Source organism: Polyodon spathula, chromosome 9 (assembly GCF_017654505.1).
Source record: "Polyodon spathula isolate WHYD16114869_AA chromosome 9, ASM1765450v1, whole genome shotgun sequence".
Classification (NCBI taxonomy): domain Eukaryota; kingdom Metazoa; phylum Chordata; class Actinopteri; order Acipenseriformes; family Polyodontidae; genus Polyodon; species Polyodon spathula.
Genome location: NC_054542.1, coordinates 22,956,183 through 23,015,552, shown reverse-complemented (window position 1 = coordinate 23,015,552; position 59,370 = coordinate 22,956,183). Strand labels below are relative to the sequence as shown.

At 39.2% G+C, this 59,370-nt stretch overlaps 4 protein-coding genes across 8 annotated transcripts; 2 read left to right on the top strand and 2 right to left on the bottom strand.

Moving 5' to 3' along the window:
• Positions 1-542: 542 nt before the first annotated feature.
• Positions 543-21,043, bottom strand: LOC121320518 (GA-binding protein alpha chain-like). Of its 2 annotated transcripts, none has more exons than XM_041258911.1 (10): positions 20,920-21,043; positions 15,224-15,345; positions 14,802-14,946; positions 6,318-6,402; positions 5,459-5,713; positions 4,870-5,064; positions 3,872-3,928; positions 2,410-2,553; positions 1,909-2,101; positions 543-1,005 (listed from the first exon to the last, which is right to left on the bottom strand). In XM_041258911.1, the coding sequence occupies exons 2-10, from the start codon at positions 15,298-15,300 to the stop codon at positions 780-782; spliced, it is 1,377 nt and encodes a 458-aa protein (XP_041114845.1). In that variant the 5' UTR covers positions 15,301-15,345; positions 20,920-21,043; the 3' UTR covers positions 543-779. The 2 variants fall into 2 exon arrangements, with proteins under 2 accessions (XP_041114845.1, XP_041114844.1); XM_041258910.1 differs by having other exon boundaries at positions 15,224-15,327; positions 20,920-21,042.
• Positions 20,196-25,935, top strand: atp5pf (ATP synthase peripheral stalk subunit F6). The gene is made up of 4 exons (XM_041258917.1): positions 20,196-20,305; positions 22,930-23,111; positions 23,472-23,596; positions 23,813-25,935. The coding sequence occupies exons 2-4, from the start codon at positions 22,942-22,944 to the stop codon at positions 23,842-23,844; spliced, it is 327 nt and encodes a 108-aa protein (XP_041114851.1). The 5' UTR covers positions 20,196-20,305; positions 22,930-22,941; the 3' UTR covers positions 23,845-25,935.
• On the bottom strand, positions 23,812-38,136 carry jam2a (junctional adhesion molecule 2a). 4 transcript variants are annotated; one of them, XM_041258912.1, is made up of 12 exons: positions 37,879-38,136; positions 34,009-34,074; positions 33,665-33,778; positions 32,927-33,076; positions 32,641-32,843; positions 31,145-31,201; positions 30,583-30,685; positions 30,369-30,476; positions 29,847-29,859; positions 29,334-29,402; positions 28,445-28,481; positions 23,812-27,658 (listed from the first exon to the last, which is right to left on the bottom strand). In XM_041258912.1, the coding sequence occupies exons 1-12, from the start codon at positions 37,928-37,930 to the stop codon at positions 27,617-27,619; spliced, it is 1,014 nt and encodes a 337-aa protein (XP_041114846.1). In that variant the 5' UTR covers positions 37,931-38,136; the 3' UTR covers positions 23,812-27,616. The 4 variants fall into 4 exon arrangements, with proteins under 4 accessions (XP_041114846.1, XP_041114850.1, XP_041114847.1 ...); XM_041258916.1 differs by lacking the exon at positions 29,334-29,402; XM_041258913.1 differs by lacking the exon at positions 31,145-31,201.
• Positions 38,137-47,457: 9,321 nt separating this feature from the next.
• Positions 47,458-58,993, top strand: mrpl39 (mitochondrial ribosomal protein L39). The gene is made up of 10 exons (XM_041258909.1): positions 47,458-47,664; positions 48,832-49,038; positions 49,717-49,856; positions 50,212-50,311; positions 50,610-50,677; positions 51,228-51,340; positions 51,604-51,669; positions 56,550-56,703; positions 58,429-58,476; positions 58,598-58,993. The coding sequence occupies exons 1-10, from the start codon at positions 47,628-47,630 to the stop codon at positions 58,676-58,678; spliced, it is 1,014 nt and encodes a 337-aa protein (XP_041114843.1). The 5' UTR covers positions 47,458-47,627; the 3' UTR covers positions 58,679-58,993.
• The last annotated feature ends 377 nt before the right edge of the window (positions 58,994-59,370 follow it).

The following is a 59,370-nucleotide window of genomic DNA, read 5'->3' as shown; positions in this document are numbered from 1 at the left end:
AACAACTCCACTTTTGTATGAAGGTCAGGTCTCCCTGCAACAATTATTTTTGGTTGCTGACATTTTTAAAAGTAATAGGAATGAGTTGAATCAATGATTTTTATTCCAAAAATGTACATAATACTGTTAAGTTAATCTAATTAAACAGCAGCAGATTTAATAACTGATCCTTTTAAAATATTAAAACAACCTTGGCACTGTGATTGATTGTTTGGAGACTAAAATATACTTGCTTTTGTGCATGAGGACAAATTTTCTTTGTACCCGTGATGTCTCAGTACAGTGTAGTAAGTCAGCTGCATACGCCAAGTCTCTGTCTCCAGAGTGCAGTCACATTGTTAGTACAGAAGCTTCACAAAAAGACTTACTAGACCCAGAGACTGGATCAGCTGGCTCACAGTATTACTCATTGCGCCATGTGGCCCCTTACAAAATAGTGTGTCTAAAACAAACTGTAGATTCCTTTGTAAAATATAACCAAATTGTTTTAAGGGTCAAAACAGGTCTTCATTTAAAAATACAATACGTTTTCAAATGTTTGGTTTATCAGAAGGAAAACAGTGTGCCTAGGTGGCATTCTTTGTATGCCTTAAATATTTCCTATTTGGTTACTGAGGTTGTTTAAGAGCCAAAACAGCTTCAATATTTATTATTATTATTAGAAAGATGTCCAGCAGTCCAGGAATAATGCTTTTCATTTGTTTTCCTGTGCCACTCAATGCTCCCCATCCCCTTTCTTTTTCCTTTTCCCTTTCCCCCAGACTGTCCTCTCAACCCCTTCAGCTGCTGTCCTTGTCCCCCTGCATGGTGGCGAGGGTGACGGTGGTGACAGGCTGGCTCAGGCCGTGAAGCTGCATGCGCGCCAGCTTCTTTTGCTCGCATTCCGTCACCAGGTGGTTGAGCTCCCCAGCACTGTAGCCGATCAGCGTCTTTAGGTCACACACAAACTTGTAAACGAAGCGCTTTCCTTGAACCTTGCAGATCATATCCCCATCGTAGTAATACCTGAGAGAAAGAGAGGGGCAGTGAGACCAAGACCCCCAGCAACAATTCCCAAATCAACCAGAATTGAACTTAAATGTCTGGATTTGTTTGGTACCGAAGAGAACACTGGTGTCCCAATACCTCATATTTGGTGTGCCGCATTTTGAGTTTTTATCTTAAACAAAAATTCTGGAGTTTTTTTTTTACATATTAAAATATCCACTAAACATCCACTAAAAATATTATATTTTCGTGCAAGTATTTCAATTTAGTTTCTGTTCAAGCTAGAAGTTACTACGCCCAGCAATTGCCACAATAAATCAGACTTTGAATGGCCAACATAATCAGGTGATAATGTGTGTTTGTGACGTGACAGAGAACCACAGCTGAACGTTATTTGATCCTCTGACATCTAAACATCTGCTGTATCCTAGGATACAGTGTAGGACTGCTTATTACAATGTCAGAGTCAAAATAAAACAGACAAAAATTGGGTATTAAATCAGTAAAAACCATGTTCAATTAAAAAAAAAAAAAAATCCTGTTTTACGGTAAAATTTGTAATAAACCGGAAATATGGAACACTACTCATACTACAGTAGAACCTCACAGTTATGAACACCAAGCTTACGAACTGACCAGTCTACCGAATGCCCAACTTTCAGCCGCAAGTATGCAAATCACTCAACTATGTGTGCAATGCAACCAGATAGGCACTCCTATGTGGCGTGCTGGTCATGGGGAGGGCAAAATTACTGAAAATTTGCATCATTATATACAACATGATAAATACAATCATACTTGATTAAGCATTTTTTAAATTGACTGTTTCTACATGTTCTGAATTTTGAACTGGCGTTCCTATTCTCAGTCATATGAAAGCCTAGTTGCAGACTAGCCAGTGTGAATATCATAGGTCCTCACCTGAGGGCGCGGCTGAGCTTCTCGTAGTTCATGGTGGGCTTGTTCTTGCGCTGGCCCCACTTGTGTGCCACCAGCTCAGGCTGGTTCAGTTTGAACTCTCCGTCGTCGCCCACCCAGGAGATGCAGTCTCGAGAGTCCTTGTCAGTCAGGAGCTCCAGCAGAAACTGCCACAACTGAATCTGACCATTATTACCTGGGAGACCACAGAGAAGAGTGAGGAATCTGTCACTCACATAGTGTAGATTTCCTATTCTAAACTCCAATGGGGTTTATTTTTAATGTTGCAATACATGTTTAAACTTCTCATAAGGTAGGCTGTCAGGTTTTCCTACCTTGTGAGGACTTTATGGACTACCCTAAAAATACACACAGACTTCTGCCTATCCTCTCAGTTTGCTATGAACAGCATCCTCCCATATTACACACACAAAATCCATAAACTCTGATTCCTATGAGAAAACATACACTTGTAGATAACACCTCTGCTTCTTGCTTTCTTACCTGTCCTGTTCCCCGGAGAGCTGCGGTCCTCTCCCCCAGATATCCTGGGGGCTCGCTGCACCTTGCTCTGCTTGCCGGTGTTATTCAGCACTTTGATGGCAGTGGGGGTGGTTTGCTGGACTGAGGCTGGGATGATCTGAACAGCTGTGTGGTGTGGAAAGACATGGAAATCTGGATCATAATCAGAAAATACAACGGCCTTACTTTGCAAATATAGTGTGAAAGGTATGCTATGATTTCCATTTCATGAGAGTAGGTGTTAAAACTTCATGACGACACTGGACTCAGCTCTCGCCAAGATACGCACCAACTAAGACATAGCTTTTACTGTAAACTAATGTGATCCATCTACGTTTCCTTCCATCTGAAGATGCAGATATCCTTCTGCCTGGTGTTTATGGCTGAAGTGTAATATTGGCTCCAGGGATCAACCACAGTGCGGCCTCCCTAGCGCATCAGCATGACAACCTTCTGGACTGAGCTGAGTAGGGTACTTCTCTGGGGTCTTCAAGTGGGCACCTTCTATCCTTGGTGTTTCGTCAACTAGCCCACAACACCTTAAGAGGGCTGGACAGTGATTCTGTTGCCCCAGCATCACCCTCCCCCCCCCGTCCCCCGTCCCCCACTCAGCTAAGCCCAGGTTACTTACCTTCCTTTACAAAAACTTTTTTTTTTTTTTTTTTTAAACTGTGCTTGAGATCCCCAACCAGAATCTTTTCGTATCAACCAGAGCCAGTTGCTGCTCCTCTCTGCTGCTTTAGATAAGTTCTTCACTATGCGTCGCAACTCTTGACCACTGAATCCAATGTCTCTGAGAAACTGGGTTGTAGAGTATGCCACAAATCCTCACAACCCACCTCCACTGGGTAAACCTGGACTCTACATCCTCGCTGCTCCGCTTGTTGATCCAGACCACAAGACAGTATCAGGTTGTTAGTGGTGGCAATCTCAAGTGGGAAAATAAGCCTGGCAGCATTTTCCAGTCTCTTGCAGCTTCCAGTTGTCCTAGACAAGTTTTGGTTTTAATACCTTTTCTTGGAGGTTGCTCCCCTGGATGGAGGAATGTTGTTCTTCGTGTGTCATGTATTGCTGGCAATGGTGGTAACCTGTTGGTCATGCTGCGCTTATCTTCCAATGCTAAGGCCAAACATCGCAGCACTTGGTCATGACGCCAAGTAAACCGTCCTTGGCTAAGGCATCACCTTACATCCTGTCAAAATGTCTCTTAATGTAGCTGGCTATGTAGTAGAGCTTCTTCCATGTAGATTTTTTCACATCTTTAGTGTAGATATATATATATATATATATATATATATATATATATATATATATATATACACACACACACACACACACACACACACACACACCAGTCAAAAGTTTGAGTACACCTGCTTGAAACCAGGTTTTTCACGATTGTGTTTTATGTGTATAGAAAATCAGCTGTAAATAAAATACTCACGCTGATCAATGGTGACAGTGGCTATCTGTCCACTTTGATCCTGGCTGGCCAGCACGTCTGTAGAAGAAAATCACAAATCGCTAACACATCTGTACACTGAAGGATTTCTATAGATCTAACAGACATCGATGACAATTAAAAATGTTTTAAAAAAGAGGGCCCTAATCTCCATTCTGGAAAAGACTATTGTCCAATCTAAATGTAAAGACGGGGGGTGCTAATGCCAAGCACTGTAAAGCCATACAGCTAAAGCATGTTTCTGTTACAATGTGGAGAGGAACGTTCTAACAGTATTGCTATGATATACAAGACGCCATCATTTGAAGCTGAACAAACACCCTCATTAGCCAGGTTGAGCGAGACCCAAATCTCACAACAGTTAGGTGTAAAGGTGTAAGACCATTTAGGTTGCCAAAGATTATGGTTTTAAAAGTGACAAAGTGAAAAAATCTTAAGACGTGATAAGTTGATCTTTGCTGATTAGAATGAGCAGAGAGAATACACCACCTCACCACTGAAAAACAAAAAGCGTTTAAAATCCTGATAAAATATCTGCACCTGTGGTGCCCTTGGTTGTGTCTGGCAATGCAGTCACAAGGGCATCACAGCATGGGGTGGAGCTGCACTTACTGTGAACAGACTGTGGATCTATCTCTTACACTTGGCTATTAACAAATTGATAGAAGGGGCAGACCAATGCCACTATGGTGTTCTACTTCAGGCGGTTCATTCATGAGTAAGGGACCAGCACACAGGACAGATTATTGTCAAGCCTACTCTATTTATGCAAATATCACATCTAGGTTCCCCAGCCATTTATTAATAAAATTAAATGTCAGGATTAAAAGCTTATCGTTACTGAAGACAAAAAATATTCTTGTAATGAAAGTCAATTCAGAGCCCAAATGTTTCTCACATTGGTAACTCAAAACACAGACTCTCTTCTGCAATTTACTCAGTGTTTTGGTAAATCAAAGACTCTCCTGCAGTGTACTCACACTTGCGCAGCAGCTCCAGGTGGCTCCAGAGGATCTCTCCGTGAGGCACACGCTGCAAGAAGTCCTCTTGGGTGAATCCGCAGAGCTCTCTACCGGGGATGTGGATACTGGCTACGTCCACGTCCACCATGCTGAACTCCTTCATCACCCACACCGCCCAGTGGATCACCTGGTCTGCTGTCCACTGCACTGGGTCTGGCGAGCACACAGCCAGCCAGCCGTCAAACAAAAGTCACAATAAAATACATACTACAGGGTTTTCCATAATGATATTGCCTATGATACCCATTTATGGGACACCCTGTACAGTACGACAGGACTACGACAGTATAACTATTTTGTAAAAAGGCAAAACTTTTGTGAGACAGAGGGAGCATGTACTCATACCAACTGAAGAACCAACCAAGTATCACAATTCATGTGACATTGAAACACAATGACTTGGTTCCCTGTAAGCAACATTCTCCGACATACAACACAGTGAAGTGGCAATAGCATGTTTAAAACCTGAATGTATGACTGTGTGCTCTAACACAACACAGATGGGTGTAAAATGAAGGACACCACTAGTGTTCGAGGGGTTTCTCACCATATGGGATACCCAGCCGGACCTGTTCTTTGCGGTAACCCTCAAGGGCAGCGGCCCAGCGTGTGACCTGCTCAGAGGTCTCATCGGCGATGATGCCCCCCACTATGTGTTTGTTGCCGTCCAGGGTGATGACCTGACCCTCCTCTACCAGCTGATCCTCCTCCACCACCCCAGAGTGTGCGTCGGGGTCAATCACAACCTCCACTGTCTCCACCGGCTTCACAATCTCCAAGATATTCAGCTTGGGCTCCACGCCTACCAGGGGAGACAAGCACAGACATAGACAGAGAGGGTTAAAGGACAGCACACAGGACCTGGCTCACTGGCACACTAGATACAGGCTTATTCGTAAACTTTAGTCTTATAATATCTGAATAGTATAATCAACTAAGCAGAAACTGTATTTTCCGATGGGACTGTCCAGAGTAAACGAACGAAGGACATTTGTGATCTGAACTTGAACATGCAGGTTCACATCCCATTTCCCCTTTCAAGATCACTGCAGAAGTAGTAAAGATAGGAAAATCGGATGACTGCCAGTCACTGCTTGATAAATAAAGTCATCCACCTCCCACTATAATTCTCTACTCCTGTTAAATGTATTTGTGTACCTCTACATTAGTAATAGATTTTAGCCTAGCGTATAGCACCACCTGGTAGTCCTCTGTTGTAACTGTTGTTCACTTTCTAAGAATCTGAAAGTGGAAAAGTAAACTATGTTATGCATAACTCTACTGCTCAGCATGTTATAATCAACCAAAGCACAATGAAAAAAGAATTAAATAAGAATGAGGTTTGCAACTGTTGAGATTCTTTGCAAATCCCCAGTGCTCCAGTGGGCCGAGTGAGAAACAATTACCTTGTCTGGAGATGACCTGCACACTGAGCTGGACAGTCCCATCAGTCTTCACTCCTTGGTCAAATAGGCTGTGGTCAGGGTCCAGCTGGAGGAGATGGACAAGCAGAGAGGTGGTTAGAAAGGTAAACTCCCGAAACTGGGTCTGGCACACGGACTACAAAACTTGCTGTGGGGTAACAAGAAAGGAACAGATCAGAAATCTTAAGCGGTTGTCAACGGAGATCTTTCACACACAGACAAGAGTACAAAATAGGGGGTGAAAATATTAACCAAAATGCCAGTGAATCAGGGTACTTTGTCATCTGAGATAGATGTGTAGTGCATCATGTAACGAACCAAATTTTGACCCGCATATTATGACTTGGGGGGGGGGGGGGGGGGGGGGACCTGTATGTGTATGTTTGTACACAGTATATCCCTTGTCAAATACTATGGCATTGGTCCAGATTTTCTTCAAGGCCATTTACATGAAAATTGAATGAATGCCTGTTATACTGACAAGTCACTGACATCAGAATATTACTTTTGTGGCACTGGGTCTATCCTAGCAGTGATATCGGTGACTTACCCAATGCAAAAATAATAAACATTAAGCAAGAGGAGTTGTGTGATGCAGGTGAGAAGACAGCTGTCTAACTCTGAAGCTCCGTGCCCCTGCATTGAAAATCCTAAACTATCCTAATTAATACAGCTCTAGCACGACTAAACAGAATGCCAAAAGAGGAATTAACCTCTTGAGATACAATGGCTGACCGACAGAACACAGTCAGACTGCCCCTGCCCCCACCAAAGAAAAAAAAAAAAAAAAAAGCAATGAAAGCAAAAAATCCCCCTTAACCAACAGATCCAGAAACATAACAAGATGACAATTTAGCAGATGTACAGCCTGACCCAAACAATATTGCTAAGGACATTGCAAATATCTATGCAGTACTGAAAACTCTCAGATGATCTATGAAGCCTAAAAGACTTTAAAGCCTCTATGGCAGCAATAGAGGGAAAACTTTCTGATATAATGACACGAGTGCCGAGTGCAGAGGGTTGAAAACAGGATTGAGGTCCAGGAGGAGGCTCTGGAAGAAGTGAAGGTTGATCCTCCTATCTCCCAGTCTCAATTGGAGACACTTCGCAGCAAGCCGGACGACATAGAAAACAGAAATCGCCACAATAACGTCCTCTTTGTTGGATTTCCTGAGGGATCTTAAGAAAAACTCTTCCTAACATTCTGGGTTTGGAGGAGGATTATGGGAAACTAAAAATGTACAGAGCTGATTGGTCCCTGGAACTGCACCATGACCCTGACCAACGTCTAAGACCCACCATTGCAAGATTTCTGCGATTTCAAGATCGTAATTGATCCTCCTTTCTGCCAGAAAGAAAGAGATTTGCTGGGAAGGATACAGAATGTCTTTCCTGGCCTATCAAGAGCCATACAAGAGAAACTGCAGAAATTTATTTCAACCAAGAAATTACTACATGAGCATAACATAAAATTCACTCTATTCCGGCTACACTGAGGATTGACACAGAAGTGGGCACCTGACATTTTGAAGACCCAGTGAAAGCTATGCAGTATGTGTGCTCCTTAGCTTGGAGCTTGGATACAAACACTTTAAACTCTTTCAAATGTCCACAACCTTTGCTACCCCTATCAACTTCATCTGTGCAGCAAGACGGACCGAGTAAGCACCCTAAATTTATACAGAAACAAATTTATGTTTTGTTTTGCTCTAATGTTTTTTTTTTCGTCATACTATAATGGGGTTAAGGAAAAAAAAAAAAAAGAACATAGGGCCTACATGTTTTCTAAGTGTACAGTAATGAATAGTAATGAATGATGTTACTTTATTATTTACTTTATGGATTTATTTTTTATCAGCCCTCAAAATACAAAAACCAGTGATACAAAAATATAATTTCAATTTCAGCACCTAGTGCATATGGCAATACAGCAAACCACCACTGTTCCCTTCAGTTCACTAAGTGGCAGCCAGAGTAATTAATTTAACCACTATGCATGCATATGGGCATATGGGTATGTGTGTATATGTTTATGTATATAGGCGTGTATGCCTGTGTGTGGGTATGCATGCATGTATATATGCACACATACATATATACACACACACAGTTGTAGTCAAAAGTTTACATACCCCAATAAATGTATCATTTCTAGAAATTTCTCGAAAATAATTTTAGGCAAAATCTTTTGTAGCAAAAGTTTTGCTTTTGTGGATGAGGACAAAATATATATTTATATATCAAAACTCAAAAAATACTAAATTCAAAAGTATTTATACCATTTGATGCTATGACAGTATTGGTCTACAGGGTGCCAGAAATTTCAATATGATCAGGATGTGAAGTTAAGGCCATGAAGAGAAGGCAATGCTGCCTCCATTACGCATGAAAATACAGGGGCACCAAGGCAGTTCTAGGGGGCAAAAAGGCAAAATATAAATCCAATCCAATCCAAACCAATGCAATTTTATACTCATTCATAAAACAGAAAAATAAATACAGAGCCTATTATGTTGATGAAATGTTAATTCAAACAAACAAAAAGCAATGTTTTCTGGGTGATTCAGACACTAATGTTACAAAAATAAAATATAGGTCACCTTTCCATTGTAAAAAATAAAATGGTATAAAAGTATTCAATTTAAAACCAAACTTTCATAATGAAAAATTACAAAAGGTAATTTGGCAAAAAAAAAAAAAAATATTTAGGGTATTTTTTTTTTTTACTAAAAGTCTATCACCCTGTTAAGTAGAGTTAAATACAATGCTTGTCTGTGTCCTTTAATTAAAGCTTTAAAAAAAAAAAACTTGAAACAAAAAGTTTGTCAGGCAATGGAGAGTGCTCTGCATCACAGCTGGATCTACATAATATTAGAGGTTTACATTTGAGAGATTTTATATAGTTTCACAGTTCTTGAAACTTCAGTGCAAAGGATTTACAGTTTTGTTATGGTGCATTGCGGGATAACAAGGTATGCCGTTTTAAAGCACACACATTCTAACTCCTTTTGTGAAAGCACATGTTTTATAGTTAAAAAGCAAAACTACGTAAGGTAGTGAGAAGGTATTACACAAAAATAAAACAGAAATCAATCCACTTCTCTATATTGTGTTTAGTTCACTATTATGTCCTCGCTCTTACTCATAACGCAAGGCCCTGCTACTTGAACCATGTTATACATTGCTACTTGCTCGTTTTGGGTTTTTTTTTTTTTGTTTGGATTTGAGCAAAGGAGACAGTTTCATTAAAAATGCTGTTCTATAATCAGTTGATGTTTGAGGAAATATGGGGGGGGGGGGTACTAGCAATGTTCATAAAATAGAGAGGAAGAAGAAAAAAGGGAAAAAGAAAAACATAGTGGAATAGATTCACAAATAAGTGCCGATAGAATAGCATTGTTTAAGGATCGGTGTTCAGTTCGATCTAACATCAAAATATATATTAAGAAAGGTTCCAGGAGACGATTTACAGTGTTTAACAGGAGATGTTTTTACACCGATACGCATTATGTGATATTCTAACTAAAGAGTTTTAAACATAAGCATATTGAAATCAATTATAGAAGTGATAGCAGAGATTAATATTGGATCTTTTTAAAGAGAAAAAAAAGGGAATTGATATATATGTTGTGAGCATCGATAACTGAATTGGGCATGTGGTGGATCCCACTAGGAGAATCAGACCTTAAAGTTGCACTAATGATTTTGTTCCTTTTATTTTTAATCCAGTTGGATGTGCAGTTACTGTTTTTTTTTATTTATTTTCTTTCTTTTTTGTGCCAGTTGTTGTTAGTATATTGCATATGGACAGTTTCCAGATGTCTGTTTACCTTTTCTCTCTGATAAAATATGCAAGCCTCCAACTAAAAATAACAGCTTAGGTATTGCCTCATGGAATGTTAAGGACTTAAATTACCCTATTAAAACAAAGAAGGTGTTATCCAGTCTTGTCATCGAACTGTGATCTTGCATTTTTACAGGAGACACATCTCTTGGAAGGGAACGCAAAGAAATTATGCAGAGACTGGGTCGGACATGTATCTTTTAGTGTGGGTACCAGCAAAAGCGGGGGAGGGGAATTGCCATTTACTCCACAAAAAAAAAAAAACTACAATTTATGCTTGTTAAAGAAATGAGGGCTCAAATGGGTAGATTCGTAATATTGGCTGAGATACAGGGCCAGGGGTATCCTACCTAATGTCTATGCTCCAAATGGTGACCCTGAATTTTGTGGCAATCTGGAAAATAAACTAAATTAAATGGGTCAATGTCCATTATTAGCAGGTGGAGACTTTAAAAATCAGATAATGGATCCAATTTTGGACCGCAGTTCTCCTTTCACAGGCCATGTACTTAAGTCAGTGAGAGTGTTGAACGACAGGTGTGACGGATTGTGCTTAGTAGACATTTGGCACCTGCAAAATCCCAAGGATAGAGACTACACATTCTTATCTTCTCACAATTTCTTATCAAAACCTCTTATTAATTCAACTATATCCTGTGCAACTGTCAATACTGCTGTGTCAGGGCACACCTGTATATCCCTCCCAACTGCCTGCATTTACAAAAATGAACAAATCTCCAAGATCGAGGTTTAACTCTAATCATTTACAAGGTGAAGAATTCAGAGATTGCCTTAGAGCCCAAATTGCTCTCTATAGAGAGGCTAATATGCCTTTTTCCCCTTCTTTGTAGGTAACCTGGGAAGATATGAAGGCTTTTCTGAGGGGCTTTATTATTTAATACTCTTCACGAAAGAAAAAAAGCTGTTGCAGCTAAACTGACAGTCGAAAAGGAACTTCAAACAGCAGAAAATATCTTCAAGCAGAACAGGTCTGCAACCAATTTAAGAGTATTGGTAATGATAAAATATGAACATAACCGTCTCCTGATTTAAAAAAAAAAAGAAAAGCAGATTTTGCCTTACTTATGGTTAAACAAAAGTATTTTGAGGAAGGAGATAAGGTAGGGTGATTATTAGCTCGCTATATAAACAACGAGAGGAAGCACCTATCGTATCAGTGGTGAGGACTCAAGGGGGAAATCTTGTGACCGAGTCATGCAAAATAAACCAAAATGTTATCATACATTGTATTCTTCTGAGGCATCAACACAGAAATGTGAGTTGCAATCTTTCTTTGACAAATTGGGCTTCCAAGGACTAGATGACCAAGACAGAGACTCCCTGGATGCCCCAATAACATTGGAGGAGGTAATGGAGGCAATAAAGAGCTTACCCTCGAACAAGACCCCAGGTCTGGACGGTTTCACAGGGGAATTCTACAAAAGTAACGTCACTGAATTGGCTGCGTTCCTATTAAACATGTTCACAGAATCATTTACAAACAACTCCTTACCAACCACCCCAAGCGGCCGATGCTCATCTGACAATATTAGGCGTCCGATTGATATTATGTAGCTGCACAAAAAGCTGACTCTCCAATGGCTACTACCTCATTAGATGCAGAGAAGGCCATGGACAGGGTGGAGTGGGAGTATTTATTCTTTACATTGCAATCATTTGGTATTGGTCCTAACTTCACTCGTTGGGTGCAATTGATATATCAACACCCAACAGCAGCAGGTTTAACAGACGGCTTAATGTACAAGTAGATAACCTGGGATTGGCACCAGACAGTGATACCCTCTCATCCATACTATTTGTTCTAGCACTGGAACCACTTGCTGCTGCTGTTCGCATAAACCCATCTTTCCCAGGTGTTTAGTTCAACACATAAGCTCCTGCTCTATGCCACTGACATCCTGTTCGTGTCCGACCCAGAGAACTGTATTCCAGCCCTACGTAAAGCAGTGAACTCATTCTCCAAATTCTTAGGATACAAAATGAACAGGGCGAAGTCAGAGACACTCCCCCTAATAGCCTTCTGTCACAAATCTCTATTCCGGGTAGGCTCATTTCAATGGCCAAGGAGAGGTATAAAATACTGGGGCCTTACAGTTTCATGCAATATTGAACCCTTGTTAGATAAAATTACAGCTGATTTTACTAGATAGTCATCTTTGTTTTTGTCTCCATGGGGAAAAGCAAATATTATTAAAATGAACAGCGAACTCAAATTAAAATATTTACTGCACACTTCCTAGTAAGATCTCAAACAAATACTTTTTTCAATTTGGCAGACATTGTAACCAGTTTCCACGGAATGGGAAATGCCCTAGACTTCATTTGAGAAAATTATAAAGGCCTGTGGATGGAGGAAGGTTGGGTATAGATTTTACTGGACCCCCTCCAGACTACATAGATTAGGCCTACCGGATTCTCCAAATTGTTGGAAGTGCCAAGCAGAGGAGAGGACACTGGTTCATATTATGTGGGCTTGTCCCTGAATTAAAATATTCTGGTTGGAGGTTCACAATGTCTTGCAGTATGTTGTTAGGATAGACATTCCTTACTGCCCCACACTTTACACTCTGGATGACCCCTCCAGATTAGCACACCTTCCTGCCTATAAAGCACTGGATCTAGACTGCGCTATTTATTGGTAGAAAACTTTTGGTATGAGGGTGGAAATCCATGGAAGCCCCCTCTCTACATGAATGGCAGTTACATCTGGGTAGTATTACATTATTATAGGCTAATTAACAAAATGGGAAGATCCAAGCAAAGATGGTACAGATAGGTGGGCCTTCTTGAGCACCCTAAGTCGAGTAAAACATTCCTTCTCTGAGGGCATTTCGTTTCCGGGCTTGTGTTTCCATGGACACCGTGAATGGACCAATCAGTTTTGAGCTTACATTGAAAGTCTTAGAGTGTGTACAATCTGCATTAATAAACCATTTGTACATGTAATTTGTACACCAAAGTGATTTTCTGTTTCAACATTACTCTTTTCCACTTCATATACCTATAACTTGATATTTATGTACTGGACTTTTACTTTCAAGCTAAGTTGTTCAAGTAAATGCCAACACATTATTTATGGTTATTTGTATTTATTTTAATCAAGTAACAGTTTATAGAATTGTTTTTTAAATTATTAAACAAAAGAAAAAATATAACCTTCCGTAGAAATCAATTTAATGTTTGCAGAAAATGCAACAGAAATGAACTTCTGAAAACTGTAAAAAAAAAAAAAAATGGCAGTTCTCATAAGCACATTTAAAAAAATGTATTATTTATTTATTTATGCACTTGCGCATTCTCGGACTTGGTAGTCCATGAGAAACCACAACATGGGAAAGTATATATACTCATATCTTGGAACACTAAAAACAAATGTAAGGACTGGTTGGTTCCATGAATATTTTTAGAAACTTAAAATGTGTCTTGTTTTTTTGTATAAAATGCAAAAGAAAAAATGGAACACGTCAAAAAATAGAAAACAAAATACATTTGATGGCTTACCTTTTCTGTATACCAATTAATACTGCTGCTTATCTTTTCATTTAGAAATTGCTTCTCATTTTTCTCTTCTGTCTCACTTAGCACTATGGTATATATATATATAATGTGACATTGTTTGTTTTTGTGCCGGAAATATAATTTCTCTGTTTCATTGGTGTCTGGTTCTGTCTTTCTTTCACCCTCCTGCACCCTCACTGGGGGAGGACCCCCATACCCCCCTTGCATGAGCACTGGGGGAGGACCCCCATACCCACCCTGCCTTCTACTTGGGATTTCTAGCTTCCTACTTTAAATGAAAATGAAAAGAATGATTAGTAATTGAATCCCGGCACAACGGTAAATATAAAGGCACGAAGCACTCACTAGGGGTTAGTGTGTTTGTGAGTGTAGAACAGGTGTGGAGATAGAGGAGAAACAAAAACAAAAAGTAATTATAAACAATTGCTATACGTGCTGGCTATCAACCAGCACGATACTTCTTTGTCTGTTGTCTGTTGTCTGTTGTCTGTTAGTCCACTGTTTGTTTGTCTGTCTATTCATTTGGCCATTTTGCCCTTTATTTTGAGTGTTTTGTTTTGTTTAAATCTTTGTTTGTTTATTAAAACACTGAGCGCTGTTGCGTCTCAGTTTCGCCCGCAGTTGCTGTGAGTTGTGGATTAATTTCCTGGCCTGACGTCACCCCTACAGCCAGCTTGTCCACACCCACACAGAGTGGCAACCCAATCCACTTAAAAAACACTTGTGTACTTTAGTGAATGACTTGCCTCACAGAGATACGAGACACCTGGAACCGCAAGGAGACAGGGTTACACTGGAACTTCTTTTATTTATTCATTTAATTTTATTAATATAAGAATGGTATTTATTTCCTTACTTAATACATTTAGTTTATGTGTATTTGTTTTGTTTAATCATCATTATGTTTATCTTTTCAACTGGTTGTGTATACAGATAATTCATTATATTACAATGTGCTTTGTTCATAACCGGTAGTTATTTTGTTGTAAAAACAAGGAAAATCTGAAAAAAAAAAAAAAAAAACATCAAGTAAACCAAATAATTAGGAATAGAGTTGTGAAGTTTGTTTTTTTATTTACCTGAATATCTTGCAGACAAATCTCATGGCCTTCCAGTGAGCACTGGAGACGGGGCTCCAGCAGCTTTTTGAGGTTCCCGATTGGCTCATTAATGTCGATGGCCTGGGTGACAAATTCAGCTGTTGTGATTGTCTGCTCCACAATCCTGCAACAGAGACTCTCCCTTTAACACTTGTAATAAAAAGAAAAATACATAAAAAACCCTAATTATATGAGGTCTTATACGTGGGTAAGAAATGTGTGCAAATATGTCAAGCACAACTGAACTCCAAGCTGTCAGTTTGCATGTCAAGATGTATTGGGACAGAATGTGTCTGTTCGTTTGAGTATGTTTGTCAGTATGCCTGCTTGCAGTTATCTGTCATGGTGTATGACAAGTTGAGCAAGTGTGTGTGGGTGTTATGGTGCGGCTGAGTGCTCACCCTTCTTCCATACACTCCTGCTTCTCCTGTCCATCTATCTCAATCTCGATCAGCTCCTCCGTCTCTCCCTTCGACATGGTTGTGCAACTCTCCCCAACTCCTGCCTGACAAAACACACAGAACTACTATCATTACACTGTATCCGAAGTCTTCAAATAGAAACATCTTCATACCCCCCCCTTCAATGTTTCCTTCGACTATGTAATGAAAAGCTCTTTAGAGGAGTCAACAATTTTGTTTCAAGGTGGTCTTCGTACTTTCAAATTATGAATTAATTGTTCAATTTTGACAAATATTGGGTGACTTTCACGTGAATTGTCATGTGTAATTGAATTGTAAAATGTATTGGTTTGTAATACTTTACCCAACCACCAAATATTCTGCCAGCAACCACCTTGTAGCAAACCTGAACCATAACTGCACAACCCAGTAACAACACGCTTCCACGTAAAGGTCATCCAATATCTTTTTCATTGCAAAACATATGAGAATCAGGAAACACAGCTCTGGTGCACTGCTGCAGTGGCTGTTCAAACCTCACCAGAGTGTATGACATCACAAAAACATCAAATTTAAAGAGAAATAAATGTGTGGTTACCGTGGCATCAAAAGTCTATACCTCCAATGTTTGTTTTCAAACACACTTTCCCTTGACAAAGGTATGTTAAACATACCGAAGCATTGGAAAGTTGGCTCTTTGATTTGGCTTTCCATAGACAGACTATGGGTGCGTTAAGTAAGTGAGCAGCTCAGTAAAAGAATCAACTTAACGACTTGCTCAGTTCTGCTCCTGCTGAGCTGCTCAGAGCGCTCCGGCGCATTTCTCATCAGTGACCAGAGGGAGCGAACGCAATGGCCACCTGCAGAAAACAAGTGGAGATGACAGGCAGGATTGACAAATACGTTTGTCAAGAAAGATGAACTGGTTTCGACTTATGAAGTTATGTATTTATTAATTGGCTAAATAAGATGGTAAAATTGTTGTTTTCGAATTTGTATCATTTAATTTCATTTAAAAAAAATGCAGAGCTGTTTTACAGTTATTAATGTATTATTATGCTTGTAGTATTAATATTATTCAGAATTTTCATTATTAATGTAGGTATTGTGGGTATTAAACACAGCCAGATATTAGGTTCAGTCCAGAGCGCTGAACTCAGTGAGGTCCAGCAGGGGACACCTTTGGGGCAACGCCCGCCATCTGGCGGTGGGGTGGCATACAAACCCGTGGCCGATGATCTGGTTTAGTTGAGAGTCATGTGCACATGAAGAGAGTGCTCCCTAGTTCCCTGCCCCAGGGGTCGTGGAGATATAAGGTACAATGAGACCACCCCCTCCCTATGGCAAATCCCATTATAAAAAAACCATTGGGGTAAGGCTTGGCAAAATGGCCTTTTTTAATTCTGTGCATCCAAATACTTGACATTAAAACTTTTAAGAATTAAGGCTACTGTTTGTTATTCTGTCCCAAACCAGCAGGGGGGGGGGTCTAGATGATAGACATATGCTATTTGAAAGAAAAAAGTACACCGCTACAGAAAAAAAATAAACAAATAAAAATTCTTACCAGTTATTATAATTCACATAAAAGTAATAACCCATAGTTTGTTATATTAGTACAGCAAAATACCATGTTACATTTTAATTGAAAGGTTGTGGAAAGCAGATCTCTCACTCTTTCTCTCTCTGATCGTAATGTTAAAAATGCCAGCAAGCTTTCCCACCCATGTGACGACAGACATGGACCAATCAAAACGAGAGACTGTCATGCGGTTCCATCCCAAAAACTGGGCCTGTGTCATTCCTCCATAATCTGATTTGTTTACTTTTTACTGTCTCAGACTTTTAAATTGACATTCATGAGCTGTTGTGTTGATTCTGTGTTTTATATATATAAAACCAATCCTCACAGTTGGGGAACATTGTCAGAGCAGAAGAAAGCAAGTTTTCTTCCAGGACAACCTTGTACTTGGCTTGATTCATGCGTCCTTCACAAAGACAAATCTGCCAGATTCCAGCCTTGCTGAAGCACCCCCAGATCATCACGATCCTCCACCACATTTCACATTGGATGCGAGACACTGTGGCTTGTAGGCCTCTCCAGGACTCCATCTAACCATTAGATGACCAGGTGTTGGGCAAAGCTGAAAATTTGACTCATTTGGGGGTGATTCAGCAAGGCTGGAATCTGGCAGATTTGTCTTTGTGAAGAACGCATAAATCAAGCCAAGTACAAGGTTGTCCTGGAAGAAAACTTGCTTCCTTCTGCTCTGACAATGTTCCCCAACTCTGAGGATTGGTTTCTCCAGCAGGACAATGCTCCATGCCACACAGCCAGGTCAATCAAGGTGTGGATGAAGGACCACCAGATCAAGACCCTGTCATGGCCAGCCCAATCTCCAGACCTGAACCCCATTGAAAACCTCTGGAATGTGATCAAGAGGAAGATGGATGGTCACAAGCCATCAAACAAAGCCCAGCTGCTTGAATTTTTGCACCAGCAGTGGCATAAAGTCACCCAACATCAGTGTGAAAGACTGGTGGAGAGCATGCCAAGATGCATGAAAGCTGTGCTTGAAAATCAGGGTTATTCCACCAAATACTGATTTCTGAACTCTTCCTAAGTTAAAACGTTAGTATTGTGTTGTTTAAAAATGAATATGAACTTATTTTCTTTGCATTATTCGAGATCTGACAACACTGCATCTTTTTTGCTATTTTGACCAGTTGTCATTTTCTGCAAATAAATGCTCTAAATGACAATATTTTTATTTGGAATTTGGGAGAAATGTTGTCAGTAGTTTATAGAATCAAACAAAAATGTTCATTTTACCCAAACACATACCTATAAATAGTAAAACCAGAGAAACTGATAATTTTGCAGTGGTCTCTTAATTTTTTCCAGAGCTGTGTATATATATATATATATATATATATATTATATATATATATATATATATATATATATATATATATATATATACACACACACACATACATACATACATACACACACACACACACACACATTCGGAGTGTAGTGTGTCTCGAGAAAAAGTAAACGATTAAAAACCACTCCCATTAATTTACGTTATATAATAAATTATCATATATTCTATATATATATATCATATAATATATATATATATATATATATATATATATATATATATATATATATATAGCTCAAAGAGCCAGCTGCCCAATGTTTCGATATGTTGTACATATCTTTCTCAAGGGAGCATGTGTTTGAATCAAAATATTGGAGGTATTTATAGGTGTTTGATGGCATGACAACTACTTGTTATTGTTTATATTCAAATCCATGATTTATTCTTACATGATGTAATGCTGTTCTATATATTGTGACATCAATTTTACTTATATATTTCAATCTATATTAATTCTAATTAACATTATTTTATATAAACTTATATTTACATTATCATGCAATGCTGGCTCTGAGGATCAGCATGCACACCTTTTGAATTAATGTTGTTTATTTAATTATTTTTAACTTATACATATTTATTGGAATTAATTAGTTCATTCTTCGCTGTTGAGTCCAGCTGGCATAATCGTGTTCAGTCTATTTATCCATTTACTTAATTTTATTCTTCTATGTCGCATTGTCTAATTTTAGCTGTTCTAATACTACAAACTTTACATCATTTATGTCATGTCCTTGACTGATGAAGTGCTGTACTATTGGTTCATTATTTTTTTTTTTATTTCTAATTAATGAAAGGTGGTTTTGAATTATTTTATATAAAGTTGTTCCAGTCTCTCCAACATATTTTATTTCATCACATTCCATAAAAAACATTGCTATTTTTACAGTAGATATTAGTATTTCGTGGATATGTGGTGTTCTTATGTTTAATTATATTTTTACTTTTGTCCATGTATTTACAAACTTTACATGTACTAGTGCAAGTATTTGTAGATTATGTATTTTAACTTTACATTTCCTTTTGCTTCAATGTACATGGTGAACATGATAATATGGTCTCCCCCCGAAAAGCAAATTTGTGTTTTTTTTCCTTAATGTTTCAGCTTTTATATGAAGTAATTTAATTAGTTAGCTACCATAACAGCACAATAGTAAAACTGTACCTGAAAAACAATTAGATTTCCAGTACATTCCAATATATGAAATATACATTAACGCTACAGTGCAAACCTGGAATCCCTTGAATTACTGGCCGTATGTTTTCTGAGTGAAGTCATCCGCAGTGCTAATTAATAAAGACCTTTTTTAACAACTGCATTAGGTTACAATTTTGGTGTGGTTTGCATTGTTGGCAATATAGCTTCACACAGTGTAGCGAAAGGTTCTAGTAGTTTCCAAATTCAGTTCGGTAAACTGTTGTGTATTTGTAACGTCTGTCACACATGGTTTAGCTCTGGCTTTTCTGTTTTGCTGATGACATTATTATTTCAAAGTGTGTGTACCATTAATATGATGATAAATTAACATCATATGAAATCGTCCGTTGTATTGTGCCAATGCAGTCAGACTAGAAGGCCTTACTGCCTTTTTGGGTAGAACAACTACGACTGTACTAGGCCCACTGTTATTCACTCTTAAAACCTTTTAAACCTTACATTATATAACTGAAATGTTGAAATGCCTATTCTAAAAATGGTTGGTGTTTTCGCAAAGATTTATAAACTAAAAATATCAATGTTATCACCCCCCATGGCGCAACAACGTAGTTTTAAAATGGTGTAAATAAACCGCGCCCTCTGCACGCCAGCGGCTCAAACAAACCCTCACAATGCTGTTGATTATAATGGCATATCAAAATAGAGCTATCAACTTTTAAAAGAAAGATCTGCCCGGGTTTTACCAGACATTCTTGTTTCAAATGTGAAAACTACAAACGGAAATAGAAACAAACGGAAACAAAACAAAAGGGTAATGCCAGCAGGCCGGAAATCCTGGCAGAGATATAAACAGCGAGACTTACTATTCGAACCAGAGGGACAGATACTAACTTACTGGACTGAATAATACTAGCGGACAGTTTTTCAAATATAGATTTAAACTACCCCCTCAACAGAACCTTCACTCGCAAGGTAAATACGAAAAAGAAATACAGAAGATGCCGTATCATCATCAGTACTTACAATTTTGATTCAAAGCATCGATTCACCGATTAAACATTCGTTAAGCTTGTTATAAAATATACTATATATTTTTTTCACACAAATGCAAACGGGTATTTAGTATACACGCTTTCCACACATCAATACACAGATCAAGGAGTTAAGCGATGCGAGCTATTCAGTAAACACAAAAACTTCAAAGATCTGCGTAAGCAATACATTATACTAAAACGCTTCAAGATCGCCAATGGTGAGTAAGCTAACTCGACAAACTAAGCAATATTAAAAGTTATTAAACCACATGACCAAAACACTGTTTGACTACAATTTTATGCATAGACAAAAACAGATCCCCACAAAAAGAACGAAGGGCTGCACAGAAACGCGTGTTAACTTTTTCGTATAGTACAACAACGTGAAGCTACAGTCAGACTAGAGCCATAGCTTCTTGCACAAATATAGTAACTTCGCCAACACACTGTTATGTCTGAGAAAGTGCAGTAAACGCACGACTCCGACTGTTAAAATAGAAAACACACAACCACACCCCGCAGATTTAAATACCAATATTTAACATAACTTACCTTCAAAATAGATATTTACAGGATAATTTGTCCCAGAATTTGGTATGTCCGTTTACCACTATTTCTGAACCCGATTCAGCGGACTAGTACTAGGCGAGAGGGGGTGGCTTGGTGGAAACATGGCCATGCAAAAACAAAACAAAACAAAAAACACTGAAATTAATATATAACATTTTATTTATCAACATGAACTCTGTACATTATTGTATGTGTAGTACACATGTGTATAAACGAAAGCTTCTGTATTAAATATCAATTAAAGAAAGCATGATGAACTGGACTACAATTCCCAACAAACCCCTCGTCGCCTCATGTTGCTCGATAATTGAGCAGTTAAACCTTCCAAGATGGCAATTGTAGTCCCTCTTATACATTTAAACAAATACATTAAAAGGTAAAACCACAAAGGCTGGTGTTATCTAGATCCTTATGTCCAATTGGATTTATTGTGCAAAAATGGAATATAGCAAAAAATGATATGATTTCGATATTCAATTGATCACCGGAAGCTGTAAAAAAAAGTCAGTATTTTCTTTCTTTATCAGTAGTTTATTTACGAAAAAGTATAGAAATAAATATATTATTTATATATAAAAGTTTATTGTAGTCTTTGAATTGAAAAATATATATATATATATATATTTTTTTATTTACAAGAGTGTACTGACATGACAGCCAAAGTGCACTCACGTGACGCCGAATCGGTTCCGTTCGAAAAGGGCAAGGGTGTCACGTCTCTTAGTCGCAGGATTTTGTTCCACTGAAAAATTTAGTCCTAAAACCAACACAATAGTATTATGGTCTTGAATTAATTCTAAGTATACGATTTTTGGGAAGATAATTTTTCTTTATATATATATAATATATATATTATATATATATATATTATATATATATTATTATATATATATATATATTATATTAAAACTTGTGTGAAATATAATAATAAATATTAAATGATGTGTCAGTTAAATCACGTTTGAAATAATGAACTTAATAATTAATTTATTTGTTTATGTGTTTGTTTATTTATTAATATTGATGAATTATAAAAAAATCCATTTTAATTCAGTGTGGCTTCCAGGACAAATACATAGTAATGGTAGCTATCTACAAGGTGACCACTGTACAATTCGGCCTTCGCTGTGTGTGTTAATAATTATTATTTTCAATGGTTGTGCAGTTATGTTTATAATGCTTACGAAACGTAATTCTAAATGTCTTCTCAGTATTTCTGTGTTAAATTATTAGTTACAAAAAGTATGGTAGTCTGCTGTTCTTTTGCCTTCAGACTGGCAGTGGAAATGACTGCTACTTAAACCAATTTAGGCCATTGGCCTCCTTACTTGCACCAGTATGAATGACTGGGTTAGGGTTATGTTTTTAGCTAACGTTAGTTAGCCTTATTGATTTATCCGTCAGTAACAGTTAAGGTTGGGGATAGGTTAACATAGTGGTGTAAATAGTAAAAGGAAATCAAACAACATTGAAAACACTGCTGTTTGTGTATATATGGATACTTTTTTTTTTTTTTTTTTTTTTACACAGCAGTGGTGTAGATAATGCATAATTCCTATATTTACACACAGCACTGATAAGACATGACCCAAGATGTTACTCTTCACATACTGACAGGGTCATTGTAACCTTATCTTTTACATTACTGACACCTAAACTATAGAAAGCTTTGACTTGAGAGCCACCCCTCTTATTTAGATGATCCTGTACATGGTCATTTCATCTAACAAGATGCTTTTCTACCTGTAGTCGTCCTTCCTGAGCTTCATAAATAAAACTGCCCACAATTGATTTCAGTTAAGTGCCAGTCATGTTGTCAGTTTACTATGTTCTCTTTAATTTCCTGCTGTGATGCCCCCATTTGTGAAACAAATTGTTCAACAAAAACATGTCTACTTGACATAGTTTTAACTTTGAGTTCTAAAGTTATGGATGATTTCCCTATGTATTCCCTCTATACTCTAACCCCTGTCTTTCTCTTTCTCTGTACAGTGATACCCCAGGATGATTATGCAGCGCTTATCCCAGCTCTATCCCCTCCTGCGTTCGGCTGTCTCCCTGCAGCTCCGCAGGAACTTGGGGTTGACAGCTGTCGCCTTTAACAAGGCAAAGGAATTGGACCCTGTGCAAAAGCTCTTTGTTGAGAAGCTCAGAGAGTACACCACCAAGAGCAAGTGAGTACCTTGCTTGCTTGTGATCTGTTCATTTGGTCAAGACAACTCTTATAATTTATTAGAGTTGACATTTGTCACAATGTTTTGACCACCTTGGTTTTGATATTCGACAACTGCCTATCTTGCAAGGCAGAAAATGAGGAGGTAAACTCAAAGCACGGCACTGACTATAAAGAAACCTTTAAATGTACCTGGTTTGATTACTTATTTGATAACTTCCACAGATTGAAGGTTGAGAGAAATGTGAAAGTTACCTTGGCTTTTATACCTGTCTGCTTTTCCTGTCAATCAGATGATCATATTTGTAGGTGTATAGAGTTTTGGAGTCTAAACTGCTTCTTTCTCACCCCCATCCTGCAGGAGTGCTGGAGGAGTTGTGGATGCTGGCCCAGAGTACCAGAGGAACTTGAATGATGAGCTGACCAAACTGCAGAGGCTGTATGGTGGCGGGGACCTCACCAAATTTCCAGACTTCAAATTTGTTGGTAAGTTCTGGTGCTCTGCTCTACTATGACTACAGAATCCAAACCTGTACACCCTAGTACTGTACAGCAAGTACTTATTAGCATAGTTACTGTCTTGTCGTCCAATGCCACAGTTCACTGATTCTTTGCAGCAAGCCAAATGGTTGCCTGAATCTATCATGTTTTAAAATTAAATGATCTCGAGACACTGACATCCCCTCTCTCTTTCTTTCCCAGAGCCCAAGTTAGAAGAAGTGACCCCTAAGTAATCCCCTGCTCTGCTCCCAGCAATGTTGGTGTCCCTTGTCTTTCTTTTCATGTTACTGGATACTTCAGTAGTTATTTAATAAATAACTTTGTTAATGTATTTGCTTGTTAAATACTTTTCATATTGGGTTCACTTAACGAGAAATATACAGTGTTTGAAGAGTTATGATTTGGTCAATGTAGCATGTGAGTTGCATGTTACAATATGCTGCACACATCTGCAGGCTTGATCTGTCATGAGTCACTTAGTTGTTTTTTGGTAGTGGTTTTCTGCAAACATTTCCATTCTAGGATGGACATGTTGGTCAGTGCACTTAGTCATGTCCCTTGTGAAGGGATTCTTCTGCTTTCACATGATTGCTGCATACAATTCACACAGCTAATATAGGTCTAGTGTAGTGATGCACGGGTCAGACAGGTTTGGGTTAGATAAGTTTCAGTAAACTTCGGGTTGGATGTGGTCAGCTTTTGAGTGGCAGGGCAAGGAAAATAGTGTACTTTCATGAACATGAATTAAAGATTAAATGTTTAACCGCATTTTGGGATTAGTTATCTTCATTATGCATCAAAGGATAAGCCTGTGTATTTTTAAAATATAGTTTACTGATGTAAATGAATGACTTATAGCTAAATGCAGTATTTGTGTAAGTAGTTTATACAACAATAGTAATTAAAAGGATAATGATCATAAAACTGATAGTTGTTTATTAATATAACTTCAGCTGGTTTGGGTGCAGGTCAAAATATGACTGACTTCCTCATCCTTAGTTTAGCGTAGGGGTCTCCAACCCTGGTCCTGGAGAGTCCCTATCCAGCAGGATTTATAGGTGTCTTTTTTTGCATCATCAGTGGCTAAAGATATGGAACACATTTTAATCTTGTCTAATTAAGGCAATAATTAGTTCAATTAAGTAACAGATTGGTTGAAATGAAAACCAGCAACCACAGTAGCTTTCCAGGACCAGGGTTGGTCTAGCATATCAGACATTGCATAAAATGGAATTTCTCATTTTACTCACTGTAAACTGTTTAAAATGTACAGCAGTCTTTCTAGTGTTTTGGACTAGATTCTGCAAACCATGTTTTTGTGTAAAAGTTTAAAGAATGTAAGACTATCAAAAACATTTTGTATATTCACCTTGTATGTAGTGCTGCACAAACCAATTATTTGGATTGAGGTCTACATAGAAATCAGATGTTGACAATCAGCTGAGGGTCATTGGTGGTGATTGGGCTAATTTACCATGCAATGTGAAATAACTGAAGAAACAGATGCTTGGATTTGTGTTGACTTTCTCTCTCTGGAGAACAGCAATCTATACAAATCAAGCAGCTGTTTCTTCAGTTGTTTCACTTTGAATGGTAAATTAGTCTAATCAACACCAGTGACCTTCACTTGATTATCAGCAGCTGATTTCTGTACACAGCTCAATACTCGGTTCGTGCAGCTCTAGTAATGTGCCTCCGGTATTCATTGTACACGTGTCTTATTGGTTACAGCTTGAAAGGCAGCTGGGTTAAATATGTGAAACAAACCCAGGACTAGGGTTTGGACTGGCAGTCAGTTACTAAGATCACTAAGAACTTAAATTACAGCTTTTATATCTATGGTAGATTATAACAAGCCACCTAGTAAATAAAAATTAAAAAAAATTAAAAAAGCATTAATCAAAAAATGTATAATTGTGATTTCACTCTCCATCTGCAAATACAGTATTATTATTATTATTATTTTTTTAAAGATAGCAACTGTTACTAGTTCCACTACTGGTAAAAATACAGAATGGAGTGACTAATCAGACTCTGCCTCTTGCACAAGAAGCAAATGCATGCACCCTATTCAGACTAAACTTAAAGCAGCTGGGGTAGTATATTGATCATGACATCACACTAGTAACAAATATCAAAATGCTGTCACAAATGAGATACATTTAGTTGTCTCCAGTTAAGCAACAGAACCTGGCTTAGAGAACATTATCATCTCGTAGCTGACTGTCAAGCAGACCACTGTACTAATAAGATCTACCATCAAAGTAATGCCTGACGATCATGATTTTATTTGCAGTTGGAAAGCAGTAAAGAATATTTTTCAATGTTTTGCTTCTGTTTAGATTTTTTTTTTTTTAAGCTGTACATTTTATTGGAAAATCAGGTCATACAGGTCCTATAAAAAACATTATTATGTTATTCACGCTGCACCAGTGCCATTTCAGGTCCTCATTCTAAAGTCAAGGGTTGCTGATTGCACTAGAAAGAATATTGGGTCTGTTTTAATGCTATAACCCAGAGTTCTCCAACCTTTTAGATAAGATTTGGTATTTTGACCTGCTGCTGTTCAGATCATTAAAACAGACCCACTACTCTTGAGAACTGCAGGTTTTATGGTTGTCATTCATAGGGTTCACTTGTAATGTGTATCAATAACAGCAATTGTCGTGTGGAGGGGTATGCTGGATTAACCATCAAGTTTCATTTATTGGGATCTGTACAAAAACAGAGACTTCAACACTCCACATTATATAAGAAAACCACAAAGTTTAATTTACATTTCACAAAAAAGTCTGTGCAAAGTAATACAATTCCAGCTTGTACATCACAGAACAATACAAGAGGCACTCACTCCAAGCAGAAGCAGTTACTCTGATGAAACAAACAGGTTCCTAATTAAAATACACTGGTACATTTAGGGGGTACACTCAATACCTCTGATTAACTGCAGGATTCAGATACAGTCAAACAGAGCAATATAGTAAAACTGAGAAGAGCCAATATTTTAATTACATTAAAAGGTTCAGATAATAAAAATAAGAAAACACAATAAAAAGGTAGCCATATAAAAAGAAAGTCATTACTGTGTTCTATCAAGTTTTATTGCAATGCTGTAGTTGAGTTTCTATTCTACTTGTAGTGGTCTCCAAGAATAACAAACAGGTAATTCAGTAACCACTCTCAAATTTCTGGCCACGTTCCATATCCCATGTGGAATGGGACGTTTGTCCTGGGCCCAGTCATTCCCACTGCGATTTTTTTTTTTTTTTTTTACAGTGAAGTGGAAAAATGAATACCAGGGGGGCTGAAAATGTCTAGCCGACATTGGCTGCAATCACATGCGAGACGACTATCTACAGTTTGGAAAAATTCAACTGGGGAAAATCGCCACCAGCAACTGTTACACATTTGAAGTATGAACCAGCCTTGAAAGAGATCGGACTGCTAAGAATACTTCAGAATTATTGAGAATAGACTGCTAGCTCTTAACCCTATTTTACAGATAATCCATAAATATTTCAAACATTTTCGTTATTTGTTAAATCTTCAACCCATCGCTATCAAAAAGATCTTCAGGCGGATTCAGGGTAATTGTTGTGTGTGCACCTTCATTCCACTAAATGGCAGTGTAACCTAGGAGTTAAGTATTAAGACGGGAATTGAAGATCGTGATACAAGGCAACGTAATTATACAATATAAAAACTGCAGCACGCTGCTGCCACAGGAGTCAGGGAGCCTGCAGATTCTCCAACACAGCTCTTACTTGAATACATCATCCAAAGGAAACTCCTGTTGGAATACAATGGTGATAATAAAGAAACATTCACATGTCTGCAGCCTGACAGCAAGGCAGGGAATTCCCTTGTTCAGTCCAGTTCATGTTTCACAGATCTAGATTGGTGCAGGGAGGAGGGTAGTGGTCTCAGTCCTGGGAATATGGAGGAAGGGAATGTGGACAGTCCTGGGTTGTCCTCACAGAGGCTCTTGGAAGGGGCTCTGGCTCCTCACAGCATGAAGGACTGGGTATGTTTGAAATCCTGGGAATACTGAAATAAAAGGTTTGCATTCGTCCATTATCAACACAGCTCCTTTCAACTGCAGGCTTTCTAAGCTTTTCTGATATTTCATTAGACATTTCCTACAATAATTCACCCAGAACACTAAATCAGAGTAAAACTAATTATAGAATTGTCTGAATTGACAAGGTATAATGTTCCTTCGTTTGGTACTCTGAGTAAAACTAAACAATTTTTACATATAAAACATGATCACATGGAAAACCAAACACCACCTTCAATTAATATAACTAACTATTTAGCACATTTTGGATTTCTATTAGTAAATGGATTTGGTGTTATTTACTCCATTAAAAGGCATAAAAACAGCAAGAATTGTCATTGTGACCCGCTCAACATTATTATTATTATTATTTTATTTTTTTTTAATAGTGTTTAAAAAAATACTAAAGTGTTGAAAAAAGGTTTTTATGGTTTCTGAAGTACTTTATAATGTAGAGTTCAGAAAAAAATGGTCAACTCCAGATGCTACTGTAAAAAATAATATGTGAATCTATAGGAAGTCAAATACAGCCAAAAAACAAACAAACAAAAAAAAAACCTGGCCCTAGGGAAGCATCCCACTGGAAAATGCTTAACCCTTTCAGGACCAAGGTTAGTTCTCTAATTCACTAAACACTTTGGTGGCTGCAATGAAGGGGGTTCCTTGTGATATTTCATACAAGCGTTGTATTAGTCACATTTCCCGGTCAGCTGCCCTTTTATAGCCGGCATAAGGATGAAAAAGACAAAAATAAAAATAAAAGCATAACTTACATCTTGAGGAGCGGTACAGTACTCACTTGATCCAGTTCTAAAACAAAAAGAAATGTTTGAGATACTTATGGGTTTACATATTTCATAAAGATGAGTTTTTCAAAAGTTATGATATAAATCAAATAACATATCCATTGAACAGTGAACTGCATATGATAATCAAAAAGGGCATTCCCTTAGCTATTCAACCAGTAACTCTAAAATGTTCATATTTGCTATAAATAAAGTTGTCTATAAGATTATACTTATATATTTATTAACATAAGTATAACATTGTAGTAATATAATTAAAACAAGTATTTAAGTAACATAATCTGCCACAACTGCAAATTCAAAATTAAAACGTTAAGTATGATGAAAAATATTATGATCGTGCATCAATAGAATAGATTAAAAAATAGCAATATGCAAAATTCTAAGTACGACATACAGACAGATGGGTGAACGGGCAGATACCCCCCAGAACATATGCAAATATGTGAATTTCATCCCCAGTGGGGAAAAACAAAATAACACATAACACAATGGTCAAGTGTACAAGGCAAACACAAGGCCAGGTATCTAACTGAAGTGGCCACTAAAGGGCAGTCCTGCCATTATGTTAAGTGGTTTATCAGGGAAAGACAAGTCCAGTCCTGAAGGGCAATGTTACATCAGGTTTAACAGGGAGTAATGAGATAATCAACGGCTTTGGGACTTGATCAATTAAACAATTATGAACACAGTTGGAACAAACAACTGGCCTAGAAAGGCCAGAATTGCCCAGCCCTGATCCAACCATTCACCTCATGATATCTGGCTTCAAACTTGAAGCTGCAAATGGAAGGAGTCTGGTGGACTGACATTGCCCTATTGAGAAACACACTCGGCGATCACATGCTGGACTCACGTTTCAACTGTTTTGAGATTTTGGTTGCTGATCTGAACAATGTCTTCGTATTGGGGAATCCAAAATGATCTGCGATGCAGAGATTTTCAAGTAGGTGAAAACATCTGAAAAAGCACTTTGAGGAGGGAACTCACGGCAGGCATTACCATAGGTTACAGCATGCTGGGGGTTAGCCAGTCTCACTGCAGGATTTCCACAGGTCACAATTTTATTGACTCCTGCGAGCTTTCCAATGTTGCGACATGCATTTTTATGGTATCCTATGATTCGTATAAGAATATCAGTGTTGTCACACACACACACACCCCCCACCCCCACCCCCCGGCAGACTGTTGAAAACCATGGCAACATGAATTAGATGTTAGACCAAGCTGTAACACTGACGACGCATGAATATGAAAACCCAAAAACATCTACCCCACCCACAAGGTCTTCTCACAATGCTGTTAATATATTCATCACACCTTTAAAATCAAAGCAGTTCTGGAACACAAAGAAATCTGGAATAATTACCTCCCATGTCCCTCTGTACAGGAAAATAGAGAAAAAAGTACAATCAGTTGTTATATATACAGGCCTGCTGTTGCAGAATTATGCAAAATTGATTAAATTTAATTTATTACATACTAGTATTTTGTGAGGTGATCTAGTTTTTTTTTTTTTTTTTTTTTTTTACAGATAAAGGTTCAAGCTTAAACTATGTAAAGTACAACAAATGCCACAACCATAGTAGGTACAGATGATGTGACATGACAACAGACAGATCCCTTCATATACCCCCAAATTCTGATACTGTCAATAACTTGAACTGAAGTATGCAGCACATTTCATTAAAAGTAAATAAATTGTTTCCCTAGATACACGTCAAACTGTAAAAGTGTGACGTGCTGGGGCCTCAGTTATAGCTCTGTAGCTTTGGAGGGACACCACTGAGCCACGTTTCTTTGTGTCTGCTCCTCATTCTTTAGCTGCTTGAGCTTCCTCACTTCCCATTTAAAAGAGCAGCCCCTGGCTGGGAGACAGGCATGTACTCACTGTTGAAGTATCCTTGGCGGTGTGCAAAGACGACCCCCAGCCCACACATCGAGACCACCAGGGACACCACCACCACAGCAGCCACGATCCCCGACACATTCATGTCATCTGAGAGGCAAAACAAGTAAACCAGCAGGGTTCAAAATCACTGCAATCGGGATAGCATCAAAATAACACGACAGAGGTGCACCGGGCAGGAGCGCAGCAGACTCACCGATCTGCATGAACTTGGCAGCGCATCGCTGGGGCTCCCCCACTCCATTGGAGGCCTCACACTGGTACTGCCCGGAGTCTCCCTTCGACACTGTGTTGAACTGCTACTCAGAAGACACACCACACACAGGGTTAGCAGGCAGCTCAGTACCACCGCTATTGAAATCAGGTCTTTCCTAATAACACAAAGGACGGCCGCTTAAAAGATTTCCTAGTAAGAACAACCTTAAAACCCATTCTGCCCCGTACAATACCGTATAGGTAGAAATATGAGTGTGTGAAGACAAAAATGTCCCGGGGGCATAATTAAAGGGGCATGTCATGTCAAACTGAATGATCTGTGAAAGAGTAAAATGGATATGTGACAAAGTATGTCCTGTTTTTGAAGCAATATGGCAGTGAAATGGTTAAAAATCAACTAGTTGCCTTTCTCTAATGGAGCTTTTTGAGAAAAAAAAACAAAACAATACAGCAGTGTGTAAAAGGCAAATATAATGTTTCATGCAAAAGTACTTTTCAAATAATTGAGTGACTGATCAATTTATTTCACATGAGGGGGTTACCAGTAATGTCAGGCTGCAGCAATAAAACAATATCCCCTTGAATCCTCCCCCTTCTGTCTGCAAGAAGTAAAAAAAAAATCAATGGAAGGATCCCTTTTACACTGCTGTACACAGATACATGCTTATATACTGTGGAATGAATTGTTTTTCGATCAAACACTAAATTAGACATATAATAATATTTGTATTAACTTCACATAGTTTGGTATGTGGGGATGCCACTTATCAAAAGTTCAAGATGTGATCTTTACACTGGGGTTAACCCTCTGAGGATCACCAATCTGGGAAACACTTCTCAAAGTCATTGTAGAGCATCACAGAAACAGATGCACTACAGGAACTAAATGTGTAGTTCCTGAATTTGCCACACGAGGGCGCACTTTCCCTTCCTTTGAAGTAGCAGCAGTTCAGACACTGCCCTGAGGTCAAGACAGCTGCTCAGCTTCTCACTGGGCCAGGGGTCTTGTGATTGAACACTTTTCCACCCCCATTCTACCCATCATCCTCTCCCACTTTCTCCTTCTTTTCCTCCCCATACCATACCTCCCTTTCAAAATAAGCAGCAGGACTGACTCACGCTAAAATATAGCAAGTGTAAGGGAAAACATTGTGTACATTGCTATGGGTTAGAATAGAAGTACTTTGCTTCATATAAATCTTTTTTCTTTCAGTAACATAAGTCACCGGTGTTCAAAGGGTTTGCAAATTAAAATGAATAGTTCAGTGCTATATATTTTCTACGTTTTTTTTCCCCAGCGTGAATGTTACTGGTTAATACTTTTTGTATTGCCTGTTCATTTTGATTAGACAGTTATTTTAACAAGCATGGACTGAAACTCCAAGTTAAAGTATGTTTATATTATTTCTTATGTCTGGTTTATATCCCGCGGAGATTTTTCAACAAAGGAAATAATACTCTGCATTTTTATTAAACCCTCTGCTTCGCAATTAATGCTACCATACCAATCTAGTTCATATAAAACTTTAACAATGAACATTCCAGATAACGTGAAACCAAAAAATGACTGCATGACATTTAACATTGTGCTACCTTTGAAAATCTTTCAGAAAACAATCTCTACAACACCTCAAGAATTAAGAAACATAACTAATACAAAAAAAAAAAAAAACTCTCTGTAAAAATAACATAAAACTTAAATAAAATGTGAGATTAAAAATCTCCACATCTGTAAAACTCCTTAATCTCGAAAAAACTAATGCATCCTCCTCAAGAGCTTTTTTTTTTTTAACCAATATTTAGAAAATCTTTTGTTGAACCAGAAATGACATTATTATTAATGCCAATTAGTGCAACACTTCCATTAAAATACGCTGTCTGGTTTCTTCACTGAAACAAAAATACAAAGCAATCTGCATCTATCTACGAACAAGCCAAAATTAATTTTGCATACTTATGAAAACCGTCTTCAAATGTTAAACACAATACATTGTAACGGATGGAATAATTTTGTAAAAAGTTAATTAATTTGTCGCACCAGGGTCCCAGAGCTGCTGTTCAGTGTGTAGGAGGAGTTGGCGAAAAGGGGGTCCTGTGCAGGGGTGTTTGGGAGGACAACCCCGTTCTTGTACCAGCGGTATAGTGAGGGTGGGGTACCCTGCCTGTCCCGGCACGTCAGCTCCACCACTGTCCCAGTCAGAACAGAGCTAGGAATCCCACAGGATGGCACGTCAGGGGGCACTGGAGGGGGGGGTGGGGAGAGAGTTAACACCCGGACTTTCACACAGTTCAAAAGGGTGGGGACGGGGACGACAGACACTCACCCAGCACAGTCAGAGAGACAGTGGCCTCTCCGAGTGGGCGGCTGTCCTGTTGGGCCGACACCTCGCAGCGGTACTCCCCCGAATCCAGCAGCATGGCTTTCTTGATCCGGATACTTGCTCCCTCCATCACCGCACGACCCTGGAAACTCCCTGGGAACAGCAACAGAGTGTTAGGGTTAAAATGAAACCTGGCCCTACAGTATATCCCGTTCTGGTACTTGGAGCAATGGCATAAAAAGGGCAGTGTAATTATTTAATGTAGGTTTAAGAGCATTTGCGATGCAATACTTCTAGCTCAGTTAAATTGAATTGTTGAGGTCTAAAGTTTTATAACGGTCTCTCATTACTCCAGCCAGGCTCTTGCACTGCATTTACAATGTCAACTACCGCTGATTTAAAATAAATAGTACAAAAATATTCTCAAAACAGTGTTTACATGCCATGTGGACATTCCCTTTAGCTGCATTACTACTGGAAAGCTGGTGAACCGCAGATAATTGATGGGCAGAAGGCACAACTTGATTTATAGGATACAAGATGGAGTACAATTTTACATCACCTGTTAAAGGTCTTAAATCTTTTCTCCTTCTGACTTTGACAAAGTTCTCTGATAAAGTAAACCCAAAATAACTCACATTTGCTTTTACTTTCGTCATGTAAAATGCAGTTGGTCTGCCAACTGGAGTGTGCAAATGAGTCATCCATTACTGCCCTGTCCTCCTGGGTTCTCACACCTACCCACAATCTTCCCATCGTAGTACACAAAAGAGACGTCCTGGTTTCGGATCTTCTTCCATTCCACTCTGGGGTTGGGGTCCTTCTCCACCTGGTACTTGCAGGACAGCACTGTCTCTGTTCAAACAAAACACTCTGTGATGCCATGGTGTACCATGGGAATTGTAAGCTTAGACTTGTTGCTCAAAGCTTTTTCAACCAATAACCTACTGCCCATTCGCCTAGAAACATTACAAAAGAACTAGTCAGTACTACTGCTTGTATTGCTATACATCTCGGGTCATGACCTTGGTGTATCACTACACCTCCAGTTTGATTCTTTCCTTGGGCTGAACGGTGCGACTCACCTCCAAACTCCTCAACTTCCACCTTGCCGTTTTCAGTCTGAACTGTCACCAAAAAGCCACTGGGGACTGCAGAGGACAATAGTTAGGACAGTATGGTGTGCACAGCAATCAATCAAAAAAAAAAAAAAAAGAGTTGCAATGAACTCAATCATTTAAAAGTTTATTCTTAAAGCAAAATGATTGATTAGATTCTGCCACTTTGACAAACAAAAGGACTTTAGTCTTGCACATTGTAGGAACATTGTGTTGCTATAAATATCACACCCACTCATCTACAGGTAAATTAATATTATCTGGAGTGCCACTGCACTTTGTGGTCAGGCTTATTACAACATTTTGCCTATTTATGAATGGGACAGTTAGAGATACCAAGATATTTAGTCAACAAGGGTTCCGAGCGGTGGGGGTAAATGTCCCACCCCCAGTCTAGATACACATTTTGGGTACCACTGCTCCCGTTAAAATATTTTGCAAGATGAGCGGATTATATATTCAGGCATACCCAAGCACCTCCACAGATGTAAAGTTTCCCTGGTGAAAACAGATGTTTCTATTGAAAACAAAATATAGGTATTCACTTTTCACTTCTACTTTCAGGTATGACCATCTGCTCTCAATTTTAACCACATTTTCTCTTGCTCTAGTATCAATAAAAAAACATGCATCAAATTACTGAAAGCCTTACTGTGCAACTGTCTGATACTCACATAAAACAGCGGTTTTGCTCATCATACAAAATTCTGCTCAAAGCGATGTACATTTGTCAACACTTGCATTGACTGGTAACTGTGCGTAACAACACTGACACAAGATACATGGCCAGTGATCAGTACTGACACAGTGGTTGGGATTCCCCTGTAACCAAACATGGGTGTTAAAAATAGAGTGACTTGGGGAGTTCAGCAGAAAGTCACAGGCAACAAGATAATTATACCAGCTCAACGAACAGACAGGCAGACAGGTGTCCTCTGAAGACAGGAGAGTGCCTGTGTGAGGAGCAGCTGCGGTAATGTAAGGAAGGTGTTGTCCACGACGTGATCAGGAACCTCACTAAGTGTTCTGAGCGAGTCAGCATGCTTGTGGTTCTGACACACCCCAGGATTACATTCCTCCACAACAGGTGCTGCACATAGTCCCTTGGAGTGATGTCACAAGACAGCTGGGGGGGGGGGGGGGGGGGGGGGGGGCTGCTGGTTGAAACCAGACACCTTATTCTCAGTGTCTCACACAGGTGGATGTGCACTCAGGGCAAAGCACATGTACCTGCATGTTACATTTCAGTCAGTACTGTGTTATTCTGTGAATATTCTGTATATTCTACATTCCGAATAAGAGTATGCAGCATTTGCTAGGTGGTTTAGTTGAGTTTATTCACTTTGTGCCCACAGGGCCAGCACAGGTACATCACGGTATATATGGAATACTAAAAGTCCTTTTTGCAGTACATACAGTAGCACACTGGTGGAATTCTCCCAGAAAACAAAACTTTTTGTTTATATAGAATTTCTATCCATGTGCACTGCACAGTATAGCATACTACCAAAGATGCATGTAAATGGAGAATTTCCAAGGAATAACATATTCCATATATACATATGCAGCATACTGCTGAGCTGGACCGGAGTTTTGTGTTGAAACACAACACTATGCTTGCTGACATACACACACACACACACACACACACACCTCTCTCTCTCTCTCTCTAGGTTGACAGCTGGCACACTCCTCCTCATACCCCAGCTCAGTGCCATGAGCAAAAATGGATGGGTATGCATGTAGATGGTTCAATCATATTATGAGCTGAGAGTCCCTGTCTCCTTCACAAAACCCGTCTGCACTGTAGTCAAACGAAATACTGACAATAAGAATCCACAAAGACACAATAACCTCCTCCAATCTGAATTCCATCTTCACAGCAGCATCACTTGTTACACACCTGTACAGCAGGCAAACCACACAACATCACTTGCGATGCCTGCCCAGCCTCGCCCTGCTACATAACGAAAAGCTCTACAGAGTATCATGGTGAGAGAAATTATGAGGCTGAACACACTAGTTACATTCTTTATCCCTGCTGCAGGTACAAACTGCAAATACAAGCAATACTCCAGACAGAGTGTGAAAAACAAATCAATACTGACTGCACGTGAAATGGGGAAAATGACACACATTGTCAAAGTTGCCGTTTCATGTAATTTGCCAGCATACAACGTCAGGTGTATGTCTGCAGCTGAAACTATAGAAAAAGGAAAGTCAGTTTTCTGAAAAGAAAGAGTGCAAAGAAAATGTGTAGAAACACAATAGACACTAGTCAGAATAATATAATGATCATAAGCCAAGCGCCTGAGCAACAAAGCCCTCCAAAACTGTTTCTCCCTTAGTTGCATGTACAACTCCTAATTGTAGGGGCTATTGTATTAAACTAAATACAGAGGGGGTTCTATGGCCCATAAAATATTTTAAATTTGCATTAAAATATATATTAAATTGTACTTTGTAAATTAAATGGCGGTTCATTTTAAAGAAGTGTGGTTCTTTGACGTTATTCACTCCCACACAAAATACCATTGTTTGTCCAGATAATGTTAAACTGAAAGAGCCTTCAATTCCAGTGTTTACTCGTTTATAAGTAACCCTCGTGATATTACAGATGTGGGGTTTTACCGATAAAAAAAAATAAAAACTGCCACACTTCGAGTATAAAAGCTGATAGGGAACATTGAATCACTGGGGCTTTCAACCGGTGGGTACACAGGACGACTCAGAAATGCACAACTAAAAAACGAAATTAAAAGAAAATGATCTCGATTTTTTTTAAAAACTATATATAACATATCTATTACTGCATTAGAGTGGGTGAAGCAGGCGTCTGGTGATTCTGCCTATGGAGGGCGCTCTGTGCTGCTCTTGAACTTTGCGGTTTTCAATATTGCAGCTATCTCGGTTAACGGAGGCACGCGCATCACACAGAGCGAGGCAATAACACACACGCGGAGGGCGGGCGCTTGCTTACCTGGGACCTCTCGCACTAAAGCATAGCGCCGGCTCCTTTGCAAGGAGCGTATATCGGACTTATGTCTCTGTGTGACTACATCACCTACCAGCCCTGCTAGATTAATATTATTATTATTATTATTTTGTCATTTGTCAGACGCTTTTATCCAAAGCGACTGAGACTTGTGAGTGAACCGTAATAACAATCTTTCTTTAACCACTGGACCATCAATCAGTGAAGCACTATCTTGCTAAATTTATTTATTTATTTTAACTACAGTATAAATGCTCCAGTAAACAAATAACCACAATACTCATACTTTTAACTTTTTGTTTTACTTTTAGGCGCGCTGCATTTTAGTAACATATTTGTTTTCGGTGTTTGATGAAATGGATACATTTCTTACTTGCAAAAGAAAAACAAAGGAAGAAAACAAGATAAATTGCAAAGCAACACAAATATACCAAATCCCTTTGGAACATTTTTATGTTGACAAAAAAAAAAAAAGTTTACAGTTATTATTGTTTTATCTTGAGGTTAATATTTTTGATATTCTAAACATTTTAAATGGTAACGTGATAAACATTTACAACATTATATATACTAACTTTGCCGAACAGAAAACGAACACGTCTGTTTCCAAAGATATAACGTTGTGCGTGTGTTTTAATCTCCTGTCGATATAAAACGACAAGGTGATGATTTCTTGGGGTGGGGCATTAAGGTAGACAGGCTTGAGTCTCGACATGTTAACTACTGCGCGACTAGTCGGAACGTGTTAAGAGTTTGCAAAGATAAACCTGTCCTAAACCGTTAGATGTAGCTCAGAGGCTTAACCGAGCAATACAATTAAGAAACAAGTAACAAATACTCACTGTGCTGCAATATTAAGAAAACAAGAAGGAACCCCAAATGCAATGCCGCCATCTTTCCAAACCAAGAAATTAAGTTAATTTACAATTGCTTTTCCCTTTAAATAAATAAATAAAAATACAGGTCCACAAAAAAGTTAGACTGAATTTAAACACAATCTGAAAGCTGGTCCGTTTTCTTTCCCGAGCAATATTTCGACCTGTTTAGTACGCTTTAACGGTACCATCTACCCCACCTCTCACAATCTCTCTGTGGCTGGCTGCTCCTGTTCTCCAAACTTTATCTTTTGGTGAAAGGTTTGGAGCGCGGTGTTGAGGATTCCGTTGGGTCCTAGAGCCTATATTTCAATGGTATGTATATGTACCAGTATTTACCTTTCCCACTGCTTAATTTGGCTAAAATTATTCAAATGTGTTTAGGGATATACACTGAAGTGTTGACATTCTCTATGTAGGGCCATAGGTCATTACATGTTTGGCATGCCAAGGGAAGTATGGTTATAAGTGTATGTAATTGCTTATGTTAGTTCTCTATTTTTTTTTTTTTTTTTTTTTCTGGAGACAATTATTTAGTTAATGGAGTGAAGTAATATACCATAAATACAATTTTTTTGGGGTTGGAAAAAAAATGTGAATATATATATATATATATATAATATATATATATATAAAAAAATATATAATATATATATATATATATAATATATATATATATATATATATCAATATGGTCGACACTGTCTGTCAAACAATGTGGAATCAAAGGCACTTTTCTACACCAGTAGTTTTATCAGCTACGGGCATATTTATGCATTTCCCATCAGCCCTCTTTTAACACATTCCAAAATGTAAAATAAAATGGCATTCAAATCCATATTTATCAAATGTCACAAACATACAGATAGGGATTGAGAGTGCAAAGCAGTAGATTATATCAGCTGTCTTTGTGGTCACTCTGTTCTCTCTGGCACATCTCCGAGGACCAGTACTGGAACTCAGTATTGAAGCAGCACAACACAGAACCGCTCAGAATTGTGGCTAACATCATGGAACGTAAATAAAATGGAAAAGCATACGCAACAGAACCACTAGGCATTTAAAATATATGACAATGCATACCTTATAGTTACTCTTACGTTATCTTTCCACAATCCATCTCACACGAGCAATGGTATCCCTGACTTGTGTAGTACACTATTAGATGTTTGATTTTCATAATCATGCCATAACAGCCCTTATTTAAATCATTTAAACCAGTGGTTCCCAACTCGCAGTGGTGTAGTCCAGGGTATACAGTGGCTTGCGAAAGTATTGACCCCCCCTTGGCATTTTTCCTATTTTGTTGCCTTACAACCTGGAATTAAAATTGATTTTTATTTGGATTTAATGTAATGGACATACACAAAATAGTCCAAATTGGTGAAGTGAAATGAAAAAAATAACTTGTTTAAAAAAATTCTAAAAAATAAATAACAGAAAAGTGGTGCGTGCATATGTATTCACCCCCTTTGTTATTAAGCCTCTAAATAAGATCTGGTGCAACCAGTTACCTTCAGAAGTCACATAATTAGTTAAATAAAGTCCACCTGTGTGCAATCTAAGTGTCACATGATCTGTCACATGATCTCAGTATATATACACCTGTTCTGAAAGGCCCCAGAGTCTGCAACACCACTAAGCAAAGGGCACCACCAAGCAAGTGGCACCATGAAGACCAAGGAGCTCTCCAAACAGGTCAGGGTTGGGTTATAAAAAAATATCCGAAACTTTGAACATCCCACGGAGCACCGTTAAAGCCTTTATTAAAAAATGGAAAGAATATGGCACCACAACAAACCTGGCAAGAGAGGGCCACCCACCAAAACTCACGGACCAGGCAAGGAGGGCTATTAATCAGAGAGGCAACAAAGAGACCAAAGATAACCCTGAAGGAGCTGCAAAGCTCCACAGCGGAGATTGGAGTATCTGTCCATAGGACCACTTTAAGCCGTACACTCCACAGAGCTGGGCTTTACGGAAGAGTGGCCAGAAAAAAGCCATTGCTTAAAGAAAAAAATAAGCAAACACATTTGGTGTTCGCCAAAAGGCATGTGGGAGACTCCCCAAACATGGAAGAAGGTACTCTGGTCAGATGAGACTAAAATTGAGCTTTTTGGCCATTAAGGAAAATGCTATGTCTGGTGTAAACCCAACACCTCTCATCACCCTGAGAACACCATCCCCACAGTGAAGCATGGTGGTGGCAGCATCATGCTGTGGGGATGTTTTTCATTGTCAGGGACTGGGAAACTGGTCAGAATTGAAGGAATGATGGATGGTGCTAAATACAGGGAAATTCTTGAGGGAAACCTGTTTCAGTCTTCTAGAGATTTCAGACTGGGACAGAGGTTCACCTTCCAGCAGGACAATGACCCTAAGCATACTGCTAAAGCAACACTCGAGTGGTTTAAGGGGAAACATTTAAATGTCTTGGAATGGCCTAGTCAAAGCCCAGACCTCAATCCAATTGAGAATCTGTGGTATGACTTAAAGATTGCTGTACACCAGCGGAACCCATCCAACTTGAAGGAGCTGGAGAAGTTTTGCCTTGAAGAATGGACAAAAATCCCAGTGGCTAGATGTGCCAAGCTTATAGATACATACTCCAAGAGACTTGCAGCTGTAATTGCTGCAAAAGGTGGCTCTACAAAGTATTGCCTTTGGGGGGGGGGTGAATACTTATGCATGCTCAAGTTTTCTGTTTTTTTGTCTTATTACTTGTTTGTTTCACAATAAAAAATATTTTGCATCTTCAAAGTGGTAGGCAGGTTGTGTAAATCAAATAATACAAACCCCCCCAAAAAATCCATTTTAATTCCAGGTTGTAAGGCAACAAAATAGGAGAAATGCCAAGGGGGGTCAATACTTTCGCAAGCCACTGTGCGTAGGTAAACAGTGTTTACCCAATTTTAGTATAGGAGTATAAGGGATACCCTTTTAAAGGAAACTAATAAGAAAATATACAGTTTCATTTCAAATGTTGTAAGGTGAGCAGTAAACTGACTCTGTTGCGATTGAGCAGTTGGTCTGTTTCTTTCTTTAGGAGAGGGCGTCAACTGTTGTTTTTTTTAAACAACCAGGATTCTAACATTCATAATGTGTGCATTCTGTTTGCCTTGGAGACGCTTCTTTAGTTTGTGCTATTTACAAAACCAAAATCATTCTTGAAACAGTGCTGTCACTGTCCCTGTGAAACTGAGTGCCCGTGTTGTCACTGTTCCTGTGAAACTGAGTGCCCGTGTTGTCACTGTTCCTGTGAAACTGAGTGCCCGTGTTGTCACTGTTCCTGTGGAACTTAGTGCCCATGTTGTCACTGTCCCTGTGAAACTGAGTGCCCGTGTTGTCACTGTTCCTGTGGAACTTAGTGCCCATGTTGTCACTGTCCCTGTGAAACTGAGTGCCCGTGTTATTGCATCTAGTGGCAATCAGGGCTGTTTAGAGCTCTTTCATTCATTCCAGTTGTCCACTACTGGTATATAGTGAGTACAGAATGTAACAGTTATGTTGTTGCAGGTTGATAAAGAGTTTCCACATGGTTCAGGCACTCCCATAAACCATGTAAGACATGTGCAGTTCCCACCATTAATGTGCCTTTTGGGAGCCTACAGTTTCCACTAGCTTGTTTAAGTCAGATGTAAGGCTGTGCAAGCGCATCTTAGCTCAGCAGAAAGATTTCCATTGGTCCGTTGCTCATTTTTTTCTTGTTTTTCCCATACTCTTGTCATAAATGTATCCACTGCTATCTTTGCTATTGCTAACTCAAACCTCTTCCCAATTTCACTACAGTGAAAGTGTGGCACACATTAAACTTAACACCCATCTCCTAGCAACAGACCTTGCAACAACCTGTTACGTGGCAGTCGTTCTCACGGTGAGACTTGACTATTCACATTTTCGCTTTGTAATGAAGATGCTACAACAGGAACTTTCTTTTAATGGCATGAAAAGAATTTGTTTATTTGCTGGAAGCTCTTTCTGCTTGGAACTCTTAAACTCCACTCACACTCTCTCTCGTGCTCTGCTCACAGTGGCTTTTTATAGCCCTCACTCACTCTTGATTGGACCATTTTTATGGTTACAAATATAAATAATCAAACAACCAATCAGAACACAACACAGTCTCACTGAGTGAGTAAATCGAGAGAGAGAAAGAGAAGCATTAGCTTTACCCTCTGTAACACAGCACACTCTATTCATGCAGGCCAATTAACACAAATTAACATAGGTAACATTTATAACTTACATGACTACTCCCACCCTTCCCCACAGTCCAACATAAAGTCCAGAGACCCATAATCTTCAGGCTCAACTGCCCAGCCATTACACTGCCCCCTTCTTAAACACTTCCCGGCCAGGGAAGAACTGACCTGAGTCCGGTATCGCAGGGGCGGTTGAGCTGTTGACGTGGACATATCATCCCACCAGGACTGGGTCGGACGTCCCGTTGTACTGGCATGGAGCCTGAGGGCGATGCAATGCGTGGTCAGTTTACACTGCTGGGGTGCGTGGCAATAGGAGAAGGGGAAACAGAGATCAAGAATGCAGGGCAACTCTGAGGCAAGATGGAGGGTTTGGTAGTGTACTAAAAGGAGGCTCAGGATTCTGCAAGCGGTGGCAATGGTGCCGCTCCAATAAGGAAGAGAAAGTGGGAGAGAGAGGGAAAGACGACAGCCTTGATTGGGCCAGAAGGTGGCATCTGCACTCTATACACAACTCTTTCAGGGACTCAAAAGCATCCTAACGAACAGTTGTCCACATAAAGGCCTGTTGTTTGTGAAGCAGCTGATGGAGTGGAGTGGCAATCGTGGCGAACTGTGGAACAATTGCCTTACATTGGCTGAGGCTGGCCAGCCAACGTTGAACAGCTTCCACCTTCTTCAGGTCAGTCTGAATCCCATCTCTCCCCACACAATGACCCAGGAAGGCGACTTCACATTGCATCAGGCTGCACTTTGGGATGGATTTTAACCCCAGAACCAGTAAAACCGCCATCAGGTAAGCAGGTTGGCCAGAGCTTCATGGAAGGTGGCGGCATGGACAAGAAGGTCGTCTAGATAGAGGAGACACTGCTCCATCAGGTGCTCAAACATGGCAGACGCATTGCACAGATCAAAGGGGAGCACCTTAAATAGCCACAATCCTTGCCCACTAGAGAAGGATATCTTGGGGTGCGCGTCCAAAGTGAGTTCCATTTGCCAATACCAGCTTTTCAGATCAAGGGATCTGGTACAGGGACTCGTCAATGTGGGGCAGCGGATCTTTCTGGGTGACCTCATTGAGGCGGCAGTAGTCTACACAGAATCGCCATTCACCATCCTTCTTGGGAACTAACACAACGGAGGAGGCCCATGGACTGGCGTCATTGCTCTGGGTTGAGCCCCTCATAACTGCGGGTCAGGACCGTACGCATAGTGGTCTCAGCTCTCACAGGGGTGGGGGGTGAAACACGGGCTGGATGTGTGTGTCAAGCTCTCTGACAGCTGGGTGAGATGAAGGAGAAGTGACAGTGGCTGCTGGTTGCCACTGAGGTGACGTAGTTGAAGGGGGCGGTCTCCACTGTAGTGATGCGGCTGGTTGGGTCGGGGCGGTTGCCTCTGTCGGGGCCAGCTCTCCGGTCATTGTACACAGGTGGACAGGGGTGGACGTTACCCGCTCCTTCCAGTCTGTGCAGGCTTGTTGCATTACACCAGGGCAGATGATCATAAGTGATGAGCTGGACGAGCACCACTCCAACACACACAATCACAGTCAACCAAATTACAGCACAACACAAACAAGATTACCTCACTGATTGGGACACACAGACACAAAAACACAATGTAAATTGGAATGCTATCGGGCCCTAAAGAGACACTACATTCTGGCTAAATACCTGACCAAGGTGAAAGTCAGTAAACAGAGACAGACCTTAACAAAATACAGGCTCAGTGAGCAGAGCCTGGTCATCGAGACCAGTCGACACAGGAAGACATGGCTGCCCAAAGAGGACAGGCTGTGTGATCACTGTCAGCAAAATCAGGTCGAGACTAAATATAATATCTCTGCACAGAATTTCCAGACCTAGAAAAACTCCCCATCCCCTTAGGAGAGAAGACAAGCTATGTAGAAGTGGCAGCCAGAGACTGAACACCACAGGGAGGGTGGAGAAAATAGTATAAAATATTATTGTCATCATTATAATTATTGTTGTTGTGGTTTGTTTGTATATACTGTTAATTCTGTTTTACTTGCTTTGTGTTATAATGTTTACTTGCAAATGTTTTTAAAATGTTAATTGTTTTTTGTAAAAGTTGAACACATGTCACCATTGCTTTAGCAATACTATGTATCGATCATGACAATAAAGCACTTTGAATGTGAAAGAGAGCGAGTGAAATATTAGCTTTACCCACTATAACACAGCATACACTCCATTTAGCATATTCTAGGGCTTTACAAAGAGAAACATTATGACACATTACAATAAGAGGAAACAAACTTCTTGTTGTGGGCACACAAATTCACCATATAAACTCTAAAAAATGCTGCACGTTTTTCTTTACTTAAAGCACCAGTAACACTTCCAGCATGTTAACATGCATTCTATTTTCTCTTTATTAATGTTTTATTAATAAAATACTATATTTCAACAGCAATATGCATTTGCTGTTTGAGACGTTACAGTTTTTACTGTGATCTTAATTACTACCTGAGCTTTTCCTCTCTATTTCATTAAGTTCAAACTAAAGAATGGCTCAAACTGCAATGCAATGGGAGTCAAATTACTATCCACGTAGGTCATACCTAATCAAAACCAATCCTAAATTATGTAAATGGTGGCTGATATGAAACTGTGCACCTCTTTTCAATGCATTTTATAATTAAATAAATCACACAGGCTGGTGGAAAACCATGATTATTGTATTATATAGTTAAACGGCTGCTAAGGTCGTCATGAGATATTCTAGAGCTCCAGTAGCCTCATATGGCTGGAAAGCCATCAGTTAGTCTGGCCTGGTTTGGCTCATTAAAATAGGTCCCAAGGGAGATATGCAATAAAGCTCAAAGAATGGTTTGCCCTGCGCTATTTATTTGTTCCACACGCTCACCCCACTAAGCTCTCTGCTGTGTCCAGTGAGTGTATGGACACAGTTTCTCTAGGAAAGGTCATTTCTGTAACATGATATCTGCTCAGTCTGTAGATTGCCCCTCTCCCATCCAAGTCAGCCTTCCCCTGCATCTGCTTGGGAACTGAAGTTGTAGAGCAGCTGGTTTCCTTTGACAGTATCCACTTCTAGAGCCTTGTACAGGCTGCCATTGTTTATGTAAGGCACTGATAATATTAGGGGTTGAACTCATTAACCTATGCACTACAGTCCACTTGCAATCTGATATTCTGCAATCTAACCACCATATCTTTCAAACTGCAGCCCAACACTCTCACTACTGAGCAACTCAAACACACTGCAACCAAGCACTCTCACTACTGAACAACTCAAACACACTGCAACCAAGCACTCTCACTACTGAACAACTCAAACACACTGCAACCAAGCACTCTCACTACTGAACAACTCAAACAGACTGCAACAAAGCACTCTCACTACTGAACAACTCAAACACACTGCAACCAAGCACTCTCACTACTGAACAACTCAAACACACTGCAACCAAGCACTCTCACTACTGAACAACTCAAACACACTGCAACCAAGCACTCTCACTACTGAGCACAACAACACACTTCAAACTGCAGCCCAACACTCTCACTACTGAGCAACTCAAACCTACTTCCTTTGACACAGCAGCCCGGTGCTCTAACTATTGAGCTACTAAACCCCAATAGCCCAACACTCTCACTACTGAGCAACTCAAACACACTGCAACCAAGCACTCTCACTACTGAGCAACTCAAACACACTGCAACCAAGCACTCTCACTACTGAGCAACTCAAACACACTGCAACCAAGCACTCTCACTACTGAGCAACTCAAACACACTGCAACCAAGCACTCTCACTACTGAGCAACTCAAACACACTGCAACCAAGCACTCTCACTACTGAACAACTCAAACACACTGCAACCAAGCACTCTCACTACTGAGCAACTCAAACACACTGCAACCAAGCACTCTCACTACTGAGCAACTCAAACACACTGCAACCAAGCACTCTCACTACTGAGCAACTCAAACACACTGCAACCAAGCACTCTCACTACTGAGCAACTCAAACACACTGCAACCAAGCACTCTCACTACTGAGCAACTCAACAACACACTTCAAACTGCAGCCCAACACTCTCACTACTGAGCAACTCAAACACACTGCCTTCTGACTACTGCAACCCAAACACACTCTCACTACTGAGCTACTCAAACACACTGCAGCCCAACACTCTCACTACTGAGCAACTCAAACACACTGCAACCAAGCACTCTCACTACTGAGCAACTCAAACACACTGCAACCAAGCACTCTCACTACTGAACAACTCAAACACACTGCAACCAAGCACTCTCACTACTGAACAACTCAAACACACTGCAACCAAGCACTCTCACTACTGAACAACTCAAACACACTGCAACCAAGCACTCTCACTACTGAACAACTCAAACACACTGCAACCAAGCACTCTCACTACTGAACAACTCAAACACACTGCAACCAAGCACTCTCACTACTGAGCAACTCAAACACATTGCAACCAAGCACTCTCACTACTGAGCAACTCAAAACACACTGCAACCAAGCACTCTCACTACTGAACAACTCAAACACACTGCAACCAAGCACTCTCACTACTGAGCAACTCAAACACACTGCAACCAAGCACTCTCACTACTGAGCAACTCAAACACACTGCAACCAAGCACTCTCACTACTGAGCAACTCAAACACACTGCAACCAAGTACTCTCACTACTGAGCAACTCAAACACACTGCAACCAAGCACTATCACTACTGAGCACCTCAAACACACTACAACCAAGCACTCTCACTACTGAGCACCTCAAACCTACTTCCTTTGACACTGCAGCCCAGTGCTCAAACTAATGAGCTACTAAACCCCAGTTATTTCCAAATTGCAGCCCAGCACTCTCCCCACTGAGCTACTCAAACCTACTACCTTTCACACATCAGCCCAGCACTCTTAACCACTGAGGTACTTAAACCCATACTGCAGCCCATCGCTCAAATTCATAACCACTGAGATAAATCTTTGGGGTGGAAAAAATAAACAACTACAATGTATTGTCCACAGAAATATATGAAGCCCGGCATTGTTACCGACAAGCTTCTCAAACCCACTACCTTCCAAACTGCAACCCAGCACTAACCACTGAGCTACTCAAACTTACTGTCTACACTGCAGCTCAGCAGTCTCAGAACTGAGCCACCCAAACGACTATCTTCCACCATGTAACCCAATTCTGAAAACAAAATGCACAGTGCTTCCTAGATTAAAATCACTTCAAATTACTAGTCGTACACGGCGCTCAAGCAAAACAGTTCGAGTGCCAGCAGTATGCTCGAACATAGGAACCATTGTTGAGTCTTTCGTTTTTGTGTGCGTATCGGGTAGGTTTTCAATGTGGCACAGAATAAGCATGGCACCTTACTCTGTAAATTACAGGCTTTGATACGTTTGTACAAAGCCTGATGCACAGACAGTATCTAACCTGGAGTGAATATTTATTTCAAATAAACTTGTCCCCACTGTGAACCATGGCCTGTCGAGTTGTGTCCCGGGTGTTGTCCTGTCGTGAGTATCTTTTATCAGTTTACGTGGTTGTTTTTCTGTTGAAAACCTGCTGACCTTGGCTTTGGGGGTTCTCTGAATGTCTCGTACAACAATAGCAACAGATATCTTCGTTAACTACTTGTAAACACTGCAAATATTTTGAAGAGACTTAGCGATTATTACAGATTTTATGTTAACGATTGTTTTTGTTTTTTTGTAGTAAACGGTATGCATTGCAGTACTATCATTTATCGACAGGATTTCTCACGACTGACAAAGTATTGTAGTAGAAAATCTGCACGATTTCGTTACTTTTGGTTTAATTTACATTATTTTGTCAGAGTTTTTTGTTTGATGTGACGTGCAGCCTAATACGGCGCAGTACAGAGTAAGGTAAGGGATTAAACAGTTGACACAGTCAGTAATAATATCTGTCTCAAACGTTGACTAGAATTTACCATTATTTTATGCAACAAACGTTCAACACAGTTATTTACATATTTCACGCCACCAGTTTACTTTTTCAATGTCATCGAATGGAAATGTTATTCAATATTGTAGGAGTGAGGGTTTTAATGCATACTTCGAATCACTGCTGTAAAAAACAGTACATTTGTAAAATTATGTGCATTAAAATAACTGAATGTTCCATATTTGGTTAAAAAGTAGCAATTTCAGTCGTTCTAGGTCTAGTCGTTGATAGAGCTTGTTCTGCAGGGTGTCTCCCATGTCAGTGGCAATGTAGTTTATGCCTGTTCGGATGTTCTCTTCAAGCTTGTAAGAGCGACAGATATAGCATTATAACATTTTTGGACCACAGTTCATTGGCTCTGATTCTTTTGAGTTATCGTATGGAAGTGTTGGGAAGGCCGGTGCCTGTGACCTATGAAAACCAGCACTGAAAAGGGCCCATGTTTGAGAGGTTTCAAAGTATTCAAGATATCATTTTGATTTGCGCTGCATACACACACAATTGCATTTCTAGGTTAGTAATATATCAACACATTGCCTATTGGAGACAATGGATTCGTATTGGTGTTCCTTCTATTTTTAAGAAATGTATATTTATCATGTTCTATCATAATGTAACCCTGACCATTTGGATTTACTACAAAGATGGAGCTCGTTTGTCTGCACTGTTCTTGTGCAGCTTGTGTAAAGTGTGTGTCCACTGCTTGTTCTCCCTAGGGTTTGCATCGAGTGCTTCTGCATCTCGCCTCTCCAGTGTGGAGCTCCGACAGCTGCGCAACGATCTATTCATGAGGGAGAAAGCACGGCAGCAGTCACTGACCCCTCGCATCGAGAAGATAGAGGTGAAGCTGGTGGGCAAGAAACACCCCGGGACTCTGTTTGTCATGAACAAAGGGCTCTCCACACCATACAGCTGTGCCAGGCGTGAGTACACACACACTGCCAACCTTTGCCTCTCATACCCTCCATCGCAACAACATACACAGTATATGATATAACTTGTGGTAGCAAATGCCCAAGTTCTGTCACAACTGGATGAACAGTTCAAGATGTTAAAAATGTACATGTGAAATATGTAAGCACTTCTGTGTATAGATGTGCCTCCACTAGATTCCCTGTCACTGGGAATAAACATGCATTTATTAATTTTCCAGAATGTGCACAAGAAAAGCAGGAAGTGCTTTTAGATTGCATTCTACTGTAGCCTACGTTTTAAAGACATTTGTTGTGAGCTATGGGGCCTGTGCTTGATAAACATGCATTCAATTTACTTTGTTTTTGTTTTACAATTTAGTTTTCCTTTACATTTCCGCTTATCTGATGTTTAATAAAAAAATTAAAAAAAACTGCTGCATATATTTACATTTTTGGAACTTAGGGCTAATCTTGATTTCTAATCTATGAACAGCACACAGAAAGCAGGGAATTGAAAAGAGACTCCTGTTTCATATACCTGAGATGCCAACACGTGTTTATTTATGAAGCTCAATGCAATGGTGTCTAATTTTTTTAAAGCAGAATTGGTTTTACTAAATAGCAATGACTGTCTAATTGGGCCTTGCTGTGTGTTTTTTTTTTTTTTTTTTTTTTTTGTCCCTGCAGACTTGAGTGAATGGCACAGTAAGAACGCCATACTGGCTCTGGTGAACGAGGAAGTGTGGGACATGCACTGTCTTCTCACCCAGTCCTGCGAGATCCAGTTCCTTACCTTCAAGGATGAAGACCCTGAGGAGGTCAACAAGGTGGGTGCTTCCATCTCCTCCACTCTCTCACTCTCGCTCACATTATTTGATGGCTTGGATTTTCCACTTCCCTTTCTTAAATTGTGTTGAAAATGCCCCATCATTTAAGTTTTAAATATCTAAAAGAGTACAAGGGACATACATAATGAAAACCTATGTTATTTTAGAATAAAGGGAAATAATTATAGAATATGGGATTAATTCATTCTTTTTTGGACCTCAGCTAAATTAAATAAGTCATGCCTCATCATTACAGCACAGTTGAAATAGGGCACAGTTTTCCTTAAGCTGTTCTAAGAGATTTTGCAGGTTTTCAGTGGTGGTGCTGAACCTGTGTGCTCTGCCTCTCCTCAAGGCGTATTGGCGGTCATGTGCCATGCTGATGGGACAGGTGCTGGAGTCTGCTTTTAAGGACGAGTTCTCCGTGGAGCTGCTCCAGAGCCCTGAGGTGCCAGGTGAGAGGGATCTTTTTTTAGATCCAATTGATAGTTCTGTATTTAAAAGTTTGGAGAGACTGCTTGGGAGTTTGGAGTCTCCCAAGCAGTTTGAATCTTCCCTGAGCCTGGACTTCTTTCAAACGTTGCCTATCATCCCTGATTTTAATGAGCACACACCAGGACAATAATCTCAAACGCAACTGTTTTTAATTTTTTTGTTGCGACTTTCTACAACAACGTCTCTTCTATAGCACCTTTTCTCATCAAACAAATAACTGTTAAGGCAAGATTTAAACGTCTTGTTTTTCTTATTCAGTTCTCTCTGGAGCCTTTTGCTATGATGTTGTCCTGGACAGTCAGTTAGATTCCTGGAACCCTTCAAAGGCAAGTAGAGCTGATGTCAGGATTTCACTGATTTGAATTGCGTGTTAATCTTAATGCCGGATCATTTTTGTTATTTGAGAAAATGACAAGCAGGTTATGTCAGCAGACACTCTACAGCTGTGCCAGGTACTGCCACCTTTCTACCTCATATCCTCCATTGTGACCGCATTCACAGCATGTTTAATAACTTCTTGTAGCAAATTCCCAAGCGCCATCTCAATTGTAAGTGTGACTGTCACTGGGAATAAGCATGCATGTATGAGAAATCATCCAATTAAGAATTGTGTGTAGATGTCATGCTGAGCATAGAACATGTGGCACAATTCTAAAGCTAAAAAATTCAAAGTTTGAGCAGCCAGCTGCGTATTGCGGTCATTTCACCCAAAAAGCACCAGATGACGGTGAGACACCCTACCCACAATGTATTAACTTATAATGTGAATTTGGACCAATTGTCTATCTGTTTTTATGCATCTGTTTGTGATGGAGGTGTCTTGTGTCCTGCTGATTTCTGTGTGTGTTTTACTGTGTACTTGTACCTGTCGCCCAGGAGAACCTGCGTGCTCTCACCAGAGCAGTCCACAGCCTGCTTCACCAGGACCTGCCCTTTGAACCCCTTGATGTCCAGCCCAAGGTTGCCTTGGAAATGTTCCAGCACAGCAAGTAAGTGGTCCACTGTGCCTTAGTCCCAGCCCAGCTGCAAAACTGCATTGAAGCATGGTCTCCCTCTGAGAACAGGGGCACCGTCTTCTGTTTCCACCACAGAATGGGAAGCTAACTATGCTCTGAGTTACTGCTGGACACTGGGAAGCTTTCGTTACTCAGACAAACCATACAGCTAGTCCAAAAAAGAGGACAGTGTGAAATGTGTGGGGTTTTTTTTTTGTAATCCTCTACTGAAAGCTCAGTGTGTGCTTGTGTTTCAGGTGTAAACAGGCTCAGGTAGAGGAGAAGGCAGCCCACAGTCCTCAAGGAACAGTACGAGTGTACAGGTAAGAGGAACCGCTAAAACAGTGAGGGCTAGTGATATTATCACCTCAAAAATTTTAAATTACACCGTTTTCTACGCATTCCTAAAAATTGAATTCAAACAGCTTCCTGCAGTTCGTATGAGTCCTAGATGCTTTAGACTGGTAGGCTGGCTAAAGCGCTACAGACACAACTGCAAGCAAACCGTTTACCTGGAGAAAGCATGTGGGGGCCCCAGGGCTGCACGTGGCCTGCTTACCATAGCATGAGGACCACTGCTAGATTTTATATATATAAGAGGTTGGCACAGGTACCTGAAATTACCTGGCCTGGGTCTCTTATTACTACTTGGGTATCGACTATTATTTTCAGAATTTAAAGAAAATGTAGAAAATGTGACAATACAGTTGTAAGCGTGGGTCTCTGGCTGGCGTAGTAAAGACAACATTAAAACAAGCTTTTGCGTTAAGCCTTTTCTTAACTGACAACATATCAATGTTTTACAGAAAACAATAACACACAGTGAGCAGCAAGTACACCTCAATAATGATGACTGCGGCCACTATTCTTCTCAGGAACTAAATCGGAACGAATTTGTGTCGGTGATAGCTCTGTGACCTAATAATAATAATAATAATAATAATAATAATAATAATAATAATAATAATAGTAACCTCATGGCTTCCAATATGGAATTGTGAGTGGTGTACCCCAGAAAACAGACTGAAGTAGATTAACTAAGAAAAAGTGGACGCATTTCAAAATGTGTAGGTCCAAAGTACAAATGAAATCAGTATGAGAAAAACATTCTTCGCACACATATGAAACACTGACCTATTTTGTTTTGGGTTAAATAAAAAATATTTGTGGAGCACATTAAGTAAGTGTGCTAGTGTTTGCTCCATTTGAATGAAATATTTCCTGGGCAGAGTTTGCAAATTCTGCTTTCTTCTGCTTTGGTAAAGAAATTCCACACAATGCTTTGCTTGGATGCCATGTTAACAACAACAACAACAACACTGGAATATGGCCAATAGATGTCCTGCAAAGAATCCTGCAGCATGAAGTGCATTAACATTTGTAATTGTATTCAAACTGATGATCTTTTATCTTATTATTATTATTATTATTATTATTATTATTATTATTATTATTATTATTATTATTATTATTATTATTATTATTTCGATTTTTCCAGTACTGAAATAGGATATACGGATCTGAAGGTACTAAATGTATGTTATATAGTATTTAAATATGTGTCATACACTTAAAACATTAGTATGTGAAATGTGTTATTTTTTTTTAATCATTACCCGAAAAAGATCAGGTTATTTTTCACAACGAATTGTCTACCCATGCCGACCTCTAATGCATACATACACACAAATACACATACATTATTCTATATAATAACTGTCTATAGAGAGAGATCGAGAGAGAGAGTGAGAGATAATGCAATACATTAAAACCCACTAAGACAAAGTCATTTTCTAAAAGTATGTTTTCAGTATTGCACCCTGTGATCTCAGAGTACGATTCGGAAGATACAGGGTCAGTAACTTCTGCGAATAACTAGGTGCTAATCCATTAAGTTTACAACAAAATCTTTTTTATAATCAGTTCTGTACTCCACAGGGAGCCAGGGCCAAAACAGGGATAATATGGTTTTGGTTAGAATTCTAACGGCTCTATTCTAAACAAGATGTAAGCGAGAAACCACCCGTTTTGGGATAGTAGAGAAAAGTGCATTGCAATTGTCAATTCTCGATGAAACAAAGGCATGCATTAGCCTGTCAGCATCAGGTACGGAAATAATAGGTCTAAGCTTAGCTATATTTCTCAAATGATAAAATTATACTTTAGTAATTTTCCTAAAGTGATAAAGTGTAAGCAGCTAATGGCACCCACTAGAATGATTGACTGGATCCAAAGATAAGTATAGCTGAGTGTCATCTGCCTAACAATGGAAAGGAATTCCACGCCTGTGAACAATGTCGCCTAATGGCAGCATATATAGTGAAAACAACAAAGGACCTAAGATAGAGCCCTGCGGAACACCACAGGCAACTTCTGACAAATCAGACTTCATCTCCCTGTTGGAGACAAACTGGAACCTAAACCAAGATGGGACACCTGACAAACCCACTAAACTTTCAAGACGATTCAATAGAAAGGAATGGTCCATGGTATCAAAAACAGCACTAAGATCTAGGAGAATTAAAATTGAAGGAAAGCCAGTCAGAGTTTATCGAAAGATAATTTACAACCCTAACAAGGGCCATCTTGGTGCTGTGTGCAGCACAAAATCTAGACTAAAACTTCTCAAATTCAGCTAGAAACTTGTGTAATTGATGATTAGCAACAACTCTCTCTAGAACCTTTGATAAAAATGACAGATTGGGTATTGTCCTATAGTTGCTAAGGGCTTTAGTGTTGAGGTTGTTTTTTTTTTTTGAGCAAGGGCTTTACCATTGCAACCTTAAATGCAGCTGGAACTATATCAGAGGAAAGTGATTCATTCATAATTGTTAATTGTTAAAAAGAAACCTAGGATTATTTTTCTGTGTTTCAATCAGCTTGGTATAGTACGAAGCTCTAGCTTAGGACAGAGCCTTCCTATATTTAGTTTGGTGGCTTTTCCATTCAAAGTAATGAACATGCAGATTAGTTCCCTTCCATCTGTGTTCCAATTTGCGACCCTCACATTTCAGCTTACGAGTCATGTCATTAAACCATGGCGTGCTTCTCTTTTAAAACACCCTCCGAGTTTTAACTGGTGCGACAGTATCTCAAATTTTAGTCATGGAAGTGTTGTAGGTGTTAACCAACTCATCTAATGATACAGACTGAGTAACTGGCGTTTAAATTTACTGCCTCACAGAACTTTACAGCGGTTGATGAATTAACTGTCGTAGTTTTGATTGTACAATCCTGGCTCTTTGTAGTGTAAGGTACTTTAACTTCGAAGAATTGCAAGATGATCAGAAATAGTAAGGTCAGTAGTTATAATATTCTGAACAACCAAATTACTAAATCTAAAATATGAGTCGGACCTTGAATTAGAATTAGATGTAATATCCATATTGATATTAAAATCACCCAATAGAAGAATCCTATCGTAGTTGACAGACTATAGTGATAAAAACTCACTAAATTCAGTACATAATGATGAGTTTGACTTAGGCGTACAATGTATAATTGCAATAAGAACAGGTAATTCACTATTTAGTGTTAAAGTTAACAGTTCAAAATATGAGTGTGCCTCAGATGTACTGTTTAATTATATATTCATTGCAGATGACAGTGGGAAGTCCACCAGAAAGAATAATGAAGCCTCAATCAAAGAAACATTGATCTCCGCTACAAGCCAAGTTTCAGTTGAAGTAAAAATGTCCAGGTTAAAGTCCTTAATAAAATCATTAACTAAGGCGCTTTATTAGAGATTGATCTAACTTTAAATAAAGCAAGATGTAAAATTGTATTATCTGAAGCATGCGTTTGGACAGGGGTAATAGAGATTTTATAATAATTACTAAAACAAAAATCACAGGGTCTGTTATAAGGCAATACATACTGTGAATGGTAAGATATTTTAACTTTATTCTTTTTTTTTTTTTTTTTTTTTTTACTATTCAGCGCAGGGCAAACCTCGTCAAATCTCCTCCCCAGTTTCTAGTTTAGAGTAAGAATATATAAGATTGGAGGGTTTTCAGAACTTGCAGCTTCTTGTAGAAGCCCATATACAGTCGACGGGGCCTAATCGGGATACTGATAATTGGAATGTCTGCTTAAGGGGGATACAATTCTGGGAGAAGGTTCTTCCCAGTGCTATTTATGTCATTTAATTGGGACATCACTTCGTTCAATTTGGATACAGTATTTTTAAATGATGAACGGAGATCGCTTTTCAGAGCAAGACAGGTCGTGCAGTGCAGTGCAGTGTAACTTACGTAAACCATGTTGAACTCTTGGTTTCTCAGACTGCTGTTGCAAAGAATGCTGCTGTGTCAACCTTGCCTTGTGATAAGGTGTGATATAATTTTTTCATTTCATGTAGGAAGAAAAAAAACAGTAATTAATTTTGTTGAGGAATAAACATAATATGATGTGATTTCATTGTTTTTATTTTCATTAAGAAACAAAAAAGTGTGATTAAGGTCATCTCAACTGCCTCTCTGAGAATTCACTCCCTGAGAATATTTGCATCAGTTTTTAAAAGTAGGTTGTTTACATTAAGTAGGCAGATAGCTGCTCTCTTGTGTATATTGCTGCACTGGTAAGAAGTTTCAGGTGCAGTGAATGTTATATGCCACCGTGTGGCAGCAAAAAGTTAGATTTGGATCCAGCTGACACGGTAGCTGCATATAAGAAGATTCACCCATGCCTTCATACACAGTTTTTTATATCAATATGTTTCCTTTTATGATTGTGTAAAGCTGGAGTTCTGTTGCTCCAACATTATTGTTTTTCCTCTTTACCATAATCTAGCTGATTTTATCTTGAGTTTGTAGATTCCTTGTCCTTTTGTGTTACCTGGGTATGGTGGGGCCAGTAGAGTTTAAAGGTCACAGCATTACACGATTTCTTTGAAATCAGGAAGTATCCTAAAGGAGACTTCAACTAGGATTCTGCAGGCTCAGATATTGCCAGGTCGATTCTGTCAAAGAGAAAGAATGATTATTAAAAATCAATATTGGAACAACAGAGTTATTGTAAAAATGTTATATGTTTGGAGCTACCCAACACTGATGAAGGCACTGTTCATAGTGTCTGTCAGTTTGAACCTACCCAACACAGATGAAGGCACTGTTCGTAGTATGTGTCAGTTTGACTTTTATGACAGGTTTACGAATGGGAAGGTTTTGTGTTTGAGCAAGTTTGTTGGGTTTTTCTCTTTAAGATGTGGAGACTTTGTAGACTTGAGCGATGGGCCCCACATTCCCAGGACAGGGTTCTGCTCCCAGTTTGAGATAACTGCAGCCCACAGTCTGGGGCCTGGTCCCTGGGGACAAGTGCGCAGATTCCAGGGGCTCTCCCTTCCTCGGCAGCTGCAGGTAAGAGGCTGGACAGATGAAGACAGGAGAGGGACAGTGGATAACCTGGACTTCTGTCATAATCCAAGTGTAGTGTTTCTGAGCCTACAACCTCAGGTTAGAATACCATAGTTGTATTTCCTAGTTTGAAAGTATGATAGAAATGTCGTCTTAGACTCTAGTAATGCAAGAAACTGTATTAGGGCAGAGCTCCTATGTGTAAAGATGGAGTTGGTAGTAACCTTATTTCAGATGGTGTTAGAGCAGATAGAATTAGAGGAAAATAACAGTTTGATCTGGGGATTCAACTGTTATGATTTTCCTAAAATAAAACCTAACCGAAACCGACATTTTCATAAAAGTCCAAACCGAACAATCCTAACAAGATAAAGCCAAACTGAAACTGAAAGTTTGTACAGTGAAAAAGTGTTGAGTCTCAGCCTTAAGCCAGATATATTTTCCAGAGCTCATTGCATACTTTTCTTCATGTAGACGGTTCCTATTAACATCCCTTAATAACTTTAATATAGTAGCAGAAATAACAAGTTATGACAAGATTTGCCTGATTGATTCTGACAGCCTTCAGTAGGGATAAGTAGGATTGTGGTGGATTGTGGTGTTGAAGTGTCTCTAGGGCAAATACAAAAGTTGGAGTCTTGGTGCAAATATCTGGAAGCTGCTTTAAATTAGATGCTTCTGTGAGCAGGTCAGTTTATTAAGGTAGCTTAATTTACTGTGCATGTATTGAAAGTAGTTTAATTTGTCTCATTATGTTTTTGCTGCATTTAATTGGCATATTGATTGAAGTAAGTGTAAGGGTCTTATACATAGTCATATGTATTAATAACAAGCTATAATAAACTGGCAGAGTTCTAGCTTTAGTTTTTTGCTAACATAAATCTATATCCCCTTTGGTCATGATGTTTATTTACATTTTCAGAAATGTTTAAACAGTTTGTGTGAACTCTATAGACTTTGAGAAGTTGCCCTGCCAACTCTGCATTATAAAATAGATGCATAGATAGAAAACCTTAAATCACTGCTTACATACTTGGGATACAGTTATGCACTCGGTGACCTAAGGGGCTATGACATTTTAAATGAGAAATGTTTCCTCATCAAAAACTATTTAACTGCTCAGCCATCATGTTGATTAAATCATTTCAATTTAGAAAATCATGAATTGCAGTTATATTTAAACATGATTTGCTACTTCCAACCGAAGAATGCAACAATGGGGGTAACAGGAAAATAATAAATGATAAAAAAATGAATGTCTCTTAATATATTTTTTTATTCGTTCTTCATTGTTCCAAACCCGGTCCTGGGGACCCCTGTGTCTTCTGTTTTTTTTTTTTTTTTTTTTATTCCAACTTCACTCTCAATCTTAACTAAACCCTTAATTGAAGTAATAATTGACTTAATTAGACCTTTTTAATGCTGTCAGCTCTTAAACAGTTGCTGAGTTCAGGTTACTTATAAAATGCTGTCTGCACAAATTCAGTCAGTTTTTTGTTGTTTGTTTTAAATTTTCATTTCGGTTTTACCCAAAACCAGCTGGACGTCAAAGACAGCTAAAAAAAAAAAAATGAACTGATCATAACTGACTTGCATTCTTCGATTGATCAAATCCAGATTTTCATTAGACCCATTGAACTTTTTACTGGTGTGGACTGCTATGTAATTGGGAACCATCCCTCTCTAAGTATGGGATGTGAACTATGCACTTAATTGTTTGTCTTGTAGGCTTTCCATACAATCTGGGAGAGGATAAGGAAAAGAGCCGAGAGACTAGTAAGTAAATGTCCAGATCCTTATAACAAAGCAAAATCCAAAGAGCTGAGTGTTTTTTTGCAGTGGACTGCACCTTCTTTCACTGTCCATGAACTCTGTGTCTCTCTGTGGTCTTCTCAAGGTGGAAATCAGAGCTCCGTCCCAAGCAGCTGTGAGCACCAGCATCCCTGCTGAGAGGAGTCTTCCTGAATCCCAGCTTTAGCACACCCTGTCAATGAAGAAGACTTTTTCTCTTCGGAAAATAAATAAAAAACTCAAAAAGGATTTCTCAGCTGTTTCTCAGCTGATTTTTTTTTTTTTTGTACTACTCCTACTACCAATAACAATACATTCTGTAATCTGTAGGAAACAAAACTCTACAAGTACCCAGGACAAAGCCCCCCTGAAGGGTGTGCGAGATTTCCTTCAATCGTGTGATGAGTTTTCAGTTTGACTGTGAAAAAGTGTTTTGAAATGATGGGATTGGGAGATTGATCCCTGGCTTCAGATGATTAATAAAAATGTAATCTTTAGGATATCAGAGGAAACCAGGCTTGGTTCTTGGATGTGTTTCCACAGTGCAGTACTCTCTTATTAAAACCAATGTCTCTGGAGACAGATGTCTGTAATAGCAAGGTGTCCGGTTTAAAAAAAATGTTGCACACAAATGCAGTGCTTAATTTGTTTTAAATGTATTAATCATTGCGCTGAAATTACAGTGTGCTGTCAGTACACATTACATTATAAAAATATAAATCTGTACTGTAGGCTTGCACAGTATACAGTACAGTAGTAAAATCAAACACCTAGCACACTTTCTTTTTATTATAGACTCCCGGTAACCCAAATGAATCATGCTGCTGCATTGTACACATTACTGTACAGTACAAAAATAGATAATACATACAGATACAG

Coding starts and splice junctions, on each gene's coding strand:
- LOC121320518 (XM_041258911.1), bottom strand. CDS start 15,300: ATGTCGAAGGGAGAGACGGAGGAGCTGATCGAGATTGAGATAGATGGA. Junction 14,947..15,223: donor CAGGAGTGTATGGAAGAAGG/GTGAGCACTCAG, acceptor TCTCTGTTGCAG/GATTGTGGAGCAGACAATCA. Junction 1,006..1,908: donor AAGCTCAGCCGCGCCCTCAG/GTGAGGACCTAT, acceptor TCTTTCTCTCAG/GTATTACTACGATGGGGATA.
- atp5pf (XM_041258917.1), top strand. CDS start 22,942: ATGATTATGCAGCGCTTATCCCAGCTCTATCCCCTCCTGCGTTCGGCT. Junction 23,112..23,471: donor GAGTACACCACCAAGAGCAA/GTGAGTACCTTG, acceptor CCCATCCTGCAG/GAGTGCTGGAGGAGTTGTGG. Junction 23,597..23,812: donor TCCAGACTTCAAATTTGTTG/GTAAGTTCTGGT, acceptor TTTCTTTCCCAG/AGCCCAAGTTAGAAGAAGTG.
- jam2a (XM_041258912.1), bottom strand. CDS start 37,930: ATGGCGGCATTGCATTTGGGGTTCCTTCTTGTTTTCTTAATATTGCAG. Junction 34,075..37,878: donor TTTCTTAATATTGCAGCACA/GTGAGTATTTGT, acceptor TGTCCTCTGCAG/TCCCCAGTGGCTTTTTGGTG. Junction 33,077..33,664: donor CTACGATGGGAAGATTGTGG/GTAGGTGTGAGA, acceptor TGCTGTTCCCAG/GGAGTTTCCAGGGTCGTGCG.
- mrpl39 (XM_041258909.1), top strand. CDS start 47,628: ATGGCCTGTCGAGTTGTGTCCCGGGTGTTGTCCTGTC. Junction 50,678..51,227: donor ATTCCTGGAACCCTTCAAAG/GCAAGTAGAGCT, acceptor CCTGTCGCCCAG/GAGAACCTGCGTGCTCTCAC. Junction 51,341..51,603: donor GAAATGTTCCAGCACAGCAA/GTAAGTGGTCCA, acceptor CTTGTGTTTCAG/GTGTAAACAGGCTCAGGTAG.